Genomic DNA, 72,089 nt, shown 5'->3' on the forward strand with positions numbered 1-72,089 from the left:
TTTTAGGAATATTGCTGTTTTAATCTTAAATCATGAACATGGGTCATCTTTCTACTTACTTAAATCTTCTTTAATTTCTTTCAACAGTGTTTTATAACTTCAAGGGTACAAATTTTACACCTCCTTTGTTAACCTTATTCCATGTGTTTTATTCTTTTTGATGCTATTGTAAATGAAACTATTTTCTTTGATAAATGTTTTCTACTAATGGGATGTCTGGGTGGCTCAGTGGTTGAGTGTCTGCCTTTGGCTCAGGTTGTGATCCTGGGGTCCTTGGTCCTGAGTCCCTCATCAGGCTTCTTGCAGGGAGTCTGCTTCTCCCTCTGCCTGTGTCTCTGCCTCTGTCTCTGTGTTTCTCATGAATAAATAAATAAAATCTTTTTTAAAAATCAGCTTTAACCTTATTATTAGCAAGGGGGTTTGTTTGCACTTTATTTTACCTTTACCTTGCAACTAGTTAGAGCACAGTAGTCCTTTAACTCTTGGGGCTTAGTGCAGTATGGCTTGGATATCTAAACCTCTTGTATGCAGCATGCAGAAAGGTAAGAAGCAGGACAGTACAGCAGTGAGGGTGATTTGGACTAAGATACTCCTGCATCTCACCTTTTCCACACACTCCTGCTATATAAACCTCCCAGCCTCTCAGCTTCCTTTTGTGTAAAATGAGCAGCCCCTCATATAGGTTGTTGTAAGAATGAAGTAAGGTAATGCGCTAGTGTCTGAGACATAGCATGCACTCAGTCAATATTCCCTGATATTAACTTTTAATATGTAGTACTATAGAACTCCTGAATAACATTTTATATTCTGACTCCATAAAGTGAATCTAGTTTCTGTATTTTCACCCCTGAGCATCATGGATTTTAGGAAGATTACCAGGTTTACTTATCATGAAAACACTAGTTTCACATTATAAAAATCATTTTCATATTATGTAACAACGTGACTTCTCAGCATGCCCAAGTTGACTTCAGATTTCATTGATTCTTTCTTTACTAAGTTACTTCACTTTTGTTCTCTGTGACTGTGATAATTACCAAGAGGAAAGAGTATTTTTATGAGAAACCATAGAATGAATCTAAAATTTAGCCATAAAAAAAAAGCAAGTTCCAGTACAGTTCTTAGAGAAAATAGTAAGAGGAATCCACATCATAAATGAAATGGATAGCATTTTGAGAGGGAAGAAGACACTGGAAGACTGCATCTCAGCCCAGACTTTATCCTTCAGAACTTGAACAGAATGACCTGTATTTAAACTTCCACCTATTCTTACTCACCAACCCCCCTCACTGGTAGGTTCTCTTTCTCTGTCAGGGACCCTGCAGGCCCAGAGTTGCTGTGTGAAATGGACGGCACATCCAAACTGGGTAATTTGGGAAGAACTCAATAAATATCATAAAGATATGAGAAGGGTAAAGGGAAGCCACAACAGATGGTGCAGTACTGAGGCTCATAACAACGGGGAGCCTGAAAGGTCAAGGGACAGAGTAATCACTGGAACCCAGAGAACATAAACTGAATGGAGCTATGGCTTTTGACACAAACATCCCTCACCACATCCCCTCAGAGGAAACCGGAGAAACCAACACTATGACCTCATTTTCTTTCCTCCCCCTGATCTCTGGGATACCCACTGGCTGAAACCAACCAGAAGCCGGAAGCAAGAGTGCCTATTGATCCAAACTATCTTTAAAGGTGGAAAGAGTAAAGAGGGGTTTGGAAGGGAAAATGGGAACAATCCAGCCCAAGTTTGTATGATAAGTCCTTCCATATAATTTACTAATCGATTTAATCAGTCATCTTATACAACATGGTGGGTCTATTAGGATCAAAGAATGTACTAGGTTAAAAAAAGTAAAATAGGTTGCCTCACCTGAAGAAAACCAGTGAGGTGAGGGAATTAATACAGTTACAAATAATTTTAGCACAATAGTACAAATGATGTGAAAGAAATATGTTCAAAATCCTGAGAGCATAAAGAAGAAAAAGGAGGTAAAGAAAGATCAAGGAGGTAAAATTTGAGCTGGGGCCTCCCAGCAACTAGTCAACCTGAATTGGCCTCTTCCTTTGGTTGTGTATCAGATTCCTTGACTATCCAAGATATCTGAAGCTCCAAAGTGAAGTGTGTTCTGTGTACCTTCAGCTTGAATGTGCAGATAAACAATTCTCACTCTCGGAGAGTCTATTGTGCAATTACATAATCTATTTGGTGAGATTATAGAAGAATATAAAAATTTAGATCAATAAAAGTCCATCATTGGTGGTACATTAATTTGTCATTTACCTCCTATCACGGGATTACAGTTAATTTAGAATAAATTTGTAATCATTTGCTATCCTCCTATTAATAAAAGTTTAATTTATTCACAGTTGACTTGGAACATCACATAAACCTGTAAGCTATTTTCATCCTTCTATTTTTACTAGAAAGATTCCTGCCATAATCTTCTAGGATTACATGTAAAAGTGTGTTCTCTATTGGCCATGTGTTTGTCTTCATTGGAAAAATCTCTATTTAGGTCATCTCCCCATTTTTAAATTGGATTACTTGGGGTTTTTTGGTGTTGAGTTGTATAAGTTATTTCTATATTTTGGATATTAACTCCTTATTAGATATGTCATTTGCAATTATCCTCTCCAATTCAGCAAGTTACCTTATCATTCTGTTGATAGTTTCCTTCACTGTGCAAATGAAAAGATACTTAACATCACTAATCATCAGGGAAATGCAAATCAAAACCACATTGAGATATCACTTTATACCTGTCAGAATGGCTTGAATAGAAGTTAGAAGTATTGGTGAGGATGTGAAGAAAAAGGAACCCTCCAGAACTGTTGGTGTGAATGCAAATTGCCACAGCTACTGTGGAAAACAGAATAGAACTTCTTCAAACAACTAAAAATAGAACTACCACACAATCCAGTAATTCCACTACTGGGTATCTACCCAAAGAAAATGAAAGCATACATTTAAAAAGATAAATGCACCTCTGTGTTTACTGTAGCTTTATTTACAATAGCCAAGTTATGAAAGATGGATAGATGAATGGATAAAGGAGATGTGAGACATAAAATGGAATATTACTTGGCCATAAAAAAGAATCTTGCCATTTGCAACAACATGGGTGGACCAAGAGAGTATAATGCTAAGTGAAATAAGTCAGAGAAAGACAAGTACCATGTGATTTCACCCATATATGGAATTTAAGAGACAAAACAAATGAACAAGGGAAAAAAGAGACAACCAAAAAAAAGAGACTTTTAAATACAGAGAATAAACTGTTCCTTATCATAGGGGTGCTGGATGAGGTGATGAGTGAAATAGGTGAAGGCAATTGAGAGTTCACCTGTGTGATGAGCACTGAGTGACATATAGAATTGTTGAATCACTATATTGTACACCTGAAATTGATATGACACTGTATGTTAACTATACTTCAATAAAAAAAATCTGGATGTGTTCTCTCCAGAATAGATTTTAGGTTGAAATTACCTGATTCCTGATAGTAACTTCTTTGACATCAGCCATAGCAACTTCTTTCTAGATATGTCTCCTGAGGCAAGGGAAACAAAAAACAAAAGCAAAAATAAATATTAGGACTACCTCAAAGTAAAAAAGCTTCTTCTCAATGAAGGGAACAATCAACAAAACTTAAGGGCGACCTATGGAATAAGACAAAATATTTGCAAATGATGTATCTGAAAAAGGATTAGTATCCAAAATACACTAAAAAATTAATAGAACCCAACACCCCCAAAATGAATAATCCAATTAAAAATAGGCAAAAGACATACATAGACATTTTCCCAAAGAAGACGTACAGATGGCCAACAGACATATGAAAAGATGCTCAATGTAACTTATCATCAAGGAAATGCAAATCAAAATTACAATGACATGTTACCTCACACTTGTCAAAATGGCTAAAATCAACAACACAAGAAACAACAGGTGTTGGAAAGGATGTGGAGAAAGGGGAACTCTCTTACACTGTTGGTGGGAGCACAAACTGGTGCAGCCACTCTGGAAAACAGTATGGAGTTTCTTCAAAAAGTTAAAAATAGAACTACTCTACCATCCAGCAATCACCCTACTAGGTATTTACCCAAAGGACACAAAAATACCTATTCAAAGGGATGTGTGCACCCTGATGTTAGTAGAAGCATTATTTACAATAGCCAAATTATGGAAATAGCCAAGTCAAGTGTCCACTGATTGATGAATGGACAAAAAAAGTGGTACACACACACACAGGCACACACACACACACACACACACACACACAGAGGAACATTACTCGGCCATAAAAAAAGAATGAAATCTTGCCATTTGTAATGATGTGGATGGAGCTGGAGAGTGTCCTGCTAAGCAAAATAAGTAGTCAGAGAAACAAAAATACCATATGATTTTAGTCATATATGGAATTTAAGAAACAAAACAAATGAGCAACGGGGAAAAAAGAGAGATAAAGAGAACCAAACTAAGAAACAGACCTTTGATGTTTACTGGAAGGGAGGGAGTGGGGGGAAATAAGTGATGGAGATTAAAGAGTGTACTTCTTGTGATGAGCGCCGGGATACATGGAAGTGTTGAATCACTATATAGTATACCTGAAACTAACATAACTATATGTTAACTAACTGAAATTTTTTTTTAAATTTTTATTTATTTATGAGAGTCACAGAGAGAGAGAGAGAGGCAGAGACACAGGCAGAGGGAGAAGCAGGCTCCATGCACCGGGAGCCCGACGTGGGACTCGATCCCGGATCTCCAGGATCGCGCCCTGGGCCAAAGGCAGGCGCCAAACCGCTGCGTCACCCAGGGATCCCACTAACTGAAATTTTAATGAAAAGTTTTAAAAATAAATTATTCCTTTTGTTAGTGAAAGTGAGTCACTTCCATTCCATCTTGGGGTACCTAGCCCCACTTTTTTTATATTTCTTCCATTCAGTTTGCCTGAAGATTAGCCATGTAACCAGAGTCATGGAGTAAGAGATGAATCTTTCAAATTATTGAGATATGAAGAGGTGTCTAGCAGTGATGTTCTAATGCATTTCTCAGGAAAGAAGACATTAGTTCTTTAATGAAATCCAACGGGGACATAAATACAAAGTATTTATTGGATGAGTAGATAATTTCTAAAAATTAAAATTATTTATACTCTACCAAAGTTTGCTTCTCCCTATATGACTCAGCAAACATTTTAGGTTAGGTGCACTTGTTAGGTACCAGGGATGGTTCCAGGCTTCACAGGTATACAATCATTTTGTTCTTATAACAGCCCTATACGATAGGAACTATTATTATACACCATTGTCATATGGAGCACTGAGAGATTCAGTTACTTGTCCAAGACCTCACAGCTGGTAAAGAGCAGAACTGTGATTTAACCCAGGAGTCTCCCTCTAGAGTTCAAGTGTGTACCTACCGTGTACTCTGCTAGCTACCTGGGGTCCAGTCTGAGTCTCTAATCCTGGAAATGCATTCCCCCTACAATGTCGGGTTCAACATTTCATTGCAGCCTCATATACACTACTCTTCAGAACAATACCCTTCCTGTTCCTATAGCGTGCACACTCTGAACACACCAACATTCAACTCTTTCAGTTCCTCTGCTCATTCTTCCCTCTGCCTTCTGTCCAAAGGAATCGTAGCAAGCCCAGCTCCCAACACATTTCCTGTGTATGGAAGCTGCCAGCTGCTGAGACACCTGCTTCCCAAGCACAACTTTTTACCATACCACCCACTTGGGATTTAATCATACCAACTTGAGGGACCGCCTTTCTCCATTGTCTCATGTTATTTAAAAAAATTACTTTCATTATGTAAATATCTTATTTTCCCAAATAGTGTGAGCTTCTCAAGCTCAGCACTATGTATCCTCCATGCAGGCGTGATGTTCAGTAACTACTGAGGTGTTCCCTATGGATGTCAGTGACGCTCATGCACACAATTTTGGGAACCACTGCTCTGGACTACAGTTCACTGACAACCACAGTATGACCACTTGGAAAGAAGCAAGAAGGTTGATGTCCCTAAGTAGAGAACTCTGCTCTTGAGCCATCAAGTTAGCATACCAGTCCCCAGTAACTTATTCCCTTTGAGATCCTCATTTTCCTCAATGATTATTTTTTCTAACAGAGAAAACCCTTCCATGTCAGGGTTTTTGCAAACATTTAAAAAAGATAGTGCTTAAAAAATATTACTTTTCTTCCTTTGTGGAAAAGTCAATCTAGCCTTTATTTTTTGCCCCTTTATTTTTGTTTTGTTTTGCTTTGGAGGGAAGAATAAAAGCATCAGGCCATGAAGGGGGAGTAAACTGATTTGTTCCTCAGGATCTGACTGAAATCTACTTCAAATGGCTCTTTGGCCATTTGACATTTGGTGACATTTGCCATGCTGTTGATGTGGAGGCTACACTTTGAGATCCTCACTCAAGAGAAGGAAGAAGAGACTTAAAATCAGTTAAAACATTGATCTCTCCTAATGTTTATAACCTCTGTGTGTGTGAATGTGTGTGTGTCTGTAAAAGTACAAAAGTTTGTAGTTTCTACAATGAAATATATGTTTCAGCAAATCATTAAGCCCCTCTCCCCCATCCATCTTTAAGGATAATTTTAAACATGTACTAAAATGTGAAGTTTCTAGATGGCATGTTTGCATGTTTGGAGGTAGCAGAGTTGGGGGATATAGGAGTTAGGAGAACATCTCAAAATAGCACATGTCACAAGTTTTAGGAGTGTTCTTGGCCTTTTTATTCAGTAATTCCACTTAGAGCGCTTGGGTTTAATCTCAAGGAAATAAATCAGAGATGCTTGGAAAAATTTGTGTTCAAAGATGTTCATTGAAGCATCATTTTTATAGCCCTAAACTATAAAACGAAGTACTTAAAATATGAGATTAACTTTTGATATAGCCATATGAGGAAGTAAGATACAGCTGTTAAAAATTAGCCCTCTAAAAAAAATTAGCCCTCTAAGAATATGCTAAAATAAGGAGGTAGGTTTATAATTTTATGAAGCAAAAAAGGAGACTATAAAATAGCATGCAAAGTACCAAGTATACTTATGAGTATTTATTTCTAGAGGGCAATTTGTGTAGCAGGTTCCTCTGAGTGATAACAAATTTTCCCAACTGTTCAGTTTCTAGAATATTCTAACATTTTCTAAATTTCCTTCAAAGAGCATGCTTTATTTTTATAAATAGTACATGTCCCAATGAAGGGTTTGAGAATTTTTAAGCAACCTGTAGAGCGGTGAGGTTGAATTTTTCAGAAGCAGAAATGCTGCAATGAAGATGCATATTGTAGTAGAGTATTTCTTGAATGCCGACCTCAGGCTAGAGGTAATATATACTACCTCTATATAATTCTCACATTATAATAATATGTATAATCCAATAATGTTATTCTGCAATACTGTATTTCTGCTGTGTTTGCATGTGCATATACATATGTGTATAATAAAACCTGTTATTATTCTGTATCTGGTAGCACTGAAGTACATAAGCCTTCAGAGAGGAATACACCCAAGGGACAATCTGTGGATTGAGGTTGTAACTTCAAGGGACAACAAGAAATATGTTTTGGCTGTGTCACACCACTTCTGTTGGATAAACTTCCTCTTGAAGGGCTTTGGCCAGGCTGCTTCTCTCTCTACCCTCTAGTGTAGCTATACCCCCTGCACAACTGTGCACTTTCTTCACTTTTGGTCTCCTGCTACTGCTCTGGTTTTCCTGATTTTCTTCACACCTAGCCCTCTGCTCCTTGCCTGCCCCACGCTGGGTCGTTGACATGGATCTCTTCTTTGTGGCTGTTAGCCAGTTTCCTCTTTCATTCTCCATGCCTTTGACAAGGCTTAGATAGAGAGCTTCATCAGCATATCAGGCATTCTCACCATATTTAAAGGCTTCCTGAAACCCTAACCTCTTCAGGAATCACAGCACCTGGCATAGAGTAGGCATTCATTCATTCCTAAAGGACATCGATCCCCTCCACACTAGAAATGCAACAGTGATTTCTGCCCTATGAGACTCCAACATCTACCCAACACACACAAGAAAGCATGCTTTTTGTACAGACTATGCTCACTCTAAATTTTTTCTAGAATCTTCAACTGAGCTTATTCTAACTTGAGAACCAACTTTAGAATTCTTTAAAAGAAAGCATCTATGCTTTCTTTTAAAAGAAAGTTTAAAAATTTAAAAGAAAGTTTAAAAATTCACTTTAATGAGGATGCTGCCTTTAAAACGTGTCTTGACACTCTTTCTGTCAAGAAAGGTGGGATCTATGTTCCAGCCCATTGAATCTGGATTCTGTGTTTGTCTAATAAAGTATGGAGAAAGTGATGCCATGTCACTTTATAAATTTTGGCCTTGAGAACTGGAAGCATCTGATACTGTGTGTTGGCATATTCATTTCTGGAAGTCAGCCACCATGTTTTGAGGAAGCCCAAGCAGCCCATGGAGAGGCCCAGCTGAAGAGGAACCAAGGCCCCCAGCCGAATGCCAAGCTGATAGCATCAGCTTTCCAGTCATATGAGTAAGCCATCTGGGAAGTAGATCCTCCAGTCCCTAGTTGAGCTGTTGTGTGAAGCAGACCCAGACCTTCCACGCTGAGCCCTGCTCGACAGATTTGTGAGCTAAACAAAAGGTGTTCATGACTTTTAAGCCACTGTTTGTGGGTGGATTGTTACCTAGCAATACCCAACTAGGACAAGGGGCGTACTTGGTAATGAGATGAGGTCTTCTGCACATATCATAGTGGGACCGCATTAGCAGGGCTCCATTAGGTGGCTAAATGGCTCTCTGTAAGAAATAACAGGAAAAGGATACTGGAGCATTCTAAGCCAGCAAGCTGAGGAACAGAGGAAGCAAAGGCTGAAGGAAGGGAGAGGGTTGCGGCAATACGGGGCGTGGCTGAAGCACAAATGAACTCAACAGCCTGTGAAATTTCCTGATGCCAGAGATACCAGAGATGATCTAGAGCAGGGATATCAGGGGTTCAGGTCTAAGGTGTCTGCTAAGGCAGCTGGATGCCATGTGATGAAGCACCTGCTGATCTCCATCCCATGCACCCTAAACTTCTCCCTAAATCCTGCTGTACATATAGTTTTGAGTCTGGAATACTCAGGTTTTGATGGGTGTACTGCCTCAAAGTTTGTGGAGCTATGCCATACAGAGTAACACAATGAACATTTGAAGCAAAATGGAGACTCTGCAATTTGAGAATTCACTGGAAACAGAAGCTGGAAGCCAGAGATGACTCAGGGAAATATAAGGTTTGTATCTGTTTTCAACTCTTTCTCTCCCCATAACCCTAACCCCTGGACACATGTGAGGGATCCTAGGTATCTCTCTTTGTGGGATGTGGGCTCAAATCTTTTTGGGGCTTTGATCTCAAGGTTTATAGGGACTTCAGTTGACTGGTGGTTGACTTAAGGGACACGTTACAGCATTGATTCTCATCGTGCACTAAATCTCCAAAATGTACACCTCTCATATTTGTGCTTTAAAGGGGATTAGCACAATTACTTTCCCAGGAGTCCGTGTGAACCCTTGGGGATACTCATCTAGGCTGCTCTTTGGTGTCACTGGAGCATCACACACTTTGGTAGGTGCACCTCACAATGCTACTTAGTGATGCAGGCAGTTAGAGTCCTTTAGTTGTCAGGGGAAATACTCTGGTACAGGGAAAGAGCCAGGCCAGCTTTCAATCTCTAGAACTGAAAGATAACAAATTTGTGTTGTCGTAAGCCACGAAGTTTGTGGTGACCGCAGCAATCAGAAATTAATACAACCTGGACATGAACCATTATGATAGAGGATTTTAGTTAAGTGAGGGATTTCAATTAGAATAAAGAAGAAAATGAACATGTCCACAGCTTGTTTTTTTGAGTTAAAATAGAGACAAACAATGCATGTTTTCTTCGCAGTTATTTTTACTGGAAAAACAACAACAAAACTTTTTTTTTTTCCAAAAGAGTCAAAATAAAAGACCATTACACAAGATTGCACAATCACTTACGAATGCCGCAGTTAAAGGTAAGTAGGCCAGTCTCACAGAGTCCTTGTCTAAGTGGTTTTCTCCATCTGCAATACATCGATAACGTAATTCTCAGAGCTGCTGAGCTGATTTCACAGTCCCGCTGGCCAAGCTCACTGTGTCTTGTAATTGAATCAGACCTCAGGTAGGAACTTTTCCACCAAGATTTCTGTCTTGAGAGCAGTTTTAATGTTCACATTCTTCCATTTACCTCTGGCTTTTTTCCTAGTCAGGGGTACAATTCGGCATTACCCAATGTCTTTCTCCATTTACCACACGATTTCCTCTCCTCTGCTTGGGACATAACTTCCACAGTCTTCACATTCTTTTCAACCACCACTGTCTTCACTATACGATAATATGACTTACACGTAAATATAGAAAACTACATTCTTAAAGAGGGAGAAAAAGGACCACCTGCTAGAAAATAGATCCGGGTAGGATAGGTAATTTCAGGGAGCCCCGACAAGGACTCTGCCAGTAACACTAGCTTGTAAAAAGCAATTATGAACCTTTAAAAAAAAATCAAATCAAATGTGTAGTGTGTGTGTGTGTGTGTGTGTGTGTGTGTTATTCTGCACCATTTTGAATTCAATAGGAATAAATCTAATAATACGCTCTAGTTGCAACACGAAACAAGAATGTTAACAGCTTACAAACACTGCTGTGAACGTTCAGTTCTCTTCTGAGACATGGGGCATACAAATGAGTTCAATTTTCAGAATCATTCTCTGGGCCTTGTAGTCACACGTGCCACAGATGGATATGTTTTCTTTCCAGAGAACCAGAGTCTGCAATTCTGATTAGATTCAAGCTCAAGGTAACAGTTTAGCAAATGCTTCATGCTTTACTAATGATTTTATGCACCTGTGAGGTCTACTCAGGACCCAGAAGTGGTTAAGGATATAGAAACAGTCTCTGGAAAATATATCTCACGTCTATCTATATATCTTAGAAATTATGAAAAAGCCTAACGTAGTTTATGAATTTGATTTTTATAAGTAGTTTTCTAAAACAAAGCCTACACAAAATTTTTCCCCATCAACAGTACTGATAAAATACAGGGCACCTTTTTCTTTCAAGTATTTGGGTAAAATAGCATACCCTGAGAATTTGGGGTGCAAACCGACACCTTGTAAACTGTAGAATGAAACTCCTCAAGCACCACGTAGGAAAATGTATATACCATGATAGTTTTTAAACACAGAGACTATTACTGACTGTGTTTTCTTGTGCACATATATATATACTTATGAAATTATAGTCAATCTACTTAAGAATCAATACTGTCCTGCAGTCCAAAGTATTATTTCAGGTAGCATGAGCATTCAATTTGTAGCAAACACAGACTTTCATTTCTATGAAGTATGAAAATAATTAAAATGCATGAAGTCTCTTTAAGAGGCAAGATGATGAAGTCAAATCTGAAATTAAGAAATTTATATCACTAGATATTTCCTAGTGTTATAAGGCTAAGTTTGAAATGTGTGTTAACATTTGAGATTTGTCATAAAGCTGTCAAAGTGTAATTTGGTTTAGCTTATTTCCTCAGTGGTATATAGAGAGCCACATACACAAAAACATATAAAGACATATACAGACACACAGAGAGCCCATATATTAAGTCACTAACTGCATATTTGGGCGTCATTTAACTCTGAGGGCAATTTCAGTGAGTGCTTTTAAGAAAATATATTCTGGCAGATTGAAGTTTTCATACTGGTTACAAATGTGTTCAGTTTTTCAGAAACAATGCAAATAAAGAGTATGTCAACCTTACCATTTAACCAACGGAGAAAGAGGAAATGGGTCAAGGTTTCTACAGACAATGCCCCATGGTTCCTCTGGAAAACTGAGTCACACATGTAACCCTGAAAAGAAATGGCAAAAACCAGACTCTACAATTCTAGTTCGACTCCAGCTTGAGGCACTGTTTAGGAAATGCCTCATGCTTTATCAACAGTTTTATGTACATAAAACTATAAAAATGTAGTTCAGTAGCTAAAGGGACAGTGTTGGGTGATAGTTTTATGGATAAGAAGGCTTCATAGACTCTTGTTTTATTCCACCTATCTTTGGTTGAAACAGGAAGGACATAACCACTTCATTCAAATAGCAAGGCAATCTCAAGAAATAATAAAACACTGAAAATGAGGATTTAGATTGACTCATGTCTTTAAAAATGTTCCTATCACTTGAGGTAGTAAATGGCCAGCAGCATTGGTTTGGTTTTTTTGGTTTGATGAAATAAAGAACCATAAAATTATCAATAAACACTGTGGTATTCATAGAACATTATTTTTAAAGTTACATTTTTAAGCCCTTGGACATTTACTATGTACTTGATAACTTCTTAGAGTATGTGGCCTCTCTGGTGGAACCAACAAGTGAAAAGTTCTCTTTTCTTTCCTAGTTTCTGTACTAGTTTACCTCGGTTTGAGAATTTAAGGCTCAGATCTGCTGGTGATAAATAGTGATAAATAGCTTATGGGGTCCCCCGGTCCTTGGTAGGTAAGAATTCTACCACATTTTCTAGGGAAGGAGATATCTCTCTTTTTAAAGACCTTGCAAGCAATTGACTACTCAATATGATCACTGATTATGATCACTCAATATGGGCATGATTAGCCTTTTCCTAAAAGTCACACGTGGTTTTAAAATAGTCTTTGTCGATGCTGGTACTATCTCCACCCAAATCCTAGATCAGTTTTGCCAGATGTGTTCAAACACCTGAGAATTCATGGTGCTTCTTTGAATATTACAGGTTTGAGATCTTTGAAATTGACTTTACCTTCTTTTTTCAATATTCAATGACCTCATGCCCAGCCAATCTCTGGATAATGAGGAGCAACTGGTGCTGTAAGAGAAGCTCTCCAGTGGTGAAAAATTAAGTCAGTTCTAGGGCAGAGCTGCTGCTGTACCTGGGTAAGAAGACCTCTGTGGCCAAGGAATTAAGCTTTTCCCAATATGGTACAAGGGCATCGTGTCTATGGCCAGGGGCTGTTTTATATTTCATGCTTCATTTCATCACTCATCAGTGCGTTGATTGAATTGTGACCAGGTCTGGCTATTCCTCCCTCAAACCTTTTCTTCTACCCAACAGTATTTCTTTTTAGAGCAAGATCCCTTTAAGGAAGGTGCTAAAAGTGAAATTGAATTATTTTTCCTAAAGGAGTCTGAGATAGGAAGCCTAAGTACAAAGTAATGAGATTATATAAATCATATAAAAATTAGTCTCAGGTTTTTACTCAAATCTTCAGTTATGAATAGCATAAAATGCTATGGCTTCAAGAAAAAAATTTTAAATAGAAACCAAGACCAATGAGCATCAAAATCTAAATTAAGGATCTAAAAAAAAATTTACCAGGATGCCTTATCTTTGAACAAGTCAATAGATAAGAGGAGATTCCTTAAAGAAAGCCTGGGAGAACCTTCAAGTTATTCTCTTTTAAAAGTAAGGACTATCTATTCCAAAGTATCGTTTGTTGGATATATGTCAACACACTTATTAATGATGACAATCTAAATATTTATCTGTTCAATCAGCTCTTCAAGATTCACTGTGAACACTCACTAAAATAACCTTCAGAATTGAGTTACGACTGAGGCAATATTGAAAGTCGCTGAAACATTCTGTGATTTGGATTCTTGACATCTCTTAAGCCCATAAGGAGCAAGTGTGGCTGGGCTGGAGAGCATCAGAGCCACGGAATCAGTTTACATTCCACTCTACTGCCCCAAACAGGCCACTCCTCAAACTCCAAACAATCTGTGAGAGAGGAGCATGCAACTATGCAGGAAGGGAATCACTAAAGAAGACCAAAAAAAGGCTATCCACTCATCATAAAGATCAGATTCCTGGAGGAAAATAGGCATGTTATACCTTTCTGAGACTAAGAACTTAACTTTAAACGCAATCGCTGGCTCTTTGCTATTTCAAGCCATTCTATCTTAAGGCAACAGATAGTGTCACGGCATTGTACAAATGGGAAAATCAAAACAAAGCCCAAGAGTCAAAGCCACTATCTTTCACAATCCCATTTGAAATCATGCTAAACCCAATAAAAGAACATGTAGAACGTAACCAAGGGAATGACCAGGTTTGGCTGGTATATAATTCAAAATGTAGACCCACCATATTTAAAATCGAACATGTGTTACAGCTCTGGAAGCTAATCCTCACGTATTCTGAGAACCTCCAAGGAGATCTGTGATCCAGATTATTGATCTGCCGGCGTGGTTTACAACAGAACCAACCTCATTCTGCCGTATGTTTTGATTGAGCTATGAAAACCCTTAAGGGATGGCTTGCCTAGTCACAGGGACAGGAGGGAAAGATGAAGAGAAAGCTTATATTCTGTTTTAAAGTATAAAAAGAACCTGCTTTACAGGGGAAAACTGCAACCATTCACTCAGCTTAGTAACACTAAAATAACACAAACTGTCTTTAACAGGGTTGTTCAGGAAAATATAGAAACTTACACACTTGGTTTATAAGAAGCAAAAACTAAGAATAACACATGTAGAGGAAGTTTTTCAGCTGAATTCTTAGTGCTGTTACAACGCAACCTTCAGATTACAGAATAATCCATCTTCTGTCTTGCTCCTATAAACAAACATAGTCAAGGAAAAGATCATTAGTTCTAAAAGTAAATTTCACTTTTCAAGAAGCAAGGAAAATGTCAAGATACATTTTATTTGACTATTTGGCTAATTTCAACACTGATAATGAGGAAGCTCCCATCTCAAAATGTGTTTGGGAAATGTGTTTCTAAACGTACTTAGACATTATACTGACTTCAAGAAAGTGCCCAGAGTGGAACCTTTCTTTGAGACTTGAATTAAATCCAATCAACTGTTCAAAAATGATTTTATTTTTTATTTATTTATTTATTTATTTTTTTAAAATGTGAGATTTTTTTGGTTGTTTTTTTTTCTTTTTTTTCTTTCTTTTTTTTTTTTTAATTTATGATAGTCACAGAGAGAGAGAGAGGCAGAGACATAGGCAGAGGGAGAAACAGGCTCCATGCACTGGGAGCCCGACGTGGGACTCGATCCCAGGTCTCCAGGATCGCGCCCTTATCCAAAGGCAGGTGCTAAACCGCTGCGCCACCCAGGGATCCCCTCAAAAATGATTTTAGAGTTAAATGTTTAGGTTCATTGAAATCATCCATAGCAGAGATAAAAGTGCAATAGATATGTTCCTAAAACATCATGCAGAAATGATATTTAAGCTAAAGAGAAATATTTGAAATTTACCATGAGTTAGTGATCTCGTTGAAGAACTAAACTCTATATTGAGAATTCTTATAAGTGAATGAGCACTACTTAAGTTACATAGAATTTCATACAGTGCATTTTGACTAAAATGAGATACACTGATTAGAGCCTTTAACTTAGTTAAATCCATTCTATCACAAGCATTGACAAATTCAAAGGCCTACTGAAAATGAGCCCTTTCTGCCAATCTTTCTATATATATAGGATATCTACTAAAACTTTGCCTAAAAAAACATTTTTTTAACATTTGGGAGTTGATATTTGAACATAATATTATGAAGACAGAAATAGAGTGGCCTACAGGTAATATTTGTTAGGGATTAAGAAGACTCTGTCATGTGAAAAATAACCTCTGGGAAGTATCAAATAACAGCTATCTAATCAATTACATGCAATCAGAGTAGCTCGGCAAGGGATATTTTAATCCTGTCATCTAAAAATTGGCCTGCATTAAACATGTAAGAAAAAAAAGTCTATAAGGATAATTATGATTATTGGGACACCTGGGTGGCTCAGTCCATTTAGTGTCTGCCTTTGGCTGAGTTCATGATCCCAGGGCAGTGGGATTGAGCCTCCAGCCCCATGTGGGGCTCCTTGCTCAGTGGGAGCCTGCTTTTCCCTCTCCCTCTCCCCCTCCCCACCATGCTCTCTTTCAGGCATGCACACTCTTTCTCTCAAATAAATAATAAAATCTTTTAAAAAAAGAATAACTATGATTTCATAGGTATATATCTCATGGTTTTTTTGTTTGTTTGTTTTATTCTTTTGTATTTTATATTGAGGAATGACCTTCAAGATGAAAGGGGCTGTGGTAGGTTTGGAGACTTCTCATTTGCTAAATTTAAGTTTTTGAACCTTAAGACATATAAAGCATCAACAGGAAAAGAAAATAGAATTAGAAGGGGAGGAGAAGAAAATAGAAGACTTAGAAGAGTTATTTCAGATTCAGGGACCCAAGGATCTGACAACAAGTCAGGCTGACTCCATCATAAGGCAAGATTTTGCAAAGATGCCCTGAGCGGATGAGAAGGATACAGGGTGGTAGTGGGGGCGGGGAGGGTGCAGACAGTGGTGGGGAGCAGTGGGAAGCCTACTATAAGACAATGAGAACAGTCTGAGAAATGAAGGAGAAATCTATTTATACAATCTATTGGGAACATTTTTAGGGATCCATGAACTGGATATCACCTTTTCATTCATTCACAGGACACTGGTTCTGCTTACATTAACTTCAGAGGAATTTGACTTGAAATTTTGAAAGTCATGAAGTTGCTCTGACTCCTATTAAGGAGAAAATAACAAAACCCACCAGTTTTGCCTATCAGAGGATCATGAAGAAGTCAGTAAACATGAGAGGGATGACTATACTATGTCACCAGGCAGTTTGCCTGCATGACTTCCCATGATTATAGGATCAGAACACATGACAGAGTTCAGCAGGGATGCTCGGTCAGATTTTCCCTTGCTCCACACAGACCTGCGCCCAGACAGAGAGGAAAATCACTACATGCAGCTGGAAAGCTATATTCAGAGTTGTATGACATTCTGGAAGGCCTTGGTACTAGAGTATCCTGACGTATGGCCAACTGGCCTGCCCCAAGAGATAAGCCAGCTTGAAGGGGCCACAGGGCTCTGGGTATTGCCTTCAGTTTGGGGAAATATAAAGCACTCCCTGATGCTGCCCTGGAAATCTGCATAGATAAGGGCCACTCTTCTGCTCTGGAAGGGGCCCCTTCATGCCCCTGTTCTGAGGCATGCAGGAGGAGGTTCTAGTCTCCAAGGGAGATTGAACTCTATGTGCCATGAGCTGTTTGTTATGTCTTTTTTAATGTTTTTTTTTTTTAAGATTTTATTTATTTATTCATGAACGACACAGAGAAAGGCAGAGACATAGGCAGAGGGAGAAGCAGACTCTCTGCGGGGAGCCTGATGTGGGACTCGATCCCAGGACCCCGGGATCACAACCTGAGCTGAAGGCAGACACTCAACCACTGAGTCACTCAGGCATCCCTGTAATGGTTTCATAAGTCAGTCTTCACAACACTCCTACCAGGTATTTCCATTTTACAGTTGAAGAGACCAAGGCCCAGAGAAGATATGTCGGTTGTCCAAAGTAATACAAGCATTTGAATTTGAGCCAGGGCTGCCCGACTGCAAGGGTGCACATACTTGACCTTTAGTCCTTCAACTACAGTGTATGAACCCCATCCCCAGCCCTCCCCCCACCGCCCCCCGCCAATGGAGAGCCACAGCCACCCCGAGAAGTTCTGAACTGCCTTTTATTCTCTTCAAGGCATAAGATGTTCTAATAACCAAGGACAGCTAACTTTTTAATCAAGAGAAAAACACACATGGAGACTTAGTATATGCTAGATGTTGCCAGATTCAGGGTCAGTTTGTCACCTGATTCTCTTCCCCCTTTGCCTAGGTAAGGTAAGAGGGACAATTCACAACAGGAAACCAAGGCTTGGAGGCCAGAAAGCAAAAGAAGCATGCATACAGGGGTCACCTGTGAGAGCATGGCCACAGAGCTTGAGGGCCTGGATTGCAGGTGATCTGATTGTCTGGGACAAGTGATCTTTCCATTTGTCAAAGAGGAATGAAAAACAGTACCCACTTACTTTAAGAATCAAATGGCATGGTATTAAGTCTTGAAATATAATAAATTATGAATACACATTAGCTATTATTTTTCATTTATTGTTAAGTTTGTAGAAGGTAGAGAAGAAAATACAAAGGCTATCCAATCATGGAGAAAGGCACTCAAGAATAAGCTGGAGGGAAGCCACAGTCTCCAGAAAAAGGGGCAGCCTGGGTGGCTCAGCAGTTTAGTGCCACCTTCAGCCCAGGGTGTGATCCTGGAGACCCGGGATCGAGTCCCATGTCAGGCTCCCCGCATGGGGCCTGCTTCTCCCTCTGCCTGTGTCTCTGCCTCTTTCTCTCTCTCTCTCTGTGTCTTTCATGAATAAATAAATAAAATAATTTTGTAAAAAAAGCAAGGAAAGATGAAAAAGACATCAGGAAGATAGTAAAATAAAAGAGCAGCTAGAGACAATAATGGAGAGAGGAAGCCACGACTGAGTTACGGGAAAAAAATAGAAATAAGCAAATTGATTCAGGAATGTAATTATAGAATGAACTACAAATGAAATGTGGCACTTGCAGCCCCAAGTGCTGCCACCAGGTCTCCTGCACAAAGGTACAAAGAATGTGCAGGTGAGGGAGCACCTGTCCTTTAGGCGACCAGTGGGTGACAAAAAAAAAGGGGGGGGGAGGACAGGGGGAAGAAGCAAAGTGGAGCATCACACTAAGTCCACCAAAATCGAATGGGAAAAGAGAGACCGTAAAAGGGAATGAAATCACCAAACAAAAACTAAAAATGCAGAAAATGGTAAAAATTAAATTCTCAAACCAACGGTAAGGGAAGAAAGGGGTGGGGAATGAGTGAGTAGGACAGACACCAGGGCCACCAAAGAAGAATTGCCTGAGGGAGAAAAAGAGAAGGCGATATGAAGAGCAGGTGAGAAGCCAATGGGAAAGAGATTGTAGTGTAGGATCATTCTGGTTTTTAGTCCCAACTCTGCCCTCAGGGACACTGTGACTTAAAAAGGATCACTTAACCTCTCTCTGATTCCCAATTTCCTCCTCAATTTTTTTTTTTAAAGATTGTATTTATTTATTCTTGAGAATCACAGCCATAGGCTGAGGGAGAAGCAGTCTCTCTGCGGAGAGCCCTATGTGGGACTTGATCCCAGGACCCCAGGATCACAACCTGAGCCAGAGGCAGACACTCAACCACTGAGCCACCCAGGTGCCCCTCCTCCTGCAATTTTAACCCAAGGGACAGGCTGTGATGATCTGAGGAGCCCTCAAGGGCCTCCTTAGAGCTCTACAAAAGTAGCTGCCCCTGTTTCCAACCCCCCTCTCTCTCCACTTCAGCTTCTGCTCTGTGCGGCTCCGTTGAGGGGGTGGAAAGAAGCCGGAGGATGTGGAAGCAAGAAGAAAAGAGAGACCAACGTGTAGGAGCCACGTAAAGTGCACTCAGAAATGAAAAGACAAATGGATCAAGTCCTCTAGGGAAAAAAAAAAAAAAAACCAGACATCCAATGAAACAAAACAATTGCATGACCTTTTGTGACACAAGTGTGGTTGCCAATTAAAGTTTTCTTTTGTTTTTATTACCGATTTCTTTTATCTTTATGCCCCCATGAATGGCATTTGTGATCAAGTCTCAATACAAGTTTTAAAGCAAAAATATGGCTTTATAAGAGGATAGGCAGGAGAAAGCATGAGCGTGAATATGTCGGGGAGGGAAAAATAACAGCTCTGTGTGTTGGACGATAGAAAACTAAACCCAAAATAATCTCATCAGGAAAAGCATCAAAGATTCTGTAACGTTCAAACCAAAAGTCAACAAACAACAAAAGCCTAGAATAGAAAAGTTGTGACAGAAAAGGAGAATATGTGGAGTTTTGCAACTGGTGTGCCTAGCACAGTGGTGTTTCGCGAGTAGGCTCCCCTTGTGACCACTGGCCACTCGGCCACTGGCTGTGAACTGCCTCCTCCATTTACCACAATGTGTGACATCATTACTAGGAAAGGGTAAAGTAAATAATATTGCTAGTTATCTTCTTAGCTAGGCTGTGACATGACAAAGTGAGAAATGCTGCCACATTGACCACAGGAAGGCGAGAAGCAAGAAAGACCCACCTGTGAAAGCAGAACCAAAGGGAAATTCATAACCTAATAATCAGAGAGAGATCATGGCAGCTGGTTCTGCTCAGATATACACAGGGGGAGAAAGCAAAGCTCCCTGTTACAATGTGTAGCTAAAAATAGACAATGAAATTATTATTTGAGCTGGAAGGAATCTTAAAGGTTAAGACAGGACTTGAATCCTGGTCTCGCAGTTCTGTGTGAACGGGTCTGTGTCCTCCAGCTGGAGTGCAGGCTCTCAGCCTGTGGGACCATACCAAGTCACATGGGTGTTGACAGCCTCACGGCAGAGTACACTGTGGCTGGTGGAGCGTAAACAGGTAATTCATGTTCTTTGGATGAATGAAGGAATGAGTGCGTTCCGCTCAAACATTCATTTTATACAAATGTCCGGAGAGGCACAGAGTAGAGTCCAGGTGTCCTGGCTGCCAATACCAAGCTCATTATGTTTCTTTGCTATCCTTCCTTTGTTCTAGGCCTCCTACCTATGAGGGCACAGTGTGACCCAGGAGCAAAGAGCCCCTTCTGCAGGTCCTGGCTTATCTCATTCCCTGGGATCTCGGCAAAGCCATTCCATTCTAAGCTGTAGTTTTCTTCTTTGTGAAATATTGTGATTGGATCAAATCACTGGTGTGACTTCTTAGTTGAAAAGGGCACACAAACTCCTACTCTATCTCAAGGAAAATCTCTGAAGTCAGTTTGGGTTTTACAGGAAATCTTGAACTGAAGCCAGCTTCCAAGACTTCTCATCCCAACCATCCATATGAGCATCCATTGATCAATGAGTGTGTTTAGTGTAATTCTTTAAAACATATCTGAGCAATATTTACAATTTTTGTCATATAGGACAAAGAACTGCACACTTCTTTTTTATGTATCTGACTTTCTCTGGAAAGCAGCATAGAACTTTCAGGAAGGTAAGTTTTGAAGGATTCTAGTTAGTTATCTGAGTTTGGATATTAGAGTTTTGTCTGTATACAAAATGCTAATCGTTAGTTCCTAACTAGTCTTCTTCGCTTGAGAAGCCAGCTTCTGCACTTCTATCTTTAGGGCTGTGGACTAAAATAAAAGAGTGTACTTTCAAAAGGGAAAAACTTTAAAAAAATTACTGTTCAAATCTCGAACACTAAAAATTTGGATTTATATCTGTGTCTGATGGAAACAACTCCATGCCTAATCTCTCCAGACTCAGCAGATGGGAGAAAAGCCAAACGCAGCTGCTAGAGGGACACCAGGCAAGCGTGTGCCCGGTTGCTCCCTCCTCTATGCCCTGTCCTCTCTTCCCCTTGCTTCTGCACCTCCAGGGCTCACACAAAGGCCTCACAGGATTAACTGCCCCAAAATAGCTTTAGGTAAACATACCACCTGTCCAGAAGATTAAAACATTTTTGACTAGAGGCTACTCTTTTCTTTCTGCAGAACTAAGTGTCTAATTCTGAGCCTCTTCCATATGCATACTGGATTTTTTACATTGAATAAAAGATGTAATAAATTTGCCTTTAATCCCCACACTCCCTCTTTGTGATTATCATACACTGCCTGTTGCAATCTCTTAGAAAGGAAGAATTCCAATTATCTATTTCTAGAGTGCAAGGAAAATGAGGCTTGTGCTCTCACCTGAACTTTTAGAGAAAGACCCAAGGATTTTTGAACATTGGCTGAAAGTCTAGAAGTCTAATAAACACAATGCATAGTAACAGTCCCTGAAACTGAAAAAGGTTTCCTACTTTGCAATATACTATTATGTCATCTGACATTCAGGTAAATTGTGAGGAGTGGATATTATTGACACATGAGTGTCATGAGTGCTAGAGAGTTTGCATGTCCAAGAACACATGGCTGGTGAGGAGAGCAGGCTGTGTCTCTAATTCAAAGCTCCCACTTCCCTAATTTAAGGCTCTGCCATTGCACAAAGAAACGATGTTCTTCTGTTCCTTTTCAGTTCAGAAAAGAGAAAAATGGTTTATTCCTTTCATACAGGCAGAGAAAGGGTTTCTTTCCTCTCCATCTCCCTTCTTGGTTCAGCACGATCTTGCCAAAAAGTGGAAGTCCTAGAAGCGTCCATGGTGCCAACACATTCTATCTAAGCTGAAGAGAACGGGGGCGGGGGGTGGGGGGGAAATGAGAGGGCAAATTTGTGCATACACTGCGGGCACCTTTGTGCTCCTATCTGAAGGCCCCCCTGTCTTATTATGTGTTTGACCTGAAGTTTCCTGGTTCAGACAAGCCAAACTCACTTCTTTTCATGTTCCATGGACTGTATTTACAGCAAGGATTCTGGTCTGTGAATGTGGATTAATTAGGGTGTTAGGAATCTATTTTATTTGATTTCGTTCAAAGGGGGCAAGTGTAGGTTAGTTTCCAAAGGGTGAGAATGCAGATATGAAAAGGAGTGTCTTACAGGGATCAGCAGCCGAACACAGTGGACATGGTCTGCTCAGCAGCCCATCCAAGGAGCCATTGCAGCTGGAGGACCGCCCCCTTTTCAGTCAAGCGTGTGTGTGTGTGTGTGTGTGTGTGTGTGTGTGTGTGTGTGTGTGTGTGTGTAAGTGTGTGTGTGTGTGTAAGTGTGTGTGTGTGTGTGTGTAAGGTGTATTAAACTATATTGAACTCGCCCTAGGAAAAAGTACTCTAATTATCCAGAAACAGAAAAACAAGGACTTAAAAAAACTTAGTCCCTTTGTGTAAGAAATGTCAAAAGACAGAAGAAGTGGCCGAGGGAGAGAAGCCTTTCTACAAAATTTTAGAAAACCTCCTAACAAGAAAATGCCAACGTGATTCTCCCTCCTTGTGAGGTGGAATTAGATTAACGGTGTTCCCAGTGATCCCTCGGGATATTCAGGCCTTCTGTCACTGGGGCTGCCAGGAGTAGAGTGAAGCTCACTCCACCAAATCCAGACAGGGTTTTCAGCTCTTTCCCTGCCAACCTTCACCAAAGGCTAACCTGAGGAATCCAAGGTTCACTTCCCTCCTACTTGCTGGCTGGTGAGAAAAAATACTCAGGCAGTTTGAAAAGGTCAATGGGCAATGGGTTTGAAAGGCTGAGGAGTGGGAAGAAGAGGAAACTTGGTAAGAAAATTAGCTCCTTAATCATTGGGATGGGGTTTTGTTCTGTTCTGCCAAAATGCCCCTTTCTACAGACAGTCTCTTCCGCCACTGCAAACACAAAGCAATGGGATTGCTCTTAATCCCTTGAAACTGATTATCAAAGTAAAATTCACTCACCAGCAGCTGCTCCATTCTGCTTTCTGGTGACTGCTCATCATCTGTGTTCTACCACAAAGCTCATGGTGGTGCCATCAAAGGAGGGGGGGGCTATGATCCTTGGCCCCAGGGGTTGCGAAGTGATGCTGATGACAGGCTTGCCGTGCAGCTGGGCGAAGCCTTTGGCCCCCACGAGCTGGGATGTGGCTGCTGGGGCCGAGGAGGAAGAGGAGGCAGGAGACTGACCAGAGGCCATGAAGTATGGGGCCTCAGTGAATGTCGCAGCTGCCTCTTTGCTGGGGGGCTCTGCCGCCATGGAGGAGAGCTCGCTAGCCCCTGGAGTGTGAGCAATTGGCGTGGGCTGCAGGGCACTGGTGGGCAGCACCGTGGGCAGAAACCCAGGGTAGATCATGTAGGTGGGTCCATAGGCCCCAGGACTCAGGGCCAAGGGAGGCACAGGGAGGGACATGGGAGCCACAGCCTGCTGCTGGGAGGTCATGGGCACGTCCACATACTGCCCTGTCTCAGGGTCAAAGAGTCTTCGGGTCATGGGCTGTACTGGCGTGTCTACCAGATAGTACTGGCCGGTCGTCACATCCAGGAGCATCTTGCGCTGGGTCTGCTGGGGCTGCGGCTGCTGGAAAGGGTCTGCAGGGACGGGGGCTGGGCCTGCCGGTGCTGGGGCAGGCATGCTGGGTGGGGAGAAGCAGAGGACCTGGGGCTGAGCTCCCTGCAGGGTGAACGGCAGTGGCTGCTGGTGGTAGATGGCAGTGGGCAGATGCTCAGGGCTCTGTGGCCCTGCGGGGGCAGCTACTGTCTCCCTGGGGTTATCCGGTTTGGTACGCCAAGCTGGCCGGCTGGTTCCACTGACCTGAGAACCTTTGGGACTGCTGGGGACCTGACTGCGGGCACTCAGAGGGGGCAAGCTGCAGAGAGTGGCCCCTGAGGAGGCTGGGGGCCCCTCCCTCCCAGCCCCGGGCCTGCCAGGAAGCTCTCCCGCTGCAGAGCTTCCTTTGAGAGGGATGGATAGGTAATTCTCACAGTCACTATTGTTCTTTTCCAAATTGCTGCCATTTTTCCTATTGGTCACCTCCTCGGGAGGTGGCCGCGTGGCCGGAGAGATCTTGAGGGACCGGAGTCCCTGTGATTTGATGCCCTTGGCTGCTGAAGGACTCTCTGGAGAAGGCCCTTGGGGGAACTTGCCAGCGACACCCCCAGTTTTCTGGGTGCTGCTGGCACTCACTGTGAACACGCTTCGGTTACTGGGGAGTGGTGGGAGGGGCTGCAGGGGCTGGGTTCTCTCCGCATCCTTGTGGACTGGGGGGATATAGAGGGATCGAGGCCTTTCCCTGGCCAGGTTCTCAAAGGCAGCTGCCCGGGCAGACACGCTCTCGGCGCTCGGGTTGGAGTTCCTCCGCTGCAGACGTTCCCCGGGGCCCCCACGCAGCACCACCCCGCCTTTGTTTCCCGTGCCCCGCTCCTCCGGCTCACCGGGTCGTCTGGCCAGCTTGTCTGGGTCCCCCTCAGCACCCGAAGCCCCTTCCCTCTCCTCACTGGCAATGAGCGACAGGACATGGCTGTCCATCATCATGGGCAAAGGGTCACTTTTGCGCTTCCACTCATTCCTGTTGAAGCTGTACAGCTCTTCCATGGACCTCACGGCGGCAGTCAGCTTCTCCAGGGCATTCCGAGATGGCTTGGAGGCTTTCCCTTCCTCCTTGACCTCCTCCTCCTTGGCCTTCTCTGGGGTCTTCTGGGCAGAAGCCTTAGAGACGATCTTGAGCACAGGCAGGTAGGAGCCCTGCTCAGGCTTATTGGGGGCAATGGTGGCCACGGGCAGTCTGCCGGACGCCCTGTGAACCAAGACTGTCCCTTCGGGTGAGGACGAATTCAAGAACCTGCCGCCGCCCCCTTTGCCTACGTTGTCCCTCGGCTCTCGGTCCATGCTATCTTTGCTATCTTCTCTCTGGCTCACCACCGCCTGGCACGTAATCACTATGGGGGAAAGGGATCTGGATCCGCCCCCTGCAGCAGCCAGCTGCCTGGGTTTGGGCCCGGTCAGCCCCTGCTCTGGGGTAACACTGCCCTTGTCGCTGCTGTCCCCTGACCCTTTGATTAGCTTCCTGACATCTCTCACCTGGTGGAGGGGGCCTTGGGCCTTGGACTTGTCTCTGACGTCTCTCACCTGGAACTGGGGCACTTTTTCCAGGTTGTCTCCCCGGAAGAGTTTCTGCTGCTGCGCCCTGCTGTTGTCCTCGATGGTCTTGAAGAGGTTAGAGGCGCTGCCACTGGCCAATTTGGGCGTGAGCAACTTGGCAATGTTGAAGTCGGAGCTTGGCTGCTGCACGCTCCCCAGGCGGATCTTGATTTCGGGAGCCTTGGGCCGGATCACCGCGGTGGACGCGGCTTGGGCCGCGGGGTACTTGGTAGCCTGCTTCCCCGGCTGCTTGTCCTTGGGCGTCTGCTGGATGTTGGGGACGAAGAGGCGCGACATGATGGTGGACTTGCTGGCGGAGATCTCTCCGAGGTCGGCCCTCCAGTCGCCCCCCTTGGGAAGCTTCAGCTTCCCGACAGGGGCTTTCTCCTCCCTCTTCTCGGCCTCCTTCTCCTTCCAGGACCGGAATGCGCTGTTCTGACTTCGGAGGAAGATGCCTTTGACCGTCTCTGATGCACTCTTTTTAATTTCACAGACTTCTTCGGGGTGTCCGTCCGCGAAATTTCGGCAGGAGCCCGCATTGCTCTCCCGCGGGGCGCTGGCTTTGAAAACGGGCGATTTGGGCTCGGCCGCGGGGCCCTCGGCACCTGCATCGGACGCGCTGACCACCGTGTACTCGGAGCCCGCCTCGGAGTGGCGGGAACTCTGCCTCTGCAGGCCCCTGTCCCGCGGCTGCCTCTCCCCCCGCGCCGGGCCCTCTGGCTCCTTGCAGGTGCCCGAGAGGTTATGCTGGGATGTGTCAGTGACTTCTCCCCTCTCCATCTTGAACTCGTGTTCCCGCTGCATCTTCTTGGAGATGACATTCTTGAGCAGACTGGAGGCAAACTTGGACTTCTTCTGGGGGCCGTCGGCGCGGGAGGCAGGCTTGCTGCTCTCAGAGGCCTCGGAGCCATCGTCCGTGTACACCGAGCCGGGGCCCTTGCCAGAGACTTTGGTGGTCCTGCAGGGCCCCGTGGCCGAGCTGGCTTTGCTCTCGCTGCGAAAATTCAGGGGCTCGAGGAGGGTGACCACGCGGGAGCCCGTCTGGACCTGCTTCTGGAAGCACAGGGGCGTCTCCACGTGCTTGATTTCCCCCTCGACTTTGCTGACCACGAACTCCAAGGCTTTGGTCTGGGACTTCTTGGCCTGGATGTAGAGCTGGTCTGCGGTGGTCCTGGCCCCGCCGCCCTTCCTCAGACCTGCGGCCACCGAGGCCGCACTGCTCCTGAGGAGGCTCTGCTCCACCCGGGCTCCAACACCTCCGCATTTCAAGTCCAGGAAGGTCGACCACCGCCCGAAGCCGACTTCGGAGAGAGTGGAGGACTCCCGGGAGCTGATGTTCAGGGCCTCAAAGTAGGGGTAGGCAAGGCTCCGGAAGGCCCGGGAGGTCAGGTTGCGCACCTCCTTGTCCGCATCGTCCAGTTCACTTACGGCACTGGAGGCCCCGCTGGAATAGTCCACCAGCTCCTTCGCCCGGATGGCCCCGCACCGGGTTTGCAGGCGAGCAGGGACAGCGATGAATTTCTTTGCATGGTCCTGAGCCACGGCTGCAGCCGGGTCTTGCTTCAGTGAACTTGAATTGTGTTCAGCAGCTGTAGAGACGCGGAGGCTCATGTCGCCTTCATGCTTGGCAGCATAAATAATGTTTTGCTTTGCACGCACGTTGCTAGGCTCATTTATAGCCCGGGAAGTCGGTTTGATTGATAGGAGGATCTGGCTTGCTGCACTCCCACAGCTGCTTGCGGCGGTGGCGGCGGCTGCCCGGGAAGCTGCCTCCGGGGGCTCCAGCAAGGGCTCGCTCGGACTGGCAGTGCCAGGCCCAGCGGGTGGGGGCGTGGGGTCACTGTCAGAGGGGCCGCTGCCCACTTCCGTGCTGCTGGTGTGGCGACCGCTGCTGTCCGCGCCGGGGCGGGCGGGGTCACTGCTGGTGGGGCTCGGAGTCTGGGTGGCATTGGTGCTGGGAGTGGTGCTGAGGTAGCAGCTGTTGTCGTCGTCGTCCTCCTCCTCCTCCGTCGGGGTGGTGACGTCCCCTGGGGTCTCGTCGCTGCCACCAAAGGAAGCGTAGTCCACGAATGAGTAGATCACGTTGTTGTCCTCGAAGTCCCAGCGGGAGGCCAGTCCCACGTCAAAATCCATGTCCTGCTCCACCTCACTCAGCTGGATCTCGTGGGTGGTGATGTAGTGAGCCTCCTCATTCCTGGGGGGGTCCCTGCTGCCCTGCGACTTGGCAATAATGTCCCTACACTCTGTGCCATCTCCCCCTCCTCCCCCCCCTCTTCCTGCCCCTCCTCCTCCTCCCCCTCCTCCTCCTCCTCCCCTGGGCTGGCAGCTCACTGCGCTCTCACCACTGTCACTCTCAAAGCCTAAAGACGAAGACGAGGTGGCCAGGGCCCCTGTGGACGTGGTGGTGTCATCCGTCTTGGAAAGGCCACCTTCTGCTTTGTCCACTGGGGAGGAGGAGGAGGAGGAGGAAGAGGAGAAGTTGCCGCGGCCGGCCGTGCCGGGGAGCTGGGGTCTGGAGAGTTCCGAGGAGGCAGGCTTCTTCGGGGGGGCCGGAGCCTGGCTCTCTTGACCGCTGGGTTCATCCTGGGCTTCCTCCCTGGGACCCCCAGGGGCCCCCTGCTCCCCGGGGCGGTGCTCCGGAGCAGGTGTCGGGGTGCGGGGACTGTGCCCCTGGGCCGCGGCCGAAACGCACATCTCCACGTATTTCGCTTCTGGCTGGGAGGAGGCCGCTGGCCCGCTGCTGGGTGGTGGCCGCAGCTGCTGCCGCCGCGGCTCCTGGCTCTCCCGAGCCGCGCTCTCCCGGCCGCCCACCTCGCTCAGGCGGGCCCGGGGACCCCGCTCAGGGGTGGCGGCTTCCATCCTGGGCCCGCGCCTGAGATGCAGCGACAGGAAGAGGCAGCGGGGAGCGGCGGGGCTGGGCCGGAGGGGCTGCAGAGTGGCCCTAGGCAGGCCCCCACGTGCCCCGACTGCGCCCAAGGCTGGAGGCACCGCTGCGCGCGCAGCCACCACCTGCCAGCTCTTCAGCCCCGGTGGCGGGGCCGGGACGAGCCTGAGGGAGGTGGGAAGGCTCCCGGATGCAGAGGCAGAGGTGGCCGGGGGCCCGGGGGCTGCTGCTCGGGCCGAGACCGGGGCCAGCTTCCCGTGGCTGAGCTGCTCCGTGCAGTTGTTTGCCTGGCACCGTCGGCGGCCGCGAGGAGTCTGAATGCCATCGGCCACGGAAGGAGCAGCATCTGTAGGTCGACCCAGGGACTTCCAGAAATGAAAGGAAAGCATGTGCTGTTTCTTGTGAAGCCTGTCGTCCCTTTCCTGGATGGGGCGAGAGTGGGTCACGTCATTCCAGAAATATTTTTAGTGTCTATTCCCTAGTCATACTGAAACCACACTTGAGGGTAGAGAGAAGAGGCTCTGAAAAGACAAGGTGGAGGGTGGAGGGGGGCATGGGGGTTCTCACTCAAATCAACCACATGCCCTGCGGAATCTCCTAGAGAGGTCTAGCAGGTATGAAAGGATTCTTTACTCGCTGCCATCATTCACTCCCACGTCTGATTGAATGGGTTCTCCCCCTTGTTCTTAAATAAAATCCAAATTCTGCAGTGCGTTTCAAACGAATTCAGGACAATCCAGAAAGATTTCAAAATCTCTCCTGGGCATATGGTAGGCTTTACCCTTGCCTCAAAAATCTCTGCATTTTCTTTTTCTTTCATCTCAAATCAGATGAGATCTGGTAATAAAACTTTTCGGAGGAATAAAATATTCCATCCCTTTTTCTCCAAAGTTACACTCTATAAAACGTAATCTGTCTCAAAATAGAATCCCTTCTAGGATCCTTACCGTATTGACTGGAAGTATGAAGGGGCAATTTTCAAAGACTTCAGACATAACACTTTAAATAAACTTTTACATAGAGTCACTAAAAAGGAGCACATGGGGTCAAAATGAACACTACTTCAAATCCCTACAGTATCCAATCGATCTCAAAAAAAAGGAAGAAGAAAAGTTCCTTAAACTTCTAAAACTGTGGCAAGACCATAAACCTTCAATTAAATATAGCCTGAGCTGCAGCCTCATGATTCGGTTTCGCTGGCTGAGTTCCAGACCTGCAGGGCGTGGAGTCAAAAGGCACAAAAGAACAACGAATACACTTACCCTTCATGAGTACAGTGCAGCTTGGAGGGAGGTTCAGAGAGGAAATGTGACCCGCTGGCATGCCCCATGGACACGAAGCCAAAGTCCTAGTTCACTGGCTCTGAGGTACATCCATTTCAGATAATTTAGTAGTTACGCAAGTGAACTTGCCAGGCACCCCACGATGGGGGTTCTGTGCTGGCCACCCTCAGAACAGGTCCTTGGGTGCTATCAGTGGAGAACCACGACACTTGGTTTTGGTGAGATCTGGCCCTCACCACCTGCCAGGCCCAGTTTCACCACTATACATAGTCTATGTGTCACTTATGCCGACTGAATAAAGCACTATTTTAAACATCCACATTTGTGGGGAACAAAAATAACATCATCACCCATCCCCTTCCAACATGAATGCCACCCCCGCACAGAAAAATGTTCCTTCCTCTGGATAGGCGTGGGGTAGGTATGGAGTGGGAGCCCCTAACGACTGAAGAGTTTACCTTCCCCTACTCAAGATACAGAGAGTACAGGCCTGCCGTTCTCCGCATGACAATTTGCTTCTGCCCGCATCATTGCCTTTAAAAACATGGCATAAGGAAAAGACTGGAAATATCAAGTATCATAGTATGTGTATAAAGCCAGAGCGCTAGGTGGAGAGTAAAAGCAAAAAGGAAACAGAAAGAAACAGATAGAGGGAAAGCAATGGGATGAAAGAACAAGAAGCAAAGAGAGAATTTGCTAAATTTGCGACCAGCTTTTGGGTTAGGGAGAACCAGACTTAATGGCACAGAATCCTAGATTTTTAATGATAATAAAAACTTAAAAATAATAATCACAACTAAGAGTTATACAGTGCTTACTGTGTGTAGGGAATAGACACTTAGGATTTGAAGCACTTTTAGATGTGTATGTATTAATTTCTTTAATCCTCATAACAACCTGACGAGTTAGGTAGAGTTTTTATAGTTAGAAAAGCTGAAGCACGGAGATGTTAAGAAATTATGGAGCAGGACTCACACCCAGGCAGTCTGGCTCCAGAGCTTGAACCTGAACCATTATGCTGCAGAAGCTTGCTGGCTTCTCTGCCCAAATGCTCTCCGTGGCACCAAATGCACAATTAGGAGGGAGCAATGCATCTATGGGCCATACACACTCCAAAGAGGAATAGAAGGCAGCATTTCTGCCCGTCAAGGCAATTCGCGCCTAAGGAGGAATTTTCCAGCACTTTCCATATGGCCCTGTCTGTCATGATAACTCGATGTATTTCAGCAGTTTCTCCTTGCAGTTGGCAAAGTACAAAATTGGAAGGTCAGATGTCCCGGGTGTAGGTTAAAGTATAATTGCTTAATGCCTGAAATTATGAAAACCTGCTTCCAGACTCTTGCTTCCTCCAGAGAGCACAGCCCTAGCCAAAGCGCCCCAAGAGACAAAAAGAGAGGGTTATCCTAAAAGAGGTACTTACCTTCACATTCTCTGCGCAGCAGTTTTCCTCTTCTCTAACTAAATGAATTAGGAAGAACTTGTAAGCAAATCTTTTTCAAATACAGTCAATTTCCAAAAGGTAAGGTTTAATCCAAATCATGAATTCTATTTAAAATTCAGACAAGCAGGGAATTCAGAATAGGATAGACTCTATTAAAAGATTGAAAAAAAAGGAGACAAAGAAGAAAGAAACTCATAAATGGAAAAACAATAACCGATTGTAAGGTAAAGTCAACACAATTAAGAACCCCAACCTGCCTGTCCCTGCATTTCCAGAGTTCTCTGTCAGTATATATTACTTTGAAATACTCATTTGGTAGCCATAGAGCCTTTTATTCCTTAATATGACTATAGTCATTTTTTTTTTTTTACAGATGAACTCAGTGATTGCCTATCTGATCTCAACTCTTGAGCAATTGACAGTGACTAATATTGCCAGCGTTAACCCGTGTTAAGCAAGCATACTTGCTAGACCAGGCAAGGTATATTTGTTAGATAACTTTATATGGGATTTCAAAGAGCAACAAAGGAAATGACTCAGTGTCATTATTTTTATCTCTGCAGAGAAAGTTCTTAGCATTCCCTGAAAGTCTTGTGAAATGTATCACAGTATGAGAAACTTTAACATGATTAAAGAAATTGAGAATGAAGGCCAAGCTATCCACCATTTGGAAAAAGGGATATGGTTATATTCCAGGTCTCTGACAGTGGCATAATACAATAGACAAATATATCATTCAAAAGGAAGAGCACTTTAGCAGATATAGACTACTAGACCAGAAATAAAGAGATAGGTTTAAACTTGGACTCGAACCAGAAGTCAGACAAAAGATTTACTAACCACAGACATTCTCAGGCTTCTCTGGATTGCAGTAAGAGGGAGAGATTTTCTGATTACTTTGAATTCTGTGTAAGGGTTTCCATAATATACCTGCACATTTATTCTCAAAGACTGATGTGAGGGAGGCTTTTCTGTTGGACGCTGCTTAATGACAGAGTGTGGCCAGCTGTTTCACCTCCTGGCCCAGGTAGGCACACCTAAGAATTACATCTGAAGGGAAGTCATCGCGTTATTTTTTATTTTATTTTAACTTGTTTTTTGGCTGGGTGTGCCAAAAAGTGTTTAGTTGTGTCGTTACTGAGGTTATGTATGTAGTTACTGAGGTAAATATATGCTCTGGCTTGTTTAATCCTCTCAGAAACACCACGAGAGAGCAATGATTATTCCCATTTTATAGAGAAAAAAATGTAGGTTAGTGAAGATGTGTAGCTGCGTGACCTTGCCACAGCTAACAGTGCTCGAGCACTGACTGCCCAGGTCTGAGTGACTCAAGCCCACCGCGCTCAGTTGGTGATTGAGCACTGGGGCTGTGAGGTGGAGGTCACACAGGCGTATTGCCACTGCTGGCCAGTTAGCCATGCCACAGCCTCAACCAGCTGCCTGTGCATGGCACCAGCTGGTCACCACAGAGTCCAAGGAAACGGAGTGGCAGGATTAGTGTAAAACTATCCCTGTGAATAAAAAAACAGCATGTACCCTGAGGATGAATAAGTAGCACAATCTACTTGGGCAAAGAAGAGCACGTTGTAGCATCGTGCCATGGGCATTGTAGATGCCACCCCTCGGCTATGCCCTTAAAACTTGGGAGGACAGGAAGAAACACTTCACCACCAGAAATAAAACTTTGACACTCAAGCCTGCGCACAGAGAGCGGAGGTGGTGCAAAAAAGATTCCTCACTTTTTTTCCCCTCCAGTCGGGATGGGTATCAAGGACTGGCTCCTCTCTGGTCTCCCACCCAATTCCCCCTCTCCTCTCTCAGTGGTCTCCTAGACCCTGCCCTCCTTTTCCCTTCTTCCCCTTGGCTCCTGACAAAACCTTCCATCTGGTTCTCTCTTGAGGGAGTAGTGGAGATTTTGGTGTTTCAGATCTTACTGTGATAAAAGAAAATTATCCTTCCCAGACCAGCCTCAAAGTGAAACCCTGACGAGACAAATAAACCTTCCTCTGTGTGAAACTGACCACTTTGAATAGCCTTACTCTGTCCGTTTCTCCTGACTCGCCTCTGGGTTATCCCAGCCCGAAGGAAGCAGGGTCCTCCAGGGGGGAATTGCTAAGGGTCTGGGACAGCAGGTCCACAAAGATGCATCACTAGGCTTTAAAAGTTACTGGAAGTTTTTCCAGGTTGGTGTTAAAACACACTTTAAATTACCAGTCAACTGAGCTGCCTGTCTACAGAATAACACGAGTGGCATTTCTGTGATTTTAGACAGGAATTTTTTTGTCTTTTAATTCTTCATATTGCATTTTGGGGGCTGAAATCACGTTTCTGTTTTGTGTTCCTTTGGGAAATATTTCCCTTTCTCACATTTCTGATTTCAGGCTTCAGCAATTTCAAACGGGAGCCTCTGAAGATGCACTTAATATTTTATTTTTCAGCTTTTTATTTTCTATGACTATTTGAAATATTATGAAAATTGTTTAAGATCTTGTTTCTTTCCTTGCTTCAAATCTCACATTCCAATCTGCTCAAAACTCAAGTGTCAAGATGCAAATTAAGCAACTTTTTGGAAAACAACCTGACAGTTCCTATCTATCATGCAGAATAAGAATGTTAGGGTTAAATAAGGTATGTACAGGGATGTTTATTGCAACATGTTGTGATAGCAAGAAATTGGAAAACAACCTAAATATCCATCAGTAAAGGAATGGTTGATTGATTAAAGTGCATGCATGCTATGGCACATTGTGCAGACATTAATTCTGCAGACATTAAATGAATAGGAACATATGCTTCGGTCTTGAAAGAATTTCCACAAAAAGAAAATTACAGACAAAAATGTATTAGTATGATTCCATTTCAAAAATAACAGTAATAAAACTCATTAAGGGAAAGTATAGTTGTGCCAATAGAAAATGTATAGTTGCATAAACACCAAACTAACTGTTTTTGTGTACTGGGAAGGTAAGATTGAACAATTACTATCAAATTTTCTTTTATGCAGCTTGGTGTTGTTTGAACTATTACAACAAATATGCTTTTCTTTTGTAATAGAAAACACAATTTTATTTTAGAAAAATTTTACTTTTCTATCAACTTTCTTTAAGTTAAGCCCATTCAGCTTAGAATTGAAGCAAAGACAACTCATACAGGGGTAGAACAAGAGACATTCACACCTTCTGCCCTCCTCTCTCAATGGTCTCCTAGACATTGCCCCCCCCACCGCCTTCCCCCACTCCCACTTCCTTATTTTATTAATAGGGTGGGAAGTTCAGAGAATTTAAGTAACTTGCCCAAGGTCACACAGCTATGAGTAGTGGAGGAATACTAGAATCCTTTCTTCTGATGCCAAATTGAATGCTTTCTCCCATATTGCTCAAACCTGGTCATCAAAGTGAGCAAACAGGAGACTCAACTTCATTCTCAAAAAAATAGGAAAATAGGATGGTCCTTAACCTCCACGTGTTTGTGGTCCTTCCAAACTTCTTGTTGTGATTAAGTTCTAATTTCAAGGCATTATGGTCTGAGAATATACAGGGGACTATCCCGATCTTTTGGTATCGGTTCAGACCCGATTTGTGACCCAGTATGTGGTCTATTCTGGAGAAAGTTCCATGTGCACTTGAGAAGAATGTGTATTCAGTTGAGTTTGGATGTAAAGTTCTGTAGATATCTGTGAAATCCATCTGGTCCAGTGTATCATTTAAAGCTCTCGTTTCTTTGGATATGTTGTGCTTAGAAGACCTATCTAGTATAGAGAGAGCTAGATTGAAGTCACCAAGTATAAGTGTATTATTATCAAAGTATTTCTTCAGTTTGGTTATTAATTGGTTTAAATATTTGGCAGCTCCCACATTCAGGGCATATATATTGAGGATTGTTAAGTCCTCTTGTTGGATAGATCCTTTGAGTATGAGATAGTGTCCCTCTTCATCTCTCACTATAGTCTTCAGGGTAAATTTTAATTTATCTGATATAAGGATGGCAACCCCTGCTTTCTTTTGAGGACCATTTGAATGGTAAATGGTTCTCCAACCTTTTATTTTCAGGTTGTAGGTGTCCTTCTGTCTCTTGTAGACAGCAAATAGATGGGTCCTGCTTTTTTATCCAGTCTGAAAACCTGCGCCTTTTGATGGGGTCATTAAGCCCGTTCACGTTCAGAGTTACTATTGATAGATATGAGTTTAGTGTCATCATATCTATTCAGTCCTTGTTTCTGTGGATTGTTCCACTGAACTTCTTCTTAAAGGGGAATTTTAAGAGTCCCCCTTAAAATTTCTTGCAGAGCTGGTTTGGAGGTTACATATTCTTTCAGTTCCTGCCTGTCTTGGAAGCTCTTTATCTCTCCTTCCGTTTTGAATGAAAACCTTGCTGGATAAAGTATTCTTGGTTGCATGTTCTTTTCATTTAGGACCCTGAATATATCCTGCCAGCCCTTTCTGGCCTGCCAGGTCTCTGTGGAGAGGTCTGCTGTTACCCTAATATTCCTCCCCATAAAAGTCAGGGACTTTTTTTCTCTTGCTGCTTTAAGGATCTTCTCCTTATCTTTGGAATTTGCAAGCTTCTCTATTAAATGTCGAGGTGTTGAACGGTTTTTGTTGATTTTAGGTGGGGATCTCTCTATTTCCTGGATCTGAATGCCTGTTTCCCTTCCCAGATTAGGAAAGTTTTCATCTAGGATTTGTTCAAATACATATTCTGGCCCTCTGTCCCTTTCCGCGCCCTCCGGAACCCCAATTAAACGTAGGTTTTTCTTCCTCAGGCTGTCATTTATTTCCCTTAATCTATCTTCATGATCTTTTAATTGCTTGTCTCTTTTTTCCTCAGTTTCCCTCTTTGCCATCAACTTGTCTTCTATGTCACTCACTTGTTCTTCCACCTCGTTAACCCTCGTCGTTAGGACTTCTAGCTTGGATTGCATCTCATTTAATTGATTTTTAATTTCTGCCTGATTGGATCTAAATTCTGCAGTCATGAAGTCTCTTGAGTCCTTTATGGTTTTTTCTAGAGCTACCAGTAGCTGTAAAATAGTGCTTCTGAATTGGCTTTCTGACATTGAATTGTAATCCATATTTTGTAACTCTGTGGGAGAGAGGGCTGTTTCTGATTCTTTTTTTTTTTTTGAGGTGAGGTTTTCCTTCTAGTCATTTTGCTCAGTGCAGAGTGGCCAAAAACAAGTTGTATTGGGAAAAGGAGAAAAAGAGAGAGAAGGAAAGAAAAGAGAAAAAGAAAAAAGAGAAAGAAGAAAAAAAGGGGAAAAAGAGAAGAAAAAGAAAGAAAAAGAAAGGAGAAAAAAGAAAAAAAGGGGGGGGGGCTGGGGTGGGGGAAGCAATCAGAAATCAAGAAGAAAGAAAGAAAAAAAAAAGCACAAAACAAAACAAAAACAAAAACAAAAACAAAAACAAAAAAAAAACAAAACAAAAAAAAAAAAAAAAAACACGGGGGAGTATCTTCCGATTCTGTATACTTTAAGTCCCTTGACTTCCCTTGGAACTGGTCCGTGTTGCTGGTCTTCTGGGGGAGGGGCCTGCTGTGCTGATTCTCAGGTGTTAGCACTTGGTGATGAGCACTTGGGGGAGCTGCTCTGCCCCTGCCTGGTGCAGGGCTCAGTGGGGGGTGTTCACCCCGTGAGGCCCCGGGAGGAAGCCACAGTGGCGGGGGCAGCTCTGGGACCCTGGAGTCAGCCCCCGCAGTAGCTCCGGGGCTCTCCGTCGGCAGGGCTATTGAGACTTCATCAAGATAAGAAGCTTTTGCACAGCAAAGGATACAGTCAACAAAACTCAAAGGCAACCTACAGAATGGGAGAAGATATTTGCAAACGACATATCAGATAAAGGGCTAGTTTCCAAAATCTATAAAGAACTTATTAAACTCAACACCAAAGAAACAAACAATCCAATCATGAAATGGGCAAAAGACATGAAGAAAAATCTCACAGAGGAAGACATGGACATGGCCAACATGCACATGAGAAAATGCTCTGCATCACTTGCCATCAGGAAAATACAAATCAAAACCACAATGAGATACCACCTCACACCAGTGAGAATGGGGAAAATTAACAAGGCGGGAAACAACAAATGTTGGAGACGATGCGGAGAAAAGGGAACCCTCTTACACTGTTGGTGGGAATGTGAACTGGTGCAACCACTCTGGAAAATGGTGTGGAGGTTCCTCAAAGAGTTAAAAATAGACCTGCCCTACGACCCAGCAATTGCACTGCTGGGGATTTACCCCAAAGATTCAGATGCAATGAAACGTCGGGACACCTGCACCCTGATGTTTCTATCAGCAATGGCCACAATAGCCAAACTGTGGAAGGAGCCTCGGTGTCCATCGAAAGATGAATGGATAAAGAAGATGTGGTTTATGTATACAATGGAATCTTACTCAGCCATTAGAGACGACAAATACCCACCATTTGCTTCAACGTGGATGGAACTGGAGGGTATTATGCTGAGTGAAATAAGTCAATCGGAGAAGGACAAACAGTGTATGTTCTCATTCATTTGGGGAATATGAATAAAAGTGAAAGGGAATATAAAGGAAGGGAAAAGAAATGTGTGGGAAATATCAGGAAGGGAGACAGAACATAAAGACTCCTAACTCGGGGAAACGAACTAGGGGTGGTGGAAGGGGAGGAGGGTGGGTGTTGGAGGGGAATGGGTAACGGGCACTGAGGGGGACACTTGACGGGATGAGCACTGGGTGTTTTTCTGTATGTTGGTAAATTGAACACCAATAAAAATTAATTTAAAAAAAATAGGAAAATATTCCCTTAAAAGCAAATAACTTCATTGTGGCATCAGGTTTTATCCTAAAAGCTAACGTCACTTATATAGTCTACTGCTACAAGCAGCAATATAGATAAATCTTACAAATGCAACGTTAGGAAAAGAAGCCAGCTGCAAAGAAAACATCCTACATGATGGCTACTGCTGGTGATGATGTCAGAGAAAGGGCAGATGGGAGCTTTGGAAGAGCTCCATTGCCTCATCTGGGTGTTGGTTGCATGATTGCATTTGCTGTATGAAAGTATAACAAGCTGTATGCTTGTGATTGTTTATTTTTCTGCATGTATGCTATGTTCATTAAAAAATTAAATTAATCAATGTGATTTTTACATGCATAATATTCTCATATCTGTTGTCATATATTTTTTTCAAGTCTTGAGATAAAGTTGATTGTTTATAGAAACATGCAATATTCATTTTGCCACATCAGTAGCAATCAGTAAACTTTGGGAGCCTCTAGACATGTCAATACCCTGGTATTGATGAGAATCATGGGATCATGGCCATCTCTGGCTGCAGCAGTAGGTCAGGATATTCCGAAACAGTGAACGGAAGAGCCTTCCAGAGCTTAGGCAGTGGAATTACAACTGCCTGAGTTTGAATAATGACTCCACCTTTCCTGGCTGTATAACTAAGGACAAGTAATGTAATTTCCTTTTACTCCAATAGGGTACACCTCAACAGCGGTGTGAGGATTAAATCAGATAATCCATTTAAAGCACTTAGTCCAAGGACTGGCCCACAGTAAGCACGGGAGTAAATGTTAATGGTTGCTAATTATTGTTATGCTTCGAGCAAATTTTAACGCTTCTCCCTTACACATGAGTCTCCCATCCCCACCTGCAAGCTAGGACACCGCACATTGCTTTGTAGGAATCAGACACACAATATTTTTTCAGTTGAAGTGGAACCAGTGATTCCCCATGGTCTATAGAAGGAAACACAATCTTTTTCAGTTTTATTTATTTATTTATTTATTATTTTATTCATTTATTCATGAGAGATAACAGAGAGAGAGGCAGAGACATAGGCAAAGGGAGAAGCAGGCTCCCTGCGGGGAGTCTGATGCGGGACTCAATCCCAGGACCCCAGGATCATGCCCTGAGCCAAAGGCAGATGCTCAATCACTGAGCCACCCAGGTGTCCCTCCTTCAGTTTCATTTAAAGTTGCCCCCCATTTCAGTTCCTACCTATTTTCCAGGTTTACTTTCCTCGCCTGTCCCATTCACACAAATGAATTCCCTGTCCCAATCACACAAATCTAAAACCATTGCCAGTATGCCTTGCACTTTCGTCTCTCAGAGTGTTTCTTTGCTTATGTCTTGCATTCTCCCCACTTCCTGAGATGGCCTCCTCTATACCTTCTGTAACTTCACGAATCTTGTAAGACTGATTAAAGTGATCTCCTATGACAAGCTTCTAATCCTTTTTAATTCCCAAAACCCTTTGAGAATCGGACAATTTCAATTTGATGATTCTCCTGGAAATAAATATGTACAAACCATCCTGTTTCAGAGGTCTCACGATTCCTCTGAACTCCCTGCTCCAGGCCCCTATCTCTGGTCCTTTGGCTACCATCACCGTCACAAAGTACCCACAGAAATTATGTGGTTACTCTCAGTACCCACAGAAATTATGAACTTTCTGAACTAATGCATTGTTTCTTCTTTTGCTATTTACTCTCATTTTCCTGTGTTTTTTTTTTCTCATATGGAGAATGTAAGATACCTGTAGACTGGCCCACTCTACCACACGAGAGACCCTGGGTCAAATGAGATCTCTGAATACATAATCTTTAAAAGGTCAGGGGTCATCAATCAAGAAAGATTGTCTGTTGTAAGCTCAGAAAGCCGACCATTTTCTGCCCGCTGCCAGGGGTGATCAAGGGTATCAGGAGATCTGACTTTCACTGCTGAGCATGTAGGCTTAGTGGAACTACAAGGAAGGAGAAATCAGCCAGATACATTTCAAACCCGCGGACCCTTCTTATATTTATAACAACATGTTTTCCTAGTAACAGTTTATTTTGCTGAAAACATTTAAATAAAAACTTCCAGAGCCTCTTTGAGAAGATGGTTTTACATTCCCTAGTCAAGCACCTGCCTGATTTTAATGTGCTACTATTTTAGTCCTTGTAAACATATACCCCCTTCCATAAGACTGGTGTTGGTCTCTGTATAATTATCACACACACGGCCTCTAAGAATAGAAATAGGTGCAGAGGATTTTTGGGCTAAGTTTGGTGAACTGTCCTCTCTGTATGCCTTTTGTAGCCACGGAAGCAAGCTCATGGGCAAGAAAACCATTTCTAACTCAACACAACACACTTTTAATACAGCAGCCCACAAAACATTGACTTTGGGACATGATCTGGATAAAACCTAACAGACTGATCAAACACAGTCCTGAATTACTTGAACCTTTTCCTTTTCTATTCTGGGGGGAATTCCAGGTTCTGACAGGTAGAGACCCCACCTTAGTAATAATCAGACTTAGACTAGTTCTTGGGTCCAAGAGGCATCCATCCCATTGGCCTTCCTATCCTCTTAAGGCCCATTTAATTCACAGAGGAGTCACAGGCTGGTTGGACTTCTAGAACTGTGCTCAAGATAAACAGCAAGTAATGCTAAAATTACCCTTGGAAATCCCTTGAGTTGCTCATAAAGTCTGATTTCAGGGTTTTGTGTACAGTTTATATAATATAATTTGTGAATCTGCATAATTATGTAAAATATGTAATATGTAAGTGCACATGTTTATTCAATATATAATAAATACAAAGTAACATTTGAACATTTGATAACATTTTATTTCCCAGCCTCCCACTCCCACAGAGTGGTTGAATATGCATAAATCAAATGCACTTTAATTCAAGAACGCTCTCTACTTCAGACATTAGAGATGTCTTTTGGCCTCTCAGTTCTATCCTGAAGCTTGCTTCCTATTCTGTGCTCAAAACGAGCTCAAAACAATTGTATGCCTGAGATACTGTTTCCATGGAAGAAGTTTAATGAATTCCAGCAACCTTAATTAGACAAATTAAATAGCCACACAAAACCTATGTCTGGGCACCACCAATCCTTCTGATTATCTAGAAAGACTGGCAATTTTTTTCTTTCCCAGGCAAAGCCCTGTTCTTTTCAAATTCTTATTTGTTCTTTGTTGCCTTTCTTCTATGAAATGCTTCACTCACCTGGTTGACTTTTGGTGTAGTACCTGAGTGTTTTTAAAAGGCGTGAAGGTTAAAACCTGTTCCATTTCTGATACTTTTGCATGTGGTAAAATGTAAACTATTTGAAATGGCTGAAGTGAATGCTTGGTGTACATTTGTATTGATATGTGCGGTGGGAGTGGAGTGCAGGAGGACTGGAGTTCACAACTTCTCAGCAAAGTGTTACGCCTCTCAGAATGGACATCTAGACCACACAGTTACCCTTTTGTTATGGATGGGTGTGTCTTCCTCAGTTCTCACTTTGCAGAGCTGCACTTTTTAAAGTTCAGCTCAGACAGCTGCTGGCACAAAGAGGGCCATACTGAAGACTCCATGGAGAGAGTAAGAATGTTCTCCCCTGTGTCTGGTGAGTAGAGAATGTAGAACACTCTTAAGGGGACACTGGGCAACTCTGTAACTGTGGTAATAATAGCTAATAGGGTCAGAGTGAGGGCTTAGGGAGGTAAAACATGTGAAGTGCTTAGAATGTTGTACAGGGCACAAGGAGGCCTCTGCTTTTGCTGGTGCTGCTTTTACAGTTGGCCTCATGATTCCAGATACCCCGTGAATGAATGTTGACCTTTATGGAACCATCTCATGAAGTTTTCATAACTTATTAACCCAGGATACATCAAAGGTATATACAAAAGGCAAACAGAGATCATCTTTAATACTAGATATTCATTTATCTTTTTTAATATTTTATTTATTTATTCATGAGAGACACGGGGGGGGGGAGAGAGAGAGAGAGAGAGAGAGAGAGAGATAGGCAGAGACACAGGCAGAGGGAGAGGCAGGCACCATGCAGGGAGCCCGATGCGGGACTCGATCCCAGGTCTCCAGCATCACATCCTGGGCTGAAGGCGGCGCTAAACCGCTGAGCCACTGGGGATGCCCTAGATATTCGTTTAGAAACAAAGATTCAACCAAGCCTTTCCTCTTCAACAGTTTCAGGGGGAAAGAAGTGGGCTTGTGATTTCCTGGTTGTAGGAGGAGTAGAAATCTATAAGAAGAATGAATATGCAGGTCATTTAGTTCAGCCTGCTTTCTGTAAAGCCAATAAAATGGAGAACAAGGGATGCACCAAGATAGTAGATACTTGTCACCATCAGTAGGTCTATCCTACACTAGATCCTCTCCCCTCACTTGTCAATTTCCATGGAGAAAGGAAAACCAAAGTCACATATAACCATGAAATTGAAATGCAGCCCAATCTCCTTTAAAGAAAGCAAACTCTGCAGGGCTTCTTAACTTAACCCTACTATGGGGATTTAACTAAGCCCACAAAGTTTTCAGAAATGTGACCAACGCTAGGGTTAAGTGGAAGCTCCTATACCTTTAGATGATCTTTAAAAGAGAAAGTTCCAGAGTAGCTTTGAAGGAATTTAGAGGAAGACAGGCTAGGGAAGTAGAACTCTCTGGAAGCCAAGTGGCCACTAAAAGAAACTAGGCCTTGTGGTCAGCTCAAGACAGGACGGGTAGAGCCAGCTGTTACATCCAGGCCTCAGGAGAAATGAAACAGACTGGACCATGGGAAAGAAGTGTAGTAAGATCTGTGTACCAAGAACACTGTGCCAACAACCCAATCTGTGGTAAACTCTGAATCTTATGTCTGTCTACTCCCCTTGAACCTAAAGCCAGGACAAATCCAGTAGCAATAAGTCATACGGGTAATGTCAGAACAGAAAGGGTCTGGGTCCAAGGGAGCTGGAAAGGATTTTTATTTCGAGCATCTAGAGGCAATGTGGCTGGGACACAGTCATTATTTAAAGGCCTCAAAGTTATAACCATGGAAAAGGGGCTCAACACCAAATCCAAATTTGATATGGAGACAGAAATGAGGAGCCAGCAAAGAAAACAGAAGGCTAAGATACGGAGCAGATAGAAATAGGTTGGGGAACGTGGTTCTGAAACAGAGACTGGGAATGATTTACCCCAACACACTGCACTCAACACTCCATCAAAACTGCTCTTATAAAAGTTACAGATGAGTCCTTGGATTGAACAATGACCTACACTGCCTATTTTTAAAAAACATTTTATTTATTTATTCATGAGACACACAAAGAGAGAGGCAGAGACACAGGCAGAGGGAGAAGCAGGCTCCATGCTGGGAGCCCGATGTGGGACTCGATCCCAGGACTTCAGGACCATGCCCTGGGCAGAAGGCAGCCACTCAACTGCTGAGCCACCCAGGCATCCCTACACTGTTTAATACAAAGGTCAGCCCTTTACTTTTCTCAGCAGCAATGGGCACAGTTGACCATTCCTTCTTCCTTGACTGTAAGTTTCTTCATTTGGCTTCCTGGAAACTATGTTGTGTGGAGCTCCTCCTACCTCATTGATTTCTCCTTCTGTCTTTTATGTTTGTTCCTTTTTTCTCAATACATGGTCTTTTCTTCTTCTCCACATATACACTGTCACTTCATGATTTCACCCAGTAAAATTCAGTACTTTCAGTATGATTTACATAGCAATGATTCCCAAATGAATATCTTTATCCTAACCCTTCTCATGAACTCTGGTTCAGGTCTCTGCTGGGGTGTTTAATGGACACATCAAACTTCATATGTCCAAAGTTGAACTCCTTACCTTATCCCTAAATCTCTTTCACATGTAGCTCTTCCCATTTCAGCTGATGGAAACTCCATCCTTCCAGATGTTGAGGCCAAAATCCTTGGTGTCATCTTTGAACTCTCCCATTCTCTCACCTCCTGGCCAATCCATCCACAAATCCTGTTGGCTCTGTCCTCAAAATATACCCAGAGGCCTCCCTCACCTCCCCACTTCCTCCACTTCCTCTCCTCCCCTCAGCCTCCAGCTCCTCCATCCTGATAACTAAAGCCAGATCCGAAGCATTTGTGTGGTTTTAACCTTTCCCGTATGGCCTAACTCCAACAGGGCAGCCAGATTGTTTCTCTTTGAAGTATAAGTCCAAGCATGTCATTCTCCTGCTTAATATCCATCTCCCACATAGTTAAAGCCAGATTCCTTATAATACCCAGAAGACCCTCCATGAGATGACCACCCCCTCTTTCTTCTCTGACTTCATCCTTATTTCTCTCCCCCTTGCTCGCTGGTCCAGCCATAATGGCCTCTTCACTGTTCTGGACAACAGGAGGTGCTGTTCTACTTTCGTTGTTTACCCTGGCTATTCCCTCTGTCTGTAACACTCTTCCCCAACTATCCACATGGTGACCACCACTTCCTGCCCCCTGCCTTCTTTATGTTTCTGCTGAAGGTCAGTTTTTCCACGAGGTCCACCCTGGCCACCCTGTTCAAAATTCCAACCTGCTCCCAACGCCACTACTCTGACGTCCTTTCACTGTTCAAAATTTTAAATCGTACTTCTACTTCCTAATATAACATAAAATGTACTCTTTTCTACTCATTGTTTATGTTTTCATGTGACTGTCTCCACTGTTAGAAAATAAGCTCAATAAGGAGAGGGTTTCTGTCTGTTTTGTTGACTTACATATTCCAAGTGTCTAGCCGAGGGCATGCTATGAAGTAGGTGCTTTTATTTAACATGTATTTAACATGTATAAGTATACATGTTAAAGAAATACATGATTCAGAGAGGAAGGGGGTGAGTCTTGAGGCCTGTGGAGAGAAGACTTCTACAGAAGCATGAGAAGTGAAGCAAGAAGGCCAGTAAGCAGCCTGGCTTTCCAGCTTAGTGAGGTCGGTGGCACTTGGATAGGTAGCAGCAGGTGAGTAATCCTGTACCTGAACAGAGCTGGCCTCACTGCTAGCAAGCACTGTACAATATGTCCCCATCTGGTGCTGGCCTGACTCCTAAGTCTTGTTAGATAGCATCTCTTTCAAGCCCAGCCTCAATGTTAATATCTATGTGAAGCCAAGACAGACTTGTGCCCCACACAGCTGAATTTATTACTACCTCTTCTTGTTTCTACTGTATCCTGCCCATACCTTTTATGTAATGCTCATTGCACTACATGAAAATTAGAATATATATCTTTACCTAGTCATAAATTTGTGCTTCCCCTGGTAGATTGTGAGCCCTGAAAACAGTGAATATGTTTCATCGCTCCTTATCTTTTTAATAAAACAAAGACCTGTGCCTGCCAGTGGTAAGCGGTCAGCAAATAAATAACAGTTATTTTAGATCCAGCTCGATTCATTTCATTTTAAAGAGGGCTATCTTTTTGCCTTCATACGGTAATTTGAATGTAATCATACGGTAACAACAGATGCAAAATGATTCTCAGAGAAGTGACACATTTCTACAATATTTTTTAAGTTAAAGAAAGGGACCACCATTTCTACAATTAAAAAAAATTATTTTAAGGTGGCATAGTTCAAGCATAATATCTTGTTTTCTGGTTTTGTTTTTGTTTTTTTACCAGAAAAAAATTCAGAATTTCAGGCGATCACTCATTAAGTCCCAAGTTTGTGGCCTTGAAAGTTAAGCATGTCTTCAGCTCTAAAGAAGCAGATTAAACCACTTGTGCTGTCAGCTTGAAGCTTTTGGAAGCTGGCCAGAACTGCCTAAGAATTTTTTTTCTTTCTTATTCTCTTCCTTTCTGCCAGGCTTTCACAGTGAGTTCATTTGCAGAATCAAATGAAAACCAATCCCTTTTATGCAAACCTTCCTGAAGCAGCAGGGCTATGTTTGGTCACAAGAGAGGAGGTTCGTGCGGTGGAAGCCCTGGTGGTGATTTCTCCCCACTCAGGCCTCGCCAAGGTCCTCCTCAGCAGGCAGTGATGAAAGGAAGGATCAAACGGCCCTCTCGAAGCCAAGCTCCATCAGACTTGCCTTTGCTAAATATAGTGCACTTCAATAAACACCATTGTGAATTTGCAGTTTGCTTGCTGGCGAATACATTGTCACCTCCATCAAAATTTTATGCATGCATGTATGTATTTAGGACTTCCTGGACCTTCTTTTATAAACTAACATATGAAGCAAATTTCCTTTAGATTTTACTCAATTGTTTCCTCTCAGCACTTTAGATAGATTAACTTGGAAAACAAAGTTCTGAAACAGGGAAGGCTGAATGAATAAAGTTTAACCACAGACAAGGTTGAGGTCTCTGAAATTCTTAAAAATACCACTTTAAGATCTCCTGAGATCTGTGCTGCAATCTCCTGTCCTGTGGCCATGAAGTGACACTTTGCTAGTCAAATGAGGACTTGGTAGATCAGATTAAGATAATCCTTGCTTTAGGCGAATTCTCCCGAGCAGTTTCTGCTGATATAATTATCAAAATAGATTCTGTTTAATTGTGTGAAAGACTTGGTCAAGGTGCTATACTTATTTTTGATTTATGTTCACCTTTGATCCTAATGGAAAGTAAACATCTTTGTTCTGTGGCCAACACCTGATCTTTGGGCTTCTGTTCACTCTTACCTAAAAAAAGATCAGGAGAGAAAGCACACCAAGCACGCAAAGTTCAACAGCAGTTGGGGACAGGGACCAGAACACTGTCTTCAGCGGGAGGCTTAGGGGTCACTTAGGGAGGCCAGAGGATGTGAAGTTTTGAGCTGATTTTGGCCCCAGAGGCTTCAAGCAGGTGGGAGAGGCATGGGAATCTGAATAACCACATGGGCAGAGCCCACTCGCTGTGGTGCACGTGAGAGGTGACACATTCTGAGACAAGCTTCCTGCACCAGGGGGTTCCACTGCTTCCATTTTTACATAGAAGAAAGCTCAAGACTTCCTCCATCTATGGTTTCCAGCATCTGTAGTTTGGAGGAGTAGGTTTTTCACTCCTCCACAGATCAATTTCGACTTCATTAGTTTACCATGTCAACCCAACCAATCAGGGTCCCAATTTTAGAAAACAAATATTTAGGCCTTGAACAAGGCAGAAAATAAGAAATAAAGTATTATGTAATGTTTGCTAAATAGGAGAGAAGTAGATTCTAATAGGACAAAAGAAGGGATGAAGTCTATTTTTTTCATTCTCCTTGTTTTCCTTCTCTTTCTTTCTTTCTCTTTCTTTCTTTCTTTCTTTCTTTCTTTCTTTCTTTCTTTTTGTAGTTACCATTTGTGTATCCTTTATGTGCTACAGTTACTCAGTCTTCAAAATGAGTGTAAACTAGGGATTTATGCATTTACAAGATGGAGAACCCCACTCTGGAAAATCCAAAATAATACCCCCAAAATGACTTATAACATAAGCATTAGGCATGTGTTTCTTCTTCACCAGAGGATTGCTCAGTAGGTTCATTTAAATCAGAATTGTGCAGACTGAAGCTTTTACAAACAGCTGTCGAGTGGTGGAAAGAATCAAAAGATCTCAATTAATATACCAGCCACAGCATATAGTAGCTGTGTGACCTTGAGCATGTAAGTCGGCGAACCTTTCAGAGCTTCCGTCTTCTCTTCTATAAGACACAGATAACAACACCTACTTCTGAGACTTGGGAGGATCAAATGAGATCATTTGTGTGGAAGTGCTTAGTTAACATAACCCACTTATTTGTGAATTCAGTGAACATTCAGGGAGCATCTGCTATGTGCCAGGCACCGTTCGGCACTGATCGTGTGATCTACACAGCATGTGGCACTTTCATCTGCAATTTTCATCTGTTAGAGACAACTTGTGTTGAAATTTGGTTTGTATGCGGTACACCCACAGCTTCTTAGAAATACATCAAGTGGGTAAACTGAAGGACAGTTACACATACTCATTTACTTCTCCTAGAGTTCAGATGCACCATGAATTGTGAACAAAGATCCTGCCTCTAGAAGACTTACCATCTATACTGACTCATGTGAAGCAAAGGGAAGTGCACAAAACACAGCCTCTCCCAAACACAGAAGGGAAAGGAAATGCCTCTCAGTGTGTGGGGGACGCAGATGCTGCTGAGGGCCTTGCCATTATGAAGACTCTTCCCCTGTAGCCCATTCCCAGAGCCCTTGAATTGGGCACCATGGCCGGGTGTCTGTGATAGGGCTTGTTTCTCTGTTTCAGAGCCTCATTACATTGGTGGAAGTTCTGTCTCAGGCTGTTATGATGCCAAGTGCTTCGTATAATTTCCTTGGGTCCTTTCCCAACTGCCCGAATGCCTGCTGCCGTCTGCCCTCCTTTCCTCTCCCAGAGCCTGTGTGGGGCAAGGACTGTTTCAGGTTGGCCTTAGCTCCTAAAGGCTCCTGGTAGGCATCTTTCCTTACTCTTACCTATTCTGTTTAGTTGGGCTTATATACCTTCCATGACATTCCTCAAGAAGCTATGTAGACTTCTTCTGGAAATTTTTGTTTGCACAACCATAGAGAAGCAAGATGGCAGGACTGCACAACTGAAGGGGCTGTGGCCTGAACACATTACAGTCTGTGTCAGTAGCGTCTTCTGTAGTGGACAGCAATATACAGCCTGTTCGGTCACATGTAGGGTAGCCCCAGTAGGAGAGCTAGAAGCTGTAAGAATATTCCTTGCAATCGAGTCAGAAGCTTGATCACATGCACACTCTCTTCCATGCTCCGGCAAATTGTTTTGGTCACTTTAATCTAACTTTCTAGTCAGCACTGGAAAGTGTTCTAAGTACCGGCATTCTTTTTTTTTTTTTAAGATTCATTTATTCATTTATTCATGAGACACACACACACACACACACACAGAGAGAGAGAGAGAGAGAGAGAGAGAGAGAGAGGCAGAGACACAGGCAGAGGGAGAAGCAGGCTCCATTCAGGGACCCCGATGTGGGACTCGATCCTGGGTCTCCAGGACACGCCCTGGGTCAAAAGCAGGCACTAAACCGCTGCGCCACCCAGGCATCCCCAGGACATTGTTTCTGGCTCTTCCCTCAGTCACCTACCCTCCAGCTGGGCTACTTACTGTCCAGGGATCAGCTGTACTTGTTGACTATATTCTTTTAATTACATATTATATAAGCCAGTGAAATGAGAGTCCTTTTTTCTATGAATACTAAGGGGAATGACCTGGAAAGACTTAATAAAAACAAGCCACCAAAAATATTGCTATGGAATTATGTATGGGAAAGTTAATTCTGTAGGGAAAGATCGTAAAAATCTATATGGTATCTACTCTATGACTGTTTCACGAGTATCTTGGAGTTCTAATTCCACTTTAGAGAAATCCAACCTGGAAATCGTACATAGTGTGTCAAAAAGTGGAATTCACTTAAAAGGGGCAACAACATAAGTCCAGTGTGTCCACACTCAAATCAAGCCTGGGCCCTACATTAGTCACTGGAAAATAGACATATATGCTTTAAGATAAAACAAAATATTTAGACGGATATATATAATTTTTATTATTCCCCACTTTGAGACAGACCGGAAAGTATTCTTTCTGTAAAAACAACCAGGCAAACAAGCAAGCAAACCCACAGCAAAACAGTCCAGGCTCTGAGTTTCTGTTGGCATTTTCATTCCAGAGAAGTCCCTTCTATTGAAGTGGTCCCTGACTGGCCTTGCATTTGTGCAGCTGTCAGGCTCAATGGCCACTATAACACAGACAGCATGGTCATTTCCAACTACAACAGGTGTCCCTGATTTTTAGTCTTTCTTAAATTTCAGCAGAGACTGCAGTATGACCATGAAAAAAAAAGTTGGACCAAAGGAAGAAAGATAGGGGTGCAGAGTGAATGGTTTGACCTGGAGGCTCTCTCTCCAACTGGTCAGTACATTTGTAGCGCCAAGGAGCTCTGCCTGGCAAAGCCACCAGTACAAAGGTTTACTGATTCTGCTTTTAACTGAGATCAGCTGCTGAATGACTTGTATCATTTTTGTTGGGTAAGAGCAGGATGGTGATTATAGAAATCTATCTGTGCCCAGTGATAGTTGTAACTATGTACAGTAAAATTGGCATTGCTAGGGGTCAATAGAAGTGTGCTGGCTAAGTGGGTATTGACCTAAAAAGTGTAATATATTAGTGCAAAGAAGATGTGTTACACTCTCTGGTAGAAGGTATAGCCATTCTGAAATCAGAGTGTGGATCCCTGGTGTGCAAAGCAGTTTGTGAGAGACTAAGTATTTTATCAGGAGTCTCTATGATCTGTAATTAATTATAGTCTTTAGTAAACAAATCAAGAACTTAATGCCTTAAATTATAGATAAGTCGTGAACTTTCAAAATGGCATCTTGTCATCTATAGAATTCTACCTGGGAAAGTGGACTAGGTCTTCAAATCTTCAAAGTGAACATCTCCTACACCCTACCACCAACTGACCTCCTCTGACCCTCTTCCTTGTGATAGCCATTGTCTTAGTCCAGACATATTTTGAACATATTAAAATATATATTTTTTTACAACACAGTTGAAATCACATCTTATATACTGTTCTGCAACTTTCTTTATGCCTTTTATTTTTAAAGCTCTACCATAGGGTAGAGTTCTATGTATTTACTAAAGATTATTTAGCTAGCTAGCTCATGTCCTACTTTGTAGCAGGTATATGGGCATAGTAGGAAAAAAACCCACTAAAATAATACAGAAGGATAAAACTTAAAAAATAACTGCTGACAGTCTGGAAGACACAAGAGATAGTCTGAGGGGGTGGGGAAGGGGCTGACATCTGAGGAGAAGTAATTTCTATCAAGAGCAGGAATAGGTTTGCTCTGATGAGTCTTTTCATCTTCTTTGAAATTCAAGGCTCACCTCAGGCTCAATGAGAATCTGTTTAATTTCCCAGGGAGCTATCTGTGGAATAAAACTGGAGCAATGTTAGGATATGTCCCCCACCTTTTTCATTATCCCTAACTAATCTCTGCTAATTTATAAGCGCCTCAACTAAGGTACTAATTAGGTGGGAGTCAGCGTTTTTGAGAGTCAGACTTTCTGGTAGAATGGGAGTTAAACTATTATGAAGCCTGTTGATTCCTTTGGTTAATATTTTTCCTTTCATCCAGAACTATGCTCACTTCTTTGGTGGAGAAGCTGAATGAGCTGAACAGAGCCCTCTAAATTAAAAGAGCCAATTGGAGGATAGTTCTTAATGGGATAAAAAGTTGTGCTCCCCAGTTTTCATCAGTGGGAAAGAGTTATGGAGTTCCACAAGAGGGGCATTGGCTTTGGGGCAGACCATGTGCTTGGGTTCAAATCCAGAGTCTACTACATACTAGCCACGTGATCTAGGCACAACTCAACTCTCTCCAAGCCTTTATCTACTAGTGTGTAAGCGGAGGTATATGAATCCTTTCATTATAGGGCTACTGGGAAAAGTACATAAGATAATGTACATTCTCATGGGTTAGGTCCCTCTGTGCACTGGGTCAGGCATTGTGTTAGATTTCCAGAATGACACGTGCTAAGTATATGGTAGGCAGTTATTAAAGACTTGTCGACTTGACTCAATTTCATAAAGTAACAGGGAATCTAAAAAAAATAAAGAAAACAAATAGAAGACCATCACTTAAAGAGCTTTGGAATGGTGCTATAAGATAGTAGATTAGGTAACTCTTTCTAAATATGCCCCCCAGGCCTTCTTTTCCAAAACAGACATAGAGAGAAGGAATAGGGAGAAGAAAAATCAGATATTTCTTGAGACTAAAAGACAAGTTATACAAATAATGAATATAATATATCCACTACAGGGTGATTTTTTTTTTAATTTTTTTTTTTATTTATTTATGATAGTCACAGAGAGAGAGAGAGGCAGAGACACAGGCAGAGGGAGAAGCAGGCTCCATGCACCAGGAGCCTGATGTGGGATTCGATCCCGGGTCTCCAGGATCGCGCCCTGGGCCAAAGGCAGGCGCTAAACCGCTGCGCCACCCAGGGATCCCTACAGGGTGATTTTTAATGAAAAATTCTTTTTGTGAAGGGCCATGGCTTAACCTCTGACCCTATTCACTTCCAGGATACAGATATCTGGGATAATATTTCCCAGTCTCAGCCCTACTACTGACATTCTGGGAGAGATGATGCTCTGCTGTGTGTGTGGGGTGGGGGGTTGGGGAATGTGTCCCAAGCATTTTGTTATGTTTGGGAGCATCCCTGACTTCTGCACTCTAATACTCTCCACCTAGTTGTGACAACCAAAAATGTCTCCAGACATTGTCAAATGTCCTAAATCCCACAAAATTGTTCCTGATTGAGAACCACTGCCTTAGGGCTAATTTGACCAAAGAATGTAAGAGAATAATATATTCCCAAGGAATAATATATTCCTAGCACTCGGGCTTAGGCCAATATGTTGCTAGGACATATTAGAAGATATGTAATTTATATCAAGAGTTATTGGAGGATAGTTGCTGGGACACTTCTGAGTGCAGATGTTTCTGTCAGCCAGATTAGACCTCCAGTCCAGCCATATGTTTGTGCCCAAAGGGGGAAAGGATTACAAAAACTGGGAAGATCATTTTTCACTGAAGTCCCTCAGAAACAGTGAGAAATGTCATCCTTCCTCATCATCTGTCTCTCTTGCTAACTCTGGCCACTCTTCCCCCTGATGTTCCTCCAATGTACTGGATTAATCATGTCTTTTACTCTGTACTCTGTTTGATCCTTTGACATCTCAGGGCATGCTGACTCTGGAGGGACTCCCATCCTAGGGCTAGCCAATTTCTAGAGATAGCAAACAACCAGCCCGCTAGTGTGACTTTCATATGCAAACTAGCCAACCCAGAGCCCACACCGTCACCTACCTCCTCAATGGGTTCTGACAATTAGGGCCACTATTCCCCTGCCTCTATCACCCCCAGAACCAGGTACCAGATAATGAGGGGCAGCAACTTTGCCTCAGAGCCTGCTGAAATCATTCAAACTTGCCAATTCTGAACTTTGTATCCTGCATACTGTGCCTTCTCCTAAGACAGAGCTCTTGCCCTTGCCGTTCCTTCTGCCAGAGATGGCCCTCTTTCTTCAGAACTCCTTCACCCAGACCCCATGAACTTCCCAAGACCCCAGAGCTCATTTCAATTAGGAACTTCCTTGGAGACCTGAGCCCCAGCCAAGGTCAAGTCCCTTTGCCATTGTTCTTATAAGCTCTCTACTCGTTCTTCTTGTTACTTAAGGTAGCTTGCATTTGATTCCCTGAGTCATTATTTGATTAAGGTCTGGTGTCCCCTTTTAGATTGAAAACACCCAAAGAACAGCAGCTGTGTCCTTTTTTTCTTGCTACTGCATCTTCAGCACACTCCCTGGTACCTGATACGTGCTCAGTATTTGTTGGTTGAATGAATAGATTGGATCCATTGGGGACTCCTAGAAATGACAGGAGGAGTCTTTGAAGAGGACCTAAAGCCCAGCAAAAGAAAATTAAGAGAGAGTCAGAGAAATATATTTCATTATAGTTAACATGGCTTCATTGTCCCTGGGCAGCTGGATGGTAACGGACAACACAATGTTAATAGATTATAGCACATATACATGATGGCATAATATGCAACCACTGGAAATCACGCTTGATTTGTCTCATACACATAGAAAGGAACACCATGTATATATTCAAATTATATTGCAGATTTATGTTTAACATGTAAAAATGATCCCGATATATTATTCAATATTTAAAAAGCAGGTTGTAGAACAATTTGTAGAAGGTGATATTGCTTTGTTTAAAATTAGTATAAAATTATAAATATGTGCTGATCATATGCCAGGCACTGTGAGAAACACTTTACATTTATATGAAATATCTTATAAGAGCCCTAAGAGGAAGATACTTTTATCTCCATTTGCTAACTCTGGCCACTCTTCCCCCTGATGTTCCTCCAATGTACTGGATTAATCATGCCTTTTACTCTGTACTCTTTTTGATCCTTTGACATCTCAGGTCAAAGATAAAAGATAAAGAAAGATAAAAGAAAATAGATAAAGAAAGATAAAGATAATAATGAGCTTTTACTGGTAGAACACTTGCCTGTAGCTCTATATTAATATCATAACTACTTTAACAACTATGTTAATAATGATCCCCTCAAGTTAGGATTATTTACTTCCTCTTTTTCCTAAATTTTATGCAATGAATATGGGTTAATTTTGCAACATAACATAATTCATTTAAAAATACATGAATAAATAAATAAATAAATAAATAAATAAATAAATAAAAATACATGTATATGTTTTTTAATGACAAAAATGTTCTTAAGCAATGTTAATGGTCAGATAAGACAGTGAGATAAATTTTATATACATTTCAGTGATGTTTTGTAAAAAGCAAAATATATATATATATATATATATATATATATATATATATAAAGGAAATGGGTAAAAAAAAAAGAAAGGAAATGGGTATTAATGTTATGTTTTTTTCTCTTTACTTGAGCACTTTGGCATTTCCCAAGTTGCTTATAATGATCTTGCTTTTGTTATTAAGCAGTTTGTGAAAGTTAGTCACTGGACAACAGTTAGTACTGGAATACTTTAATTGCAGACTAACCCCCCTCCCTAAAGTTTCTGAGGCATTTTGAACTCTCACCCCCAGAATGTCAGGTATGTAGGAGATTTCTTTTTTTTTTTCCCTATAGCAAAACTAATTTTTATGTCAAATTTAAGAATGGAAAAAGTCTCGATGCCAATGCACTTCACTCCCCTTTCTTCCCCAGCCCACCCCTACCTTCACCCCTGCCTGCACTCCATTCCTAGGGATTAGTCACCATGTTGTACTGTAACTCAAAATATCAGGAAAAATGAAACACATGTTAGTATTTCAGAAATATGATCCTTCCTCATATCAATCGTACTGAAACAGTTAGACCCCAATCAGACCAAACCAAATTCACCCCTCCACCCCCCCCCCCCCCACCCTGCGAGGGATTGACACATTGGCCTTTTCAAGGTAGGACTCTAAATTGTGAAAATCTTACCCTTCTGTGACTTCAAGTCAGGCTGGCAGGACCTCTCTTTCCTCAGGTTGAGGGTTAATCGTCAAATGGAGATAGAATCCTCTTTACCTAGAAGGGTGGTCATATCAGGTCATCCTGGAGAGAACTACAAGAGTACATTGAAGCCTAAGCTGGCAGCTGCTTTTGGCTATTAAGTAGTCTTTCTGCTCTAGAGCAGATGGTGTTGGCAGTGCCATAGAAGTCACCCTGGAAAGACACAAACACTTGAAAAGTTGGCTTTGACTTGCCATGTTAAGTATCTTTTGAGTTTTTATATATATACACACACATATGTATGCGTATAGATTGAGTTTGATAAATATACATAATATATATTTTATGTATGTTACATATATGTCACTAGCATTTATATGATGTCTACATGGTCTGACATCAGACCGTGTTCTTTCACTGCCTACCTAAGCCAGGGCCTGGTACACGCCGGGCACTCCGTTTCAATTTGTGGCATTTATGACAGATAAACAAATGGCAAATGAATTCTAAAGGGTGAATATCCACAGATAACATGCGCACAGCTAGGACACAATTCAAATGTATTCTATCCATAAAAGGACACAGGACGAGTCTTAAGGAATAAGAGGGCAGCTCGCAGCTTTTGGCGGAGCCCCAGAGTTGGAGCAAGGACCGGCCTGGAGTGGGCGATGCTGACTTGTGCCATGCTGGGTATGGAGGGGAGGGAGCCCCTGCTCCAGCCGAGGGCCTCCCGGGTTCACAGCAGACCCGGAGCCACCGCAGAGAGTCAGCCCCAAGCGCCACGTGTCTCACTCAGGACAGCCTCACGTAGGACTGCCCTCCCCAGACGCCCCGAAGCTGCCAGAGCCCTACAAGCACTAAGTCCTTCTGGGGGCTCCGGAGTGCGAGGGCTCTTCTGAACCTGGTTTGGGAGTCAGCCAAGAATCTGATGGCAAACGACGATCTCAGAATGACTTTGGGAATTTGGAACTCAGTGCTGGGTGACACCCTCTGTTTCCATTATTATCGTCATGATCATTAACTTTGCAATTACATTTATTTGAACACCTACCCACCAGGCACTGTGCCAACTACTTTGTTTCTAATTGTTACAATTTCTCCAGAAGGTATTATTAGCTCCATGTTACAAAAGTGAAAATGAGCCCCAGAGAGGCTAAATAACTTTCTTAAGGCTCACAGCTAGGAAAAGGCCTGCCTTCTCAGCTCCAAAATCCATCAATGACTGCTCATTACCTAGAGTCGCTGTTTGTATCCGTATTTCAAAGAACACGGTGGTGGGGGGGGGGGGGTGCCACAGAGGGACTTCAGGAGCCATCTCAAGGGCAAGATCATGTGGCAGGTTCCAGGGTTCCTCCCCGCAGAGCACGTTTTGATGAAGCTTCAATGATTTCCTCTATTTTCGATACCAGTCATCCAAGTAAGATTTAATTTGATTTCTTCAGGGCTCTGCTCTAATATTTGAAAAAAGAAAAAGAAAAAAAAAAAAAAAGAGTGGAAGGAATTGAAATAGGAAGGGAGGGATGGAGGGAGAAAAAGATTTTTAAAAAGCCATTGTCATAAAGGAGAAAATCTAAACTTCTCAATTGTGGTATTTCAGGACCTTCCGAAACTTTCCCCAAGACATCATCCCACCTATAACCACATCCCTGTTCTTGAATATTTCTGCTCCCATCACACTGGCCAGATTGTTGTTTCTGGGGCTCTCCTCTTGTCTATTTGCCTCTGTGTCTCTCTTCTTCAGTCTCCCAAGCCCAAGCTGTTTCCTCCTGCCCTCCATTCCTGCTGTTACACAGCTTCTGCCCCTTGAAGACTTCCCTAGTATACCCCACCTGGAAGTTATTCAGAAGGGCAGTGGGTGGGGGTGGGTGGAAGGTGCCACTGGCATCTGGTGGGTAGGGCCCCGGGATGCTGCTAAATATTCTATAATGTACAGGACAGGCTAAAATTGTCAGTGGTGCCACGGGATGGAAGCCCTCCAACAAGGCATGGAAACTAAATAACAAACATTGAAAAGAAAAAAGTAAAACCATCTTTATTCTCAGATGACATGATTCTTAATGTAGTAATTCCTAAAGAATCTATAAAATACTATGATAACTAATAAGTGAATTCATAGAGGTCATAAGATATAAAGTCAATACGCCAAAAAATTGATGTTATTTTTGTGTGCTTGCAGACAACACTTAGAAAATATTTTCTGATCAAAGCAACAAATACATAAATTTGCTAAAAGATATCAAAAATCTAAATAAATGGGGAGACAGAATTTTTATGGCCCAACGGACACAATATCGTTAAGATATCAATTCTCCCAGGCCGCCTGGGTGGCTCAGTGGTTGAGCATCTGCCTCTGGCTCATGTCATGATCCCTGGGACCTGGGATTGAGTCCTGGCAGGACTCAAGTGGGAGCCTGCTTCTCCTTCTGCCTGTGTCTCTGCCTCACTCTCGGTGTCTCTGATAAATGAGTAAGTAAAATCTTTTTTAAAAAAGAGATCAATTCTCCCTATATTAATCCATACATTAAAAACAATCTCAACTAAACATTAAGACTTTTTTCTGTAGAAATTGACGCCAATATGAATCCAACATGATTCCACAAATATTTGGACGACTCACCAAGTTTTAAGATGATGTTAAGACCTATTATAAAGCTATAGTAATCAAGATAATGTGGAATTATCATAAGTATAGACAAGTAAATTGATGGAACAGATTAGAAAGTTGGGAAATACACTGATACATATAGAATCAATTGATTTTTTAAATAAAGGTTTCAAGACGAATTGTAGGAAAGAAAGTCTTTTAAACAAATGGAGCTGGAAAAACTAGAATAAATATATAGGGGATAAAAATGAACCTGTACCTCACACTTTATAAAAAATTAATTCAGGATGGATCATAAACCTAAATGTAAAATCTAAAGTTATAGAGTTTCTAGAAGAAAATGTAAGAGAGTATCTTTGGAAATTTGGGGAAGGCAGAGATTTCATAAGTGTGATCCAAAAAGGATGAATTGTTTAAGAAAAAGAGAGTTGAATTTCATCAAAGTCAAAAACTTCTACTCATTTGAAAACACTATTAAGAAAATGAATAGACAACCATAGACTAGGAAAAAATATTCATTCATGAATATATATCTGACAAAGGTCTTGTATCCAGACTATATATACAAAAAAGCAAACCAATTAAAAAATGGCAAAACATTTGAATAGATAATTTATACCCCAAAATGAGCATTAATCCAAGGGAAAATTAGCACACATAAAAATGATTAAGCACAAATACATCCTAGAATATACATATTATAGATAAAATTATATTTATATTCTAATTGTATGTAATATATGATGTATTCTAATTATGTATTATACATATTCTAATGATATATTCTGAATAAAAGTAACTATATATAATAAAATATACATTTATAATTTATAATATAATTATGTTATAATATAATGTATAATATATAGAATACATATAAATTTATAATATATAGTATATATAACTAGAATATATTTAATTCTATTAAAATTCTAAAATTTGTGTATTCCAGGATGTATAGATCCTTGAATTGGTGCTATGCTTTCCCCACTGTATCCTATTAGCTGGTACGTGATTCTTATTTGTCCCATTCCTAGTTATGCCAGCTTTGATCATTTGATTAAGGTAATGTCAACCGGCTGTCTGTTTTTTCCACTGTAAATTCACTCTTTCCCTCTTGTATCTCGTCAGTATTTTGTGAAAAAATACTTTTTCATTAGCAATTTTTATTTATTTTTTTAAAAATTTTTTTACTTAAATTCAGTTTGCCAACATATAGTATAATACCCATCAAGTCCCCTCAGTCCATCAAGTGCCCTCCTTAATGTGAAAAGATATTTTGAGGCTATGAAAACAACCTGATTTTCATCAAATTTTTACTTCCATTAAAATGTAACCTCTATTAAAGTTTCTTACCCGAGTAATTGCTATTCTGTTTGCCCAAAAATGATATTTTAATGTTAACCTCTGTTCTACATGAATTACTTGCTGTGTTATTGTTAGAAATGTTGTAAGAAGTTTTCTCTTCATTTTTCTGCCTGTTTATTTATTTATATCAGTCTGGACTCAGATATCCCTATTTAAATCAGTAGATTATAACTTGTTACTGTCATTATTTATTTTGATGTTTGGATTGTCCCAGATTTGGCCAATAGGAGACCCCTTATACTAGCTACTATGTTCTTTTTACATCGCTTTATCATTCTTTGAGTTCTTCCTTACTTCCTAGCACCATATGACTTGCAGTGTAATTTCCCTGACCCAGCCCTAGAAATCAGTCACTTCTCCAAGGATCCTGAGTCTTTCTTCGTGGTAAGTGATATTTATAAGCTTGGTTATAGGGGGCGCTTGGGTGGCCCAGTGGTTGAGCGCCTGCCTTTGGCTTGGGTGGTGATCCCAGGATCCTGGGATCAAGTCCTGCTTCTGGCTCCTTGCGAGGAGCCTGCTTTTCTTTCTGCCTAAGTCTTTGCCTCTCTCCCTATGTCTCTCATGAATAAATAAATAAAATCATAAAATCTAAAAAAAAATGAATAAATAAGCCAAGCTCAGGATGCGGATACCTATTACCATTGGGGTATTGCTGCTTCCAGGACTTCTCAGTAGCCAGAGCTAGGAAATAATGAATGCTTGCAGAGAAGACACACACACACACACACACACACACACACACACACCCATATACATACAGTTACATATACATATATATCTATGTTTATGGCCGTTCTATATTGAAAACTACAATATTTATTTTAGCTTTTCTCATTTTAATATCTGTAGCTTCTTTCTCTAACTTTGAGAAATCTGGCTCCCATTATCCTCAGTATACTTACTTATATGGTCAGTCCTCATATAAAAGCAATCTATTGCCCTTGCCAAGCTGCCACACACACGACTAGGTGCACCTTCCTCACAAGAGCCCCGACATACCTCTGAGATGCTGCAGCTTTACAAGGTAGGCCTTCCTATCTCAGGCTCTGATCCAATAGGTTTTGAGAAGGAGGGAAAATAGAAGGATGGAAGGGAAGGAGCGATGGATGGAGGGATGGAAAGTTCTTCCATTTAATGTAACTGAATTTACCAATATTTTCCTTCACTGTTTGGATTTCATTGTCTAAGAATTCCCTCCCTATTCCAATTTTGTAAAGACAGCCTGACACATTTTCTCCTAAAAATTTTATAATTTTGTCTTCCTCATTTAAATCTTTCCTTGGGATTGATTTTTATCTATAGCATGTGGTTAAGGGTCCAATTTCTTTCTTCTTTTTCTTTCCTCCTCTTTCTCTTTTTATGTTTATTATTATGATTATTTTATAACATGGAAAATATTTGTCCCAATAGCATATATTAAAGTGCATTTCTTACTCACAAAATATGCTTTTTAAAACTGCAAAGTGAAAGTAATTTAATTTGAAAAAGAGAAGAGAAAATTCAGACTATATCATGTCTGAGTCTCAACAGATCACATGCCTTTATCTTCAGTTGCAATCATTTTGAGTCACACCATAATATTTCTTGGGAACAAAAATCAAATGTTAAACCAAGGTGGGCATTCATATTTCCAGCAGAACTAAAGGATTATTCAGATTGCATTGCCAAGAAGCTATTATTTATTGAAGCAGAAATAATAGGGCCATTTGTAGGATTTGTCATTAGAAGGCATCCCCTAACCATTTGCTTGGCATGCATTGCCTTTGATTAATATGGTATTGCACACACATTTATGGCTGCCCTTTGATATGAATATTTGTCACAGCTGACACTGATGGGCACAGAATCATTTCTGACTGGCCAACTGGCTATGTTGACTCATCCAGGATATAGATGCTCTAATCTTTTAAAAGAAGATAATGTAGCAATACAGAATGTGCTTTGTTTAAAACAATTGCAAACACATAATAAACCATAGTAATAAATTTTCCAGTAGAAAATAAGTCTTAGAACTATAGGGTATGCTTATGGGTGAATTAAAGCCCTGTACACTTAATGAGGTATAATGTCTAAAGTATGCCAATAATGTGTGTTGGAGATCTAACCTGTTATTACCCTATGGAGGTCATATTCATGTGTTTTGTGAGCAAGGAAGCCACTTTTAAAATAGAGACTATGGGCTTTTTCCAATATTAATCTTAGGGGTAATTGATATTTTATATTTGTCAGTTACTAACTCTTATTTTCCCTTGATGGAAACCATATCTGTTGCATTTATATCCTGTGTAAAACTGAAATTTTCTCTTGTAGATGTATTAATATGCTTGATATGGTGACTCAGCAGCTGGTAGGAAGTTGACGCTCTCAGAGGTTATCAGTGGATACTTCCATCATCACTCAGCAGTGATAAAGGGAATTTATGTAAGTGATTGCTTTGTGAACACAGCAGCAGTCCACGATAATATTCTGCTTCCTAACCCCACGACAAGACTCAGTGAAGATGTTAAATGTGGATAATGAATTTATAATAGAAATCTTGGAACAGGACAACGTTTTGTACAGAGTAGGAACAGTAAGCTCTTCTTAACTGCCCAGACCTACTAGAGCCTCTTTCTCAGCCCTTTTTTCTGGGCTTGTTTTCTAAGCCAATCCCTGGGTTTTCACTTTTGAGAATGAAACCCCTTTTTCCCAACCCCCAGTCATTCTCCACCCCTTTTCTTACTTCCTACGCCCCCACAACACCTCTCCAACACAACCATGCTCTTTCCCTGCCCTATGCTTCTGGCTGACTTGACCCAACTTGATTCTCAGAGCAGATCGCCTCAGCCTACTCATTGTTCCTAGACCTGCTTTATGTGGGGCAGTCTTAAAAAAACCTCACAATACCACTTCCTTTCAAAAAATGGGTTGCTGATAATTGTCATTCATATTTACTATATGCCCCAGCATGTGTATTGGGCACCACAGAAAGATATGAATGGGGTGTCTACCCCACCCTGGGGAGTCTTGGTCACAGAGGACCTCTAGGCTGGTAAAATTCCTCTCCTTTAAGTTTGAGCAGCACTTGGAACAAGCAAATTGCATCCAAGAAATATGAATTTGTAGAGAGATTGTCAGTTATCATCTCACTGAAAAACACTACTGGCAAGACACTTAGGTCTTCTGGTTGACAAGTTGCATTTCTGGTTAGAAAAACCATCTGAAAACATGTCCAGTAATTTGTTTAGTATGTAGAGCCCAAATTTAAGAGAACTGGGTGTCTTGTATGGGACATTCTGTGAAATGAAGACAAAACCTAGTGACTTTTCTTTGCTTCTAGAGCTCATCTTTATAGTAATCTGGATGAGTCCAAATGCTGCAAATTAGTAGTTCTTATCTCCATAGATAATGAAGATCAGATCCTAAAGCGGCTGTTTTCAAGGCCTAGTGACTTTCTCTTTCAGCCTGGTGATCTCTTGATATTGAAATTATGTTTCTCTGAGCATTTATCTATTGGCATATACACAGGAAAGTAACTGAGGACTTAGACACAATAATTTTGCTTTGGAAATCACACTCTAGAAGGTAAATAAAGCTCCAAAGCCTGAAAGATAGAAGGTGCTCTGTAAATATGAAAAACCCAATGATAAATAAATGAGTACAAATAATTCAAAATTAACTAAAAATTTTTGAAGAACTTTATGAAAAATAGATTCAAAAGTGGCCATTCTTTGTGTCGAATTCTTTTAAGAAGAAAGTAGTTTTATAGAACTAGTAATGAATAACAGTTGATACATCATTTATTGAAAGGTTTCACATGCAAGGGATGACTCATTAAGGTGGAGAATCCCACACTGTTCACTTGGAATCTAATTTGCAAGACTTTCTGTTCAGTAAAGCCCAGTAGCAACATGGCAGGAATAAAAATCTGCCAAATCAAATTGAGCACGTACTCAAAGCTTTTCTTTCTTCCAGTTATAAAGTGAAAAAGAGCTCTTGTAAAGAAGAAAAGTAAAGAAGAATATGTAGGGTGCCTTGCTGTGTGTGCTTCACATGTTCAAATATATCTTTTCAATAAGGACCAAATGTCATTTTCAGACATAACCCTTAGTCAGTTTTGTTAATGTATACTCTTTGTGAAGCCATAATCACAAACTGTATTTGAATGAAATGGCCTTATTATACATGAGTTGCCATGCTTTGTACCACATGATGGTGTGACCATGAGCAAAGCTGCTCTGTGGCCAAGGACCAGCCATTGAGCCAAAGGCAGTCATTTATAGTCTGGCCAGCAGCTTATGAGCTGGCTGGAGCCATAACAATGCATACTAAGGATGTTCCTTTAGCACCCAATGCATGCTGCATTCCGACACTTTCTCTCAGGGAGTTCAACTAAAAGATAGAGGCAGCTGGTGGAAAAGAAGACCTGAAGGCCCAGAAATAAGGCAGTAAACAGAAGCCTGAGACCACAAAGGCACAGAGACAGTTTTCAATGGTATCATAGTAAAGGCAGAGTGCTGTCCAAAATGGTGGAACGCTAGAGTAGAGGATGAATGATGTGTCTTGTTGATGGAATGTGAAAATAAAGGCCAATCAAATGACAGCAAGCAAAAGCTATTTGTTCTGAGTTTGCTATAGCAAGGGAGACTGCCATGTCACTTGCAGCCTTTGACAGAGCCTCAAAGCAGGCAGAGGAGTGGGGGAAACTTTATAGTAGATGAAAGAGAAGGCTTCTGGTGTGCCCTCATTGAGGCCTTTGGCAAGGGGAACTACTGGTGGGCTAACTAGAAGTAGGACATTCTGTGTGATTGGTTAGGGGTGCATATTTGGCTTTCTCTGATTTACCCTAAGTTGGAAGCAGGAACAAAAATTAGGGCAGACATTGATTATTAATGAAGCCCTGGACATTTTGGGCTGATTGTTACAGAAATTATTGTTTAGCTTCCTGGGTTGCCACCAGAAATGGCAATCTGGCTTCCTTCAAGTGAGATATAACTGGTTGTTCATTGCAGACAAGGGGTTGGCTTCCTGGGAAAAGGACTGTAGGTTGCCAGCCAATGGTCTAGTTTTATATATGGTGTAGCCATTGTCCATTTGTGCGTTCAGTCCTTAAGGAGTCTAGCTGTTGTGTCTGTAGTCCCATTCTCCAGAGGGCCTGCCTCTGCAGTTGTTGAAATTGTTTCCAATATTTTCTGCTTTAAAACTGTTTAAAACTGTTTCTGTTTGGGGCACCTGGGTGGCTCAGTCAGTTAAGCAAATGACTCTTGGTTTCGGCTCAGGTCATGATCTTGGGGGTCATGAGATCGAGCCCCCCATCATGCTCAGTGCTCAGCCAGGAGTCTGCTTGAGATGCTTTTCCACCTCCCTCTCCCTCTACTCCTCCACACTGTTCCAGCACTCTTTCTCTCTCTCAAATAAATAAATAAATAAATACAGTCTTAAAAAATAAAAACAAAAGACTGTTTCTGCTTTTAAAATTAGGATTGTCTGAAGTTTAACACAAAACTCCCATATGCTGGAAATGCCCTCAGTTCCAGGCAAACCGGGATGGTCAGTGGCAGTACCTATTAATATCCTTTCAGTAGTCCTAATTAACTGAGTTAATAAGCAAGGCATTGATGGTTTTTAACATCTCATCATGTTCAGCGCTCTCTATCCCTCGAAATATAAAACAGCCTAATACAAGGCAAAATGATATCCTCATTTTTAACAAGCAAGGTAGTGAAAACTCCATTTCTCTCGGATCATTTGCACATGAGTGCAATAGAATGCTGCATTGGGAATTAGGAGGCCTGCCTTTGCTGCCAGCCAGCTCTGTGACCTTGCATACATCGCAGAGGAGCAGAATGGTAACGTGTGCACTTTCTGGAGACTTGGTTTCAACAATTTGTTCACTATAGCTTTGGGAAAGTTACTTTACTTCAGAGCCCAAATTTTCTCATTTGCAAAACAGAGATTCTACTCATCTAGCTTTTAGGATCATTGTAAGAAGTGTATAAAATTACATATGTAAAACAGTTATCCCATTGCCTGGTGTGTAATATGCTTCAATAAATCTATACATTTTGCAAATATATTTTTCTTGCTAATACCACTGATCAGGGCCTGAGTTGTGCCCCCCTCAACCAATTCGTATGTTGAAGTCCTGACCACCACCACCCTATATCTGAGAATGAGACTGTATTTGAAGAGAGACAGTTGAGTTAAAATGAGGGAATAAGGGCGGGGCCTAGACCAGTATGACTGGTGTCCTTACAAGAAGTGGAGATTAGGACATAAACAAGTAGAGAGGCAAGAAGAGGTGAAGACACAGGAGGGAGGCAGCCATCTACAAGCCAAAGAAAGAGGCCTCAGAAGAAACCAACCCTGCCAACACCTTGATCCTGGACTTCTAGCCTCTAGAATCATGGGCAAATTCCTCTTGTTCAAGCCCCCTGATACTTAGTTATGGCAGTCCTAGTGATTGACTATATCTCTAAAGATGACATCCTAATTCAAATAAACAACTTGAGATAGAGTAGCAACATTCTATAGTCTGCTAGCTGGTCAATTATTGGTTGATTTAATCTATACCTGATGCTCATACATAGCGAGAAAATATGCAAAATGTTTTCATCCAGAAGGTCTCCACAGCAAGCAAATATTTCTATGTCTCAGAATTAGTGGGTTTCTAAAGATGTTGACTGAAATCACAGTATCTCTCAGCTGTATAAAACTTAAAAATTACCTGTTGGGAAGAAGATTTCTATTTTTTCAAAAATACTATGTTCCTAATCTCAACAAATAAGACAAGAGGGGTTTCAGAGAGCTGTTTACATACTCCATACTGAAATAGACTGTCCTCATACCCAGAAAAGCAGGGAGAGTGTTCTGAGAACAAACAGCTGCTGTCAAGAAGGGTTCCCTCTTCCCCATCTGTCACTCTCAATTCTTGGGACTACATCCTGGCCTCTGGGTATCCTTGTGAATCTTCAGGTGCTACTGAGCTCTAGTGCCTTAATGACCACACAGTGGGGACCTTCACCCAGGAAACTGCTACAGAGCACCAGGGGAGGCTGTTGTCTTGAGTCTGCCATGACTGTGATAACTTAGCTTTTGATAAAAGTACCCAGTTATTGGAGGGCAGGATATTTCAGCGATTGCTGAAAGGAGTTAAAAGGTCAAGGCTACAACTTCAAGCCATTATACTGTGAAGTTCTTTTTTCTCTTAATTGTTTGCTAAGAGGCACAGGTTATCTGCAGATGCCTGATTGGCTTTGAGAGAGACTAAAATTCCCCCATGTCCTACATGCCCGGAGGAGAGTGTGAGCTACTCTCACTGAAGAACCAACTACCAGTGTGGTTTGGGTATACGTTTTCTCCAAAAAGACAGGAACAGTGCAAGAGGAAAGATAAGTAATAAAATAAAATAGGTAATCTTGCCATGCTGAATGGCAACTACAAGTAACACAAAGTAACACTACAGCAAATATGCTGTAAAAACACTAGGCATATCTCCTCAAGAGAATAACATAGTAATTTCCAATGCTCCCATGTGGGACACACAAAAGAGCTTTGAAAAAAAACCACAAAACAAAAAACAAAAACCACAACCTGAGGAATCCAAGCTAACAGAGGTTTCTAAAAACCCAGCAGCATGGAGTATCTAACAAGGAAGAAAATATCTAGGGTACACAGAGTGCCAAGCACCCCATCAATTTAGTTAATCATCTGCAACCATATTACATGCTTTGACTGACTACAGTTTGGATATTTGGGTTTCCTGTAACATCAACCTCCATGTGATGTCTGAGCTCAATTGTCTTCTGTCCCCCTGAAGGCAGTGGTGGGGAAGGACAGAGTGGAGGTTGGAGGGGCATGGATTGCTTCTCAGGCTGTCAGAGAAGCAGCTGTTCCCTCCTAACAGGGACTGAATTTCAATCTGAAGACTTTTGTCACAATGCTTTTTACCTCTTTTCCAACTTTCCAAATTTGAATTCTATAAACATCTGTATGCATTTTGTATCACTATAGAAAACAGCTACACCTTTGATTTAATTTTTAAGTATCTTTTCAAATATTTTGAGATCATTAAATGGTGCTATGACCTGATCTTTAGTTTGGGGGATATATTGTTTACCAAAGAGCCAAATAGCAGTTTCCAGACAGCAATTTTAAAGTCATGGGAAGCTTGCCAGTTACTCTGAACTCCCATCTTTCCTTTCCATCAAATGAAAAGGATGGTCAGGAGAAAAGAGACATTATTTTTTTAGTCTTTGCAAACTTTGATCAGTCTACAAAATCCCATTTCCAAGGACGGTGACTGTGAACTGCTTAATGACTATAAGTCAAACAGGTTTCATAACATTCTCCAAAGGTATGATTTTAATTCAGGTTCAAGCTTCTACCTTTCTAAGTGATGGCTTCTTTCATGCTTGCTTAATTTTTTTCTTGCCTTGTGCCACTATAATTATTTTAATATAAATCAAATACAAAAGGATAGGATTTTCAACCATATCCTTCTACTTGCTAAAGCCCTCAATCAAGGCCCAACTAAGATCCCTCTAACAACCTTGTAGAATCTTCTCCATATGGATGGATCTAATCTTGCCCTTCCTAAGTGTCCTACAGCATCATGTATCCCATCTAGAATAGCACTCACCGTATCAGAAATGTCTCTCAACACTGGATTATATACTCTTTGAGGAGAGAAATAGTACATGATTCTTTGTATTCTCAGGGCCTGTGTTCTCCCCCCATATAATCCCTGGAGTATAGTCAATGCTCCATTAATCCTTGTTGAATCAATTTAAGGCTCTATTGAAATCAAAGACACCACTGGATACCTCTGTTTTATGAAAACTCACTCATGATCAAGGTGCTAAAAAATAAAGACCATCCCAAGACAACGTTTATACATGATATTCCATCTTTGGAATAATTTTCTATAAAGTTACCAAAACAGTCCCACAACTGTAATGTGATGTTTATTAAGGCCATTGACCTAGAAATTCATAAAAAAAAAAAGCTATTGCAGAAAGAGCTGACGCCAAGATCTTTGCAACTCTGAGAGCTATAATGGTATAAAGATGGCTAGAGCATGTTAAGGACCTTCTTTTTCTATTTCATCAAGAACATTAAGAATCAAAAAGAATCAAATAAATATTTGCTTTGTACATTTATCTCTATTACCATGAAATTTTCTCACAGGTATTTGCTTAATCACATATATTAGTGACACCTGAAAGGGGCTTAGCAGTTTAAGATTTGACCATGCTTTATCTTAATATTTTAGGGCCTCATTCAACAAGTACGTATAATTTACTATTTCCCAGGCACAGTGGTAGATGCTGGGATTATAACAATCAATACTCTTTCCTCCCCAAAATCAAATTCCTGTCCCTCTTTACTTCCTTAGTAATTTTAATCAGGGTAACAATGTGCCTGGCTAAAAATCTCAAGCTTCCTAGACCGTCATAATTGGGTGCAGTGAAGCAATACATTGCAGACAATAAAATATAAGCTGAAGGTTTTCAAGAAATCAACCTTATAATTTTAAGTTATTTGGGGGGCATTTCTCTGTTTCTTGCAGCTGAATAAATTTCTGACAATACAGCAAGGCAAACCCAAGTACTGTTGAAGTGTGACACTTAACTGCCAGAGGAATGATAGGGCTTAAAAGTTGACGTCTCATATCCTGAGCCTTTTATTTCTAGACTAATCTGAAATCTTCTCAGTGGGTGGATGAATGAGAAGAATTGAGGAAATACACCTTCCTCTGTTTTAGGGAAGGAAGTGGATTATGGACCCATTTTATTACCATTAGGCCTGAGATACAGTGTGGGTGTTTGTTGTAAGGCAGTATCACGCTAATGAATCCAGTTGGCGTTTGTGTTCTGTGGACAGGTAAAGAAGTAAACTTATAAGTAAAGGATCAGTTCCCACAGTGCTATGTCCCTCCTTTGGGCCACAATCTGGCCCTTCCAGGGGAAGGAACAGGATCTTTATAGGAGAACTCAAAGGCATTTTCTCTTCTTCTAAATCCAGATTTCCTTACCGACACTGCCACTGTACACCCTTGAAAAGAAGGCAGTCCAGGGCAAGAATTTTCTTATTAGCAAGCAAATTATGGCTGGAAGCCAAAACAACCAGCAGAGGAGTAAGTGTCTGGTTTGGGGGGAGAGGGGGCGATGCTAAATGAATTGAAATAGAGATATATTATTGCATTTCCTGCCTCTCTTTTGAGGTCACTTTGGTCCTTAGATCATCCTTTGTAATAATCACTCACCTCTGACTGGAAAAGCAAAGTCACTCCCACTGGCGGGTAAATATAGTAAGACACTTGCAATGCAATGCCTTTGAGGAGCCAGCATCCTCTCTATAGGGAGCAACCTCATCTCAATAACAAAGAGATAGTGAGGGACCTCCAGCTGGCCTGCTGGGTGTTCTGGGCCTCAAACAGCTGCTTCCGGATGTGTCATTCCCACCTTTCACAGCCTTTCACCGGAAATATTTACTGGCTCACACATAGAATAGAAAATCTTTCCAATTGGGCAAGTTGGTGCAAAGGCCCAAGGTGGGAGCTGTCAGAGTTCTTGGAGGAACACACCTGGAACAGCAGCCTGAGTCCCAGCGGAGGACAAGGAGGTTCCAGGCATGTCAGATGCCTTTGGTCACAGACATGGGGCTGGGTGCCTAGGATGGGGTCCTTCTCATTTTTTTCTTTATAATCCCATTGCTGCTGTTAAAGTTTTTAATTTTTCCAAGTCGCCATTACAAATACAGTGCCCCCTTCCTGCAACTGTGTGTGTGTGTGTGTGTGTGTGTGTGTACGCATGCATGCACACACGTGCACGTAACACCCATATATTTGTAGAGAAAGGAAAGTAGATGGGAAGAAAGAGCCTCCTGCACCCTGGAAACATATTTGCAATTACTCAAGACATTTGTAAATAACTATACTTATAGCTCTGTCAGAGTAGCTAAAATATAACAAACATAGTAAAGAGGTGAATGGACTAAAATAAAAAGTGAGTCTCAGGAAAGGGCCTTGCTGCTTGGTTTACAGAGCAGTTTTTTTTTTCTCCCTCTATCACCTGCCTACCAGGTCCCCGCCAGCTTGTCTTGCCAAGGCCAGTGACTCAGCAAAGCGTGCCTCCAGCAGCTACTGAATGACACCCTGGGAGCAGTTACTGTGGGTCTCTATACTCAAGAGCAGCATAAGGACTGATGAGGCATTGTATCTTTGTTCCTGTGGTTTGCATCTCAAAATGCATGCCCACTGCAGTGTGCATTTTCTGCACGCCTCTACCTTGCCTCAGCGCCATGGAGTGATGCAGTAAGAAGCCACAAGAGAGGCCTCCTGCAGTCTTCAGTCTCAAGCCTGTGATTTTCTCATCTGACTTGGCATTTAGAACAGCTGAGTAGCTCCAGCCCTGGCCAGATGTTGCTCAGAGCTGTGCAGCGGGGGTATCTTGCTTTGTGACATGATTAAGTGAAAGCATACGCTTTCTCTTTCCTTGACTTTCTCAGTGCCCAGAACTGAAATCAATCCAATCGGTAAAATCCTGATGCAGCAAACGATAAACGTCAAGGCTTACTACCCTTATTGAAAAAGCACCAGACTCAGCTCCCTCTGACACAGCTCCACAGCTGGGGGAGTTTTGCCTTTACCTGGAGAGCAGGCATTTCCCTCCCTGTTGAAAAGCAGGAAATTGCCATTAGATGGAGCTCCATGAAAGAAAGAAATAGAGGATGGGCTTTTTCTGGGCTAGGAAGAGGTTTTTCCTAGGAAATCTACTGGAATTGTTAAAGGAACAAGCTTCATTCTGGTATGTGATTTTACAGAGTAAAACTCCATAAGAACTCAGCAGACATCTCTCTGACATTAACGGTACCAGTGCAAACCCCTCCGCGTTAACATCCAAGAGGAACCTGGCAAATGGGAAATATGCAGGCCTTGGAAATGACATCAAAATCACCAAGAACAATCTAGTTCATGTCATGGGGGGGTTAGAGTATACCAGTGAACTCAGATCTCTTTGTAATTTGTAAAGTGGGCTCTAAACTAGCTCATTTACATCTCTCTGCTTCTTGATCATCCAGGCCACCAGGAGACTTTTGTGTGTTCAGACATGGAGCAAGCTAAAGTCAAAGAGATGGATGGTCTGGGAAGAGAAAGGCAACTTAGTGTATAGAGTCAGAACGAAGCTTCTAGGCTGGCTCCATGTGATGGTGTGCATGATGCTGGAACCAACTACTCCAGCCAAGCAAGATTGTTCTCCTTTGCTTTATGGGTAGGGTCAACTCAGAATGTGCATGATCCTGTGAATATGTATGTGTCATGGGAAAAACACAATCCTTCTGAGTATCACAGAAGAAAAAAACTGTAGTTTTTTTGTTGTTGTTGTTAACAGCCAGCTACTAGTATTATTTAACTGAATCATAATTATGGATATTCCACGTCAGAAATTTGTGAAACATGTTTCATTTCAGACCTTCTGTATGCCGAGGTCTCAGATACTACCATAGAGCTCAAAACAGCAAGAGAAAGAAAATAAAAATAAATCATTTCATTGAGTTTCTTTATACCCACATGAAACTATAGTACAAGATTTATATGCTATAAGCAGTGAAGAAATGATGGATTTAAAAAGTGAAAATGGTTCTATGAACTGATCTGCACCAATCAATTTTTGATTGTTTTATTTGTTTGTTTTAAGATTTTATTTATTTATTTGAGAGCGAGCAAGAGAGAGAGAAAAAGAGAGAGAGCATGAGTGCAGGGAGAGGGGTAGAAGAAGAGGGAAAAGCAGACTCCCCACTGAGCAGGGAGTCCAGTGACGCAGGACTCAATCCCAGGACCCTGGGATCATGAGGCAGATGTTTAACTGACTGAGCGCTCTGTTGTACCAATCAATTCTTGAAAGAAGTTGTTTTTCTTCTGTTTTCTAATTGTGCCTATATAATTCTTCCATCAATGCAGACATTGTCCATTTGTCCTTTTATTTTTACCCCATATACATCACTTGACGTGTCAGAAGAGATGTGCCTTTAAAGCATTTGTTTGTGAATCAAAATCTATTCTAATTTTTTTGAAACTGGTGGTTGCCAGAGGGAGATGGGTAGGGGATGGGTGAAATGGATAAAGAGGATTAAGAGGTACAAGCTTCCAATTATAAACTAAATTAGTCATGGAGATGAAAAGTACAACATAGAGAATATAGTCAATAATATTGTATTAACGTTGTGTGGTGACCGAGGGTGACTACACTTATAGTGAGCATTGATTAATGTATAGAATTGTTGAATCACTGTGTTGTACACCTGAACTAATATAAAACTAT

The 72,089-nt window shown here is 42.0% G+C and overlaps 1 protein-coding gene across 2 annotated transcripts; it reads right to left on the minus strand.

Annotated features, from left to right (window-relative positions):
- Window positions 1-13,332: 13,332 nt before the first annotated feature.
- Window positions 13,333-34,562, minus strand: C6H4orf54 (chromosome 6 C4orf54 homolog). Of its 2 annotated transcripts, XM_041759619.1 has the most exons (3): window positions 29,587-34,562; window positions 23,265-28,746; window positions 13,333-14,649 (listed from the first exon to the last, which is right to left on the minus strand). In XM_041759619.1, exon 2 carries the CDS (start codon window positions 28,711-28,713, stop codon window positions 23,302-23,304), a length of 5,412 nt encoding a protein of 1,803 aa, XP_041615553.1. In that variant the 5' UTR covers window positions 28,714-28,746; window positions 29,587-34,562; the 3' UTR covers window positions 13,333-14,649; window positions 23,265-23,301. The 2 variants fall into 2 exon arrangements, with proteins under 2 accessions (XP_041615553.1, XP_041615552.1); XM_041759618.1 differs by having other exon boundaries at window positions 23,265-34,562.
- Window positions 34,563-72,089: the final 37,527 nt, after the last annotated feature.

This window comes from Vulpes lagopus, chromosome 6, assembly GCF_018345385.1.
Source record: "Vulpes lagopus strain Blue_001 chromosome 6, ASM1834538v1, whole genome shotgun sequence".
In the NCBI taxonomy this organism is placed as follows: domain Eukaryota; kingdom Metazoa; phylum Chordata; class Mammalia; order Carnivora; family Canidae; genus Vulpes; species Vulpes lagopus.

Bases quoted from the DNA above. Each gene is read 5' to 3' on its own strand.
- C6H4orf54 (XM_041759619.1), bottom strand. From the start codon at position 28,713: ATGCTTTCCTTTCATTTCTGGAAGTCCCTGGGTCGACCTACAGATGCT.